At 39.0% G+C, this 72089-nt stretch overlaps 1 long non-coding RNA gene across 1 annotated transcript; it reads right to left on the reverse strand.

The window, feature by feature from the left end:
- Positions 1-201: 201 nt before the first annotated feature.
- LOC144340988 (uncharacterized) lies at positions 202-30733 on the reverse strand. The gene is made up of 3 exons (XR_013417526.1): positions 30621-30733; positions 5158-5324; positions 202-437 (listed from the first exon to the last, which is right to left on the reverse strand). It is a non-coding gene; the product is annotated as an uncharacterized LOC144340988 (long non-coding RNA).
- Between the last annotated feature and the right edge of the window lie 41356 nt (positions 30734-72089).

Below are 72089 nucleotides of genomic sequence, written 5' to 3' on the forward strand. Positions count from 1 at the left end.
CCTCCTTCTCCCTACCTGTAGCAACCACCATTCTACTTTCTGCTTTTATGAGTTTGGCGTTTTTAGGTTCTACATATGAAATCATGCAATATTTGTCTTTATGTGCCTATCCTGTTTCATTTAGCATAGTGTTCTCCAAGTTCATCCATATTGTTGCAATTGCCTTCCTTTTTAAGGCTCAATAATATTTCATTGTATATACATGCCATGTTTTCTTTATTCATTCATCATTTGATGGACACTTAAGTTTATTTCATATCTTGGCTATTGTGAATAATACTACAATGAACATGAGAGTGTAGGTATCTCTTCAAGATGTTTATTTCAGGACCGGAAACTGTGGCTCATGACCGTTATCTCAGCACTTTGTGAGGCCAAGGCAGGCAAATTGCTTGAGTTCAGGAGTCCAGCCTCTGTACCATAGTGAGAACTTGTCTCTACAAAAACAAACAAACAAACAAACAAACAAACAAAAAAAAACAGCAAAAAGAAATATAAAAATTAGCCCAGCATGGTGTTAGGTACCTGTAATCCCAGCTATTCAGGAGGCTGATGCAGGAGGATCACCTGAGCCCAGGAGGTGGAGGCTGCAGTGAGCCATGATCATGCCACTGCACTTCAGTCTGGGCAACAGAGCAAAATCCTGTCTCAGTAACAATAATAATAAAAGAATACTGATTTCATTTCCTTTAGATATTTTAGATATAGACTCAGAAGTGAGATTACTGGTTCATATGGTATTGCTGTCTACTCTCTCTTCAATTCTGTTTATATTTGCTTTATATATTTAGGTCCTCCAATGTTGAGTGAATATATATTTATAATTGTTACATATTCTTGATAAATTGACACCTTTATCATTATATAATGACCTTCTTTGTTTCTTGTGATAGTTTTTGACTTAAAGTCTATTTTGTCTGATATAAGTATAGCCACCCCTGCTTTGTTTTAGTTAACATTTTTATGAAATATTTTTTCCATCCCTGCACTTTCAGCCTATGTGTGTACTTAGGACTAAATTGAGTCTCTTTTAAGGAGCATATATTTGAATTTTGTTTTTATCCACTCAGCCACTCTATGTCTTTTTTTTTTCTTTCTTTTTTTTCTTTGAGACGGAGTCTTGCTCTCTCACCCAGGCTGGAGTGCCGTGGCATTATCTTAACTTACTGCAACCTCCACCTCCAGGGTTCAAGCGATTTTCCTGCCTCAGCCTCCTGAGTAGCTGGGATTACAGGCACCCATCACCACATCTGGCTAATTTTTGTATTTTTAGTGGAGTTGGGGTTTCACCACGTTGACCAGGCTGGTCTTGAGCTCCTGACCTCAGGTGATCCGCCCACCTTGGCCTCCCAAAGTGCTAGGATTACAGGCATGAGCCACAGTGCCTGGCCCTATGTCTTTTAATTAGATATTTTAATCTGTTTACATTTAAAATAATTATTGAGAGGTAAGAATTTACTATTGTCTTTTGTTAATTGTTTTCTGATGATTTTGTAGTTCCTTTCTTCTTCTTTTGATGTCTTTCTTTCTGATTTGATGATTTTGCAGTGTTATGCTTATTCCTTTATCTTTTGTATACCTACTAGACATTTTTTTGTGTCATTACCATCAAGCCTACATAAATCATCTCATAGTTAGGACAGCCTGTTTTAAGCTGATAACAACTTAACTGATAACAACTTAATTCCGATCACATACAAAAACTCTATGCTTAATTTCTCCTCCTCCCACATTCTGTGTTTTTGACATCACCATTTACATCTTTTTATATTATCCATCCATTAACCAATTATTGTAATTATGGTTATTTTTAATAGTTTTATATTTCATACTAGAGGTCAAAGTAATTTATATACCATTGTTACATTATTAAAGTATTCTGAATTTGACTATATTCTCATCTTTACAGTGAGTTTTATGTTTTCATATTGTTAGTTAGCATCCTTTTGTTTCAACTTGACAACCTCCCTTTAGTGTTTCTTGTAAGGCAGGTCTAGCAGTAATGAACTCTCTCTGCTTTTGTTTGTCTATGACTCTCTGTCTATTTCTGAAAGATAGCTCTCTTAAATATGGTATCCTTGTGACAGAGGTTTTTTTTATATTTCAGCACTCTGAATATAGCATTACACTTTCTCCTGGTCTGCAAGGTTTCTTCTGAGAAGTCCACTGATGGTTTTATGAGAGTTCCTTACTTGTGACCAGTCACTTTCCTCTTAATGCTTTCAAAATTCTCCCTTTGTAGTTAACTTTTGAGAATTTGATTGTAATGTGTCCCAGTGACCATCTCTTTATTTATCTGAGGTTCTTTAATTCTTTGAGTTTGGCTCCCTTTTTCTTTGCTCCCTTTTTCTTTGTCCCTTTTTTCTTTGCTCCTTCTGAAACTTTCATAATGCATATATTGGTTTGCTCAATGGTGTACTATAACTTCTGTAGGATTTATGCACTCTTTTTCATTTTTTTCTTTTTGTTTCTCATAATTTCTAGTGATGTATTTTTGAGCTCACTGATTCTTCCTTCTGCTTGACTGAGCCTACTGTTAAAGCATGCCATGGAGGTTTTTAGTTCAGTCATTGTGTTCTTCAGCTCCAGAATTTCTCATTGGTATTTATGGTTTATGGTTTCTGTCTCTTAAACTTATCTTGTTCATGTATTATTTTTCTGATTTTATTTCATTGTCTGTGTTCTCTTGTAGCTAGGTGGAGCTTGTTTAAGACAATTATTTTGAGTGCTTCGTCAGACAGTTCATGCGTTTTCATTTTTTTAGGTTTGGTTTCTTTGTTTTAATTTGTCCCTTTGGTGGTGGTGTGCTTCCCTGATTATTAATGATCCTTGTGTCTTTGTATTGGTGTCTACACATTTAAGAAATAGATACCTCTTTCAATATTTACAAACTATCTTCAACAGAGAAAGCTATTCTCCAGTCACCTTGCCTAGAAATTTTGAGTGGACCATCTAGTGGGGTCCATGTGTGTGCTTCCTGTTGGAGTACTTAGGTGAACTGACCTCACACCAGGGTCTGCAGGGGTATGCCTGGAACCTGAGTTCAATGGGGCAGGGCTCATGACTGGGTCCATAAGTATTGGCCTGGAGTCTGTGTCTTCAGGGACAAGCCTGGAGACTGGGTCCACAAAGGTGAGCCTGAAATTTGTTTCCGTAGGAGCTGACCTGGTGCTGGAGCATGACTTAAGTATGAGTCCACTGGGGCTGGTCTGGTGCTGGGGCAGGCCTGGCACCTGAGTCCATGGAGATGGGCTTGGCACTTGGGTCCATTGGAGTGGACCTGGTGCCAGGGTTAACTAGAGTTGATGTTGAAGTCAGGTGCTCACTTCACTCTTCTTCCCCCAGGTGGAGGGTATCTTTCTCCATACTGTGTGGAGGAGGGATGCAGATAAGGTGAAACTGTTCTTTCTACCTTCTTTAGGGTGTCTTTTCTTTATTTCTATGCTCCACCCAAGTGCTGTAATATCTCATATGGATTCCTTAGCTCTTATGAAGATGTTTTCATGCATGGATGGTTGTTCAAATTGGTGTTTCTGTGAAGGAACAAGTGCTGAAAATTTCTCCTCTACCATCTTGCTGATATCACCCTTCTACACTCACTTTTAAGCTATATCACAGTGTACAATTCTATGCATTTACTAAAGCTTATTTAGTTAGATAGCCCATATTTTATTTTATAATTGAACAAGGTCATAATGGAACAAAACCATTAAAATAATATAGAATGATAAAACTTAAAAAAAAAAAAACTTCTGACCATCTGGGAGCTACAATAGCTATTCTGAGGGGTGGGGAAGGGGCTGGCCTCTGAGGATTAGCAGTTTCTCTTGAGAGCAGAAATAGACCTGCTGGTGATGAGCTTTTCAATCTTTCATGAAATTCAGGGCTAGTTCTCAGGCTCAATGAGAAGGTGTTTAATTTCTCAGGGAACAATTCACAGAACAGAACTTTAGTAATATCAGGAAATATTTCCCAACATTGTCATTACCTTTAACTGATCTCTCCTAGTTTATAGCACCTCTGCAAAGGTGTCAAGTAAGATGGAGTCAGAGTTTTCAAAAACCAGTCTCTTCTGGTGTAGCAGGTGTTGAGCCATTACAAGGGCTCATTATTCCCTTGATTAATTTCTTTTCCTTTATTTGGTACCATGCTTACCGATTTGGGGTAGACTGAGTGAGCTTAATGGAGTCTCCCAAACTGAAACAGCCAACTGGAGCACAGTTCTTAATGGGATAAGAATAGTCATGCTTCCCAGCTTCCATCCATAGAGGTAGAATTGCGGAGTTCCATGAAAAGGGCATTAACATTTTCCAACCTTGCTGACTTTGAAAAGCCTGTCCCACCTAGGGCTAGCTAATTCCCAGAGATAGTTAAAAACTAGCCTATGAGTGTCTTTTATATGTACACTAACCAGTTAAGGTTCCATACCCCCACCACCTCCTCCCTAAGGCTCTCACACTCAGGGCCACTATACCCCTTTCCTAATCACCCCAGGGCCTGGCACCAGAAAACTAGGGACTGCCCTAGAGCCTGCTGAAATTTATTCAAACTAGCCAATCCTAAATCTGCATACCCTGTCTGTTCTGTTCCTTCCCATGAAAACCACCATAAAGATTATTTCCCACATTTCTCACTAAATCTCTCTGCCTCCTGACTGACTCTGGTGTTTCTCCATGTCCCAGCCCCCAACCCAACCCCTAACTCAGCCTCGGTGTGGTGTGGCAGGCTCTTCTCCTCTGGGGATGTGTGAGTATAACAAACTAAATTTTTAATGACAGTGATCTCCTGATCTGTTGGCCCAACCATGCTTGAATAACAATAAAGCCTACATTTTCAAACACACGGGTGGTACCTGCCAGCTTGAATTTGCATGTTGTTCCTCATATGCATTCACCTAGAGCCTAGAGGCTTCAAGCAACCACTATTCCTCCTGCTAGGGAGCTTTTGCTTTTGCTGTTCCTCTTGCCAGAAGCAACCCTCTTTATCCTGAACCATTCCCCAGACCGAGGGAGCCTCTCCACACTTCAGATCTCATCTCAATCATCTAAATCCTTAGAGACCTTACCTGAGCCCCAGTCTGTATTTGGCCCTTTGCCATTGTTCTAATGGCATTCTATTTTGTCTTTGTAGTGCATAACATACTCGGTGTTTGATTACCTGGGAGATTATTTGGTTAAGGTTTGGTTTTCCCTTTAAGACTGGAAATGCCAAGAGAACAGCAGCTGCATCCTTTTTTTCTCATTATTGCGTCCCTATTGCACTGTCCGGTACATGGCATGTGCTCCTTATTTGTGGATTGAAGGGATGGGTGAATCCCTTGGGGACTGTTGGAAAAGAGAGAAAGAGTCCTTAAAGATAAGCTAAAGTTCAGCAGAAGAAAGTTGGAAGAGTCTCAGAGAAATACATTTTATTACTGTTAAGATGGCCTCATTTTCCCCAGTCAGCTGAATCATAACAGATGACACAAAGTGTTAAATAAATCCAAGTACATATTTATGATGAAATATTATACAACCATTAAGAATTATGTTTGCAGTCTAATTGTCTCCTAAGTATGGCACAGTCATAAAAAGAAATACTACATAGTTACTCAAATTATACTGCAGATTTATGTTTACTAACATGGAAAAATGATCCTGATATATTGTTCATATTTTTAAAAAAGCAGATTAAATTTACAGAACAATTCGTATAGGTTAATGTTGCTTTGCTTAAAACTGGTATAAAATTATAAATATGTGCTTATGATATACAAGGAACTGTGAGAAACATTTTACATTAACATGAAATGTAACAGTCTTATAAGGAAATTACTATCATTATGTCCATTTTAAAGGTAAATAATAGGAAGCTTTTAGAGGTAAGACATTTGCCTATACTTCAGAGCTAATTATATTAACAATGATTAGTTATCTTTTTAAAATTTTATTTTTTAAACTTTATTTTCTAAATTTTCTGCAATTAACATAGGTTAGTTTTATAATAAAAGAAATAATGTTCTTATCTACATGCTTTAATGACATTAAAACATTAAAATATTAATTTTCTAAATTTTTTAACTTTTATTAGATTCAAGGGATATAGATTACATGGGTATTTTGAGTGATGCTCAGATTTGGGGTAAAATGACTTCATCATACAGGTAATATAGTAACCAATAATTTTTCAACCCTTCCCCCTTTCCCTCCCTCCTGCTCTAGTAGTCCCCAGTGTCTGTTGTTGCTATTTTTATGTTCATGAGCACCGGATGTTTAGCTCCCACTTATAAGTGAGAGCATTCAGTATTTGGTTTTCTGTTCCTGTGTTAATTTGCTTCCGAAAATAGCCTCCAGCTGCATCCATGTTATGGCAAAGCACATGATTTCATTCTTTTGTATGGCTGCCTAATATTCTATGGTGTATGTGTATCACACTTTATCCAATCCCCTCTTGACGGGCCTCTAGATTGATTCCATGTCTTTGCTATTGTGAATAGTGTTGCAATGAACATATGAGTGTGTCTTTTTGGTAGAACCACCTACTTTCTTTTGGATATATACTCAGTAATGGGATTGCTAGGTCGAATGGTAGTTCTGTTTTAAGTTTTTTGAGAAATATCTGAACTGCTTTCCACAGTGGCTAAACTAATTAACATTCCCAACAACAGTGAATAGGCATTCCTTTTCTCCACAGCCTCACCAACATCTGTTATTTTTTGACTCTTTAATAACAGCCACTTTGACCTGTGTGAGATGGTATCTCAATGTGATTTTGCTTTCCTTGATGATTAGCGATGTTGAGCATTTTTTCATACGTTGGCTGCTTGTATGTCTTCTTTCGAGAAGTGTCTGGTTCATGTTCTTTGCCTACTTTTTAATGGTTTTGTTGTTGTTGTTTTTTGCTTGTTGAATTAAGTCCTTAAAGATTCTGTATCTTAGACTTTTGTCAGATGCATAGATTGTGAATGTTTTCTCCTATTCTGTAGGTTGTCTGTTTACTCTGTTAATAGTTTCTTTCCCTGTACAGAAGCGCTTCAGTTTATTTAGGTCCCACCTGTCAATTTTTGCTTTTCTTGCAATTGCTTTTGAAGACTTAGTCGTAAATTCTTTGGCACGCCCGATTTCCAGAATGATATTGCCTAGGTTTTCTTCTAGGACTTTTATAGTTTGAGATCTTACATTTACATTTTTAATCTATCTTGAGTTAATTTTTGTATATGGTGAAAAGTAGAAGTCCAGTTTTCTTCTTCTGCCAATGACTAGCCAGCTATCCCAGTATTGCTTACTGAATAGAGAGTCCTTTCTCCATTGCTTATTTTTGTAGACTTTGTTGAAGATGAGATGGCTGTAGTTGTGCAGATTTATTTCCGGGTTCTCTGTTAAGTTCCATTGTTCTATGTATCTGTTTTTGTACCAGTACCATGCTGTTTTGATTACTATAGGCTTATAGTTCCAAGTCAGGTAATGTGATCCCTCCAGCTTTGTTCCATTTGCTTAGAGATGCTTTGGGTATTCAGGCTTTGTTTAGTTCCATATGAATTTTGCAATAGTCTTTTCTAATCTTCGAAAAGTAATGTTGGTAGTTTGGTAGGAATAGCATTTAATCTGTAGATTGCTTTGGGCAGTATGGCCATTTTAACAGTAAAATAATTGTTAACATTAATATTAATATTTTAATAAAATATTAACATTAACACTTTAATAAAATATACTTTCATAAAATATTACTTATACAATGTCAAAACACAGTAGACTAAAAGCCATATGTGGATAATTTTAATTATATTATTTTTGAATGAAGAGAGAATAGGAAATGGATGTCAATATTATAAATGAGTCTGTTTTCTCTTTATGCAATTTACATTTTTGACATTTCTTACAATAACCTTGCAATATTTGCTGTCATTTTATAAATGAGTCTACTTTCTCTTTAGACATTTTACATTTTTGACATTTCTTACAATAACCTTGCAATATTTGCTGTCATTTTATAAATGAGTCTGCTTTCTCTTTAGGCACTTTACATTTTTTAAATTTCTTACAATAACCTTGCAATATTTGCTGTCATTATTAAGCAATTTGCCAAAGTTGCCTACTATAGAGCAGCTGGCATTGGGATACTTTCATTTCAGGCCAAATCCCTGTAAAGTATCTGAGGTAACTGCAACTCTCATCTGACAATATCAAGTCTCTAAGAAAGAGATTTTAAAGGTTTTTTTTTTTTCTATAGCAAAATTAATTTTTATTTCAAGTCATCATTTTGCAAGAGGAGAACACCTTGACCTCAAATTTCATTCTCATTTCTTCCCCAGATGACTTCTACCTTCACCCCTCCCTGTACCCACTTTCTAGGGATTAGCCACCACATTTTACAATGTCTCAAAATATCAGGGAAAAATTAATATGTGTTAGTTCTTCAGAAATATTATTTTTCCTCACATCAGTGGTATAGAAACATTGATAACAGTCAAATCCCAAACCAAACTTACCTCGATTCACCCTTCTGAGTGATCAACACACTGGCTTTGCTTGGTAGTATTAAGTCATAATAATGCCACCCTCCTGTGACTTAAAGTCAGCCAGGTTGACATGATCTCTCTTTGATCAGGTTGAGGATTTATTGCCAAATGGAGTTAGAATCCTCTTTACCTAGAAAGGGTGGTCACACCAGGTCATCCTGGAGGGAACTAAAAGAGTACATTGAGCCTAAGCTGGCAGCTGCTTTTGCCTATTAAGTAGTCTTTCTGCTCTAGAGCAGATGGTGTTGGCAATGCCACATAAGTCAGCCTGGAAAGACACAAACACATTTAGAAGTTGACTTTGACTTTTCCTTTGAGTGTGTGTGTACATCTATCTATCTATCCACACACACACAGACACACAAATATAAACATATCACTAGCGTTTTTGTGATGTTTAGTTTGCAGGCTGGTCTGTCAATGTATTTTTAGTGCCTACTCAAACCAGTGCTGGCACACACTGAGCATTCAATACTTGTTTGTTGCATCAATGAATAAATAAACAGTAAATGAATTTACCTTTCCATAAACGATGACTATTCACAGAAAATATGTCATAGCCATGAAATGAGTCAGATGTATTTTATTTATAAAATGACACATGGGGAGTCTAAAGGGAAAAGAGTGTAACCAGCTGCTTTACTCAGAGTTCCAGAGTTGGAGTGGAGAAATCTACTGCAGTGATTCCTCTAGAGTAGGAAATACTTAGGGTTATGCCATGCTGAATGTGGAGAGAAGAGAGTTCATTGTTTTGTCTTTGGTGCACCAGGTTCATACCAGAGTAGCACTTCTGAGTGGAGGCATGCCAGGGCAATCAGTGCCACCACAGAGGATCAGTCAAGCTCGGTTCTTGTTCAGACTCAGGAAAACCTCAAAGAGATTCATTTCCTAGATATCCGGGAACAGCCAGAGGTACACACGTAGACACGTGGAAACTCTTCACGAGGCCTACTGAGTTTCTGGGATCTTCTCCCCCTGGTGTTGGAGTAAGCCAGGAATTCTATCCCAATAGAGATCTGGTAATAAGATTGGGAATTTGAAACTTGGTGTCTGGCAATGCCTTCTGTTTCCATTATCATAATCATAATCATTAACTTTGCAATTACATTTATCTGAACACCTATAGACCAGGCACTATGCCACATACTTTGTTTCTCATTGTTACAAGCTTTCGGGAAGATATTATTATCTCCCTGTTACAAGGGAGAAAATGAACCCCAGAGAGGCAAAATAATGTTCTCAAAGCTTACTGGGAAAAGGCTTGCCTTCTCAGTTGAAAAATTCTTTGACTCCCAATTACTTAGAGTTGCAGTTTTAATCTAGATTTTAAAGTGCCCTAGGAGGAACCCTCAGGAGCCATCTCAAGGAAAGGATCATGTGGAAAGTTTAAGGTTTCCTCCATGCAGCACACATTTTGATGAAGCATCTTTGATTTCACCTATTTTCAATTCTAGTCAACCATGTAATATTTAATATGAAGGGCTCTGCTTTGATATTTGAAAAAATTCAGAAAAAGAAGGAAAGGGAATGAAGGGGAAAGAAAGAAGAGAGATAAATGTTAAAAAGCATCAGCTTAAAGAAAAAATCCAAACTTTGAATTTTGACATTTCTGGATCTTCAGAAACTTTCCCCAAGACACCATTCCTTATGTAACTGCAATCCCTGTTCTTGAGCAGGCTTGATCCCATCAAACTGGACACACTGCTGTTTCTTAACTATTCCTCATGTCTATTTGCCTCTATGTCTCTTCATTGCTTCCCCAAGCTTATGCTGGTTTTTTTTTTTTTTTTTTTTCTGCCGTTCATTTCTGGCTGCCTCACAGCCTCCACCTCCTGAAGACTTCACTAGCTTCCCCTGACTGGAAGCTATTTAGCGTACTCTGAATGCACATAACACTTTGTCTTAATAATATTTTGAGACACTCAATAAGATAGATATTGTGTCCAGAATTTATTCCTTCAGGTGGGTTCTTGGTCTTGCTGACTTCAAGAATGAAGCTGTGGACCCTCACGGTGAGTGTTATAGCTCTTAAAGATGGTGTGTCCGGAGTTTGTTCCTTCAGATGTTCAGATGTGTCCAAAGTTTCTTCCTTCTGGTGGGTTCGTGGTCTCGCTGACTTCAGGAATGAAGCCGCAGATCCTCACGGTGAGTGTTACAGCTCTTAAAGGTGGTACAGACCCAAAGAGTGAGCAGCCCCAAGATTTATTGTGAAGAGTGAAAGAACAAAGCTTCCACAGCATGGAAGGGGACCCAAGCTGGTTGCTGCTGCTGGCTTGGGTGGCCAGCTTTTATTCCCTCATTTGGCCCTGCCCACATCCTGCTGATTGGTCCATTTTACAGAGAGATAATTGGTCCATTTTACAGAGTGCTGATTGGTGTGTTTACAATACTTTAGCTAGACACAGAGTGCTGATTGGTGCATTTTTACAGAGTGCTGATTGTTGCATTTACAATCCTTTAGCTAGACACAGAGCACTGATTGGTGCATTTACAGTCCTCTAGCTAGACAGAAAATTTCTCCAAGTCCCCACCCAACCCAGAAGCCCAGCTGGCTTCACCTCTCATTATCATAGCCTTGGGTAAGATGACTGAATAGAAACAGCTCTGGTCTGCAGCTCCCAGTGAGACCAAAGCAGAAGGTGGGTGATTTCTGCATTTCCAACTGAGGTACCTGGTTCATCTCATTAGGACTGGTTAGACAGTGAGTGCAGACCATGGAGGGCAACCAGAAGCAGTGGGGAGCTTTATCTCAGCAGGGAAGCACAAGGGGTCAAGGAACTCCCTCCCCTAGCCAAGGGAGGGAGGGACTGTGCCATAAAGGATGGAGCTATCTGGCCCAGATACTATGTGTTCTCATGGTCTTTGCAACCCACAGACCAGGAGATTCCCTCAGGTGCCTACACCACCAGGACCCTGGGAATCAAGCACAAAACTGGGCGGCCGTTTGGGCACACATTGAGCCAGCTGAAGGAGTTTTGTTTTGTTTTGTTTTTGATAACCCAGTGGTGCCTGGAATGCCAGCAAGAGAGAATCGTTCACTCCTATGGAAAGGGGGTTGAAGCCAGGGAGCTAAGTAGTCTAGTTCAGTGAATCCCACCCCCATGGAACCCAGCAAGCTAAGATCCACTGGCTTGAAATTCTCACTGCCAGCACGGCAGCCTGAAGTCGACCTGGAATATTTGAGCTTGGTGGGGGCAGGGGTGTCCACCATTACTGAGGCTTGAGTAGGCAGTTTTCCCCTCACAATGTAAACAAAGCTGCCAGGAAGTTCGGACTGGGCAGAGCCCACCTCAGTGAGCCAAGCTGCTGTAGCCAGGCTGCCTCTCTAGATTCCTCCTCTCTGGGCAGGGCATTTCTGAAGGAAAGGTAGCAGGTCCAGTCAAGGGCTTATAGATAAAATTCTCATCTCCCTGGGACAGAGCACCTGGGGGAAGGGGTGGCTGTGGGCACAGCTTCAGCAGACTTAAACATTGCTGCCTGCTAGCTCTGAAGAGAGCAGAGGATCTCCCAGCACAGTGCTGGAACTCTACTAAGGGAAATACTGCCTCCTCAAGTGGTTCCCTGATCTCTGTGCCTCCTAACTGGGAGACATCTCCCATCAGGAGTTGAAAGACACCTCATACAGGAGAGTTCCAGCTGGCATCTTGTGGGTGCCCCTCTGGGATGAAGCTTCCAGAGGAAGGAACAGGCAGCAACCTTTGCTGTTCTGCAGCCTCCACTGGTGATACCCAGGCAAACAGGGTCTGGAGTGGAACCCCAGCAAACTCCAGCAGACCTGCAGCAGAGGAGCCTCACTGTTAGAAGGAAAACTAAAACAGAAAGCAATAGCATCAACATCAACAAAAACGACAACCACGCAAAAACTCCATCCGAAGGTCACCAACAGCAAAGACCAAAGATAGATAAATCCACGAAAATGAGCAAAAAACAGTGCAAAAAGGCAGAAAATTCCAAAAACCAGAATGCCTCTTCTCCTTCAAAGGATCACAACTCTTGCCAGCAAGGGAATAAGACTGGATGGAGAATGAGTTTGACGAATTGACAGAAGTAGGCTTCAGAAGGTGGGTAATAACAAACTCCTCCGAGCTAAAGGAGCATGTTCATGTTCTAACCCAGTGCAAGGAAGCTAAGAACCTTGATAAAAGATTAGAGGAATTGCTAACTAGTATAACCAGTTTAGAGAAGAACATAAATGACCTGATGGAGGTGAAAAACACAGCACGAGAACTTCATGAAGCACACACAAGTATCAATAGCAAAATCGATTCAAGTGGAAGAAAGGATATCGGAGATTGAAGATCAACTTAATGAAATAAAGCATGAAAATGCAAGATTCGAGGAAAAAAAATGAAAAGGAATTAACAAAGCCTCCAAGAAATATGGAACTATGGGAAAAGACCAAACCTCTGTTTGATAGGTGTACCTGAAAGTGACGGGGAGAATGGAACTAAGTTGGAAAATAATCTTCAGGATATTACGCTGGAGAGCTTCCCCAACATAGCAAGACAGGCCAACATTCAAATTCAGGAAATGCAGAGAACACAACAAAGATACTCCTCAAGAATAGTAACCCCAAGACACATAATTGTCAGATTCACCAAGGTAGAAATGAAGAAAAAAATGTTAAGGGTAGCCTGAGAGAAAGGTCGGGTTACCCACAAAAGGAAGCCCATCAGACTAACAGCAGATCTCTCTGCAGAAATCCTACAAGCCAGAAGAGAAGAATTTAACATACTTAAAAAGAAGAATTTTCAACCCAGAATTTCATATTCAGCCAAACTAAGCTTCACAAGTTAAGAAGAAATAAAATCCTTTAAAGGCAAGCACATGCGGAGGGATTATGTCATCACCAGCCTTGTCTTACAAGAGCTCCCAAAGGAAGCACCAAATATGGAAAGGAAAAATCAGTACCAGCCGTGGCAAAAACAACCCAAAATGTAAAGACTATCAATGCTATGAAGAAACTGTATCAACTAATGGACAAAATAACCAGCTAGCATCATAAAGACAGGATCAAATTCACACAGAGCAATATTAACCTTAAATGTAAACAAGCTAAATGCCCCAATTAAAGGCACAGACTGGAAAATTGGATAAATTGTCAAGACCCATTGGTGTGCTGTATTCAGGAGATGCATCTCATGTGCAAGGACACACACAGGCTCAAAATAAAGGCATGGAGAAGGATTTACCAAGCAAATGGAAAGCAAAGAAAAGCAGGGGTTGCAATCCTAGTCTTTGACAAAACAGACTTTAAACCAACAAAGATCAAAGAAGACAAAGAAGGACATTACATAATGGCAAAGGGAACAATGCAACAAGAAGAGCTAACTATCCTAAATATATGTTCACCCAATACAGGAGCACCCAGATTCATAAAGAAAGATCTTAGAGACCTACAAAGAGACTTAGACTCCCACACAAAAATAGTGGGAGACCCCACTGTCAATATTAGACAGATCAATGAGACAGAAAATTAACAAGAATATTCAGGACTTGAACTCAGCTCTGGACCAAGCAGACCTAATAGACATCTACAGAACTCTCCACCCTAAATCAATAGAATATACATTATTTTCAGCACCACATAGCACTTATTCTAAAATTGACCACATAATTGGAAGTAAAACACTCCTCGGCAAATGCAAAAGAATGGAATCATAACAAACAGTCTCTCCGACCAAAGTGCAATCAAATTAGAACTCAAGATTAAGAAACTCACTCAAAATTTCACAACTACGTGGAAACTGAACAACTTGCTCCCTGTATGACTACTGGGTAAATAATGAAATTAAGGCAGAAATAAATAAGTTATTTGAACCCAATGAGAACAAAGACACAATGTACTAGAATTTCTGGAACACAGCTAAAGCAGCGTCTAGAGGGAAATTTATAGCACTTAATGCCCATGGGAGAAAGCAGGAAAGATCTAAAATCGACCTCCTAACATCACAATTAAAAGAACTGGAGAAGCAAGAGCAAACAAATTCAAAAGCTAGCAGATGAAAAGAAACAACTGGGATCAGAGCAGAACTTAAGGAGATAGAGACACAAAAACACCCTTCAAAAAATCAATGAATCCAGGAGCTCATTTTTTGAAAACATTAACAAAATCGACTGCTAGTCAGACTAATAAAGAAGAAAAGAGAGAAGAATCAAATAAATACAATAAAAAATGATAAAGGGGAGATCACCACCGATCCCACAGAAATGCTAACTACCATAAGAGGATACTATAAACACCTCTACACAAATAAACTAGAAAATCTAGAAGAAATGGATAAATTCCTGGACACATCCACCCTCCCAAGGCTAAACTTGGAAGAAGTCAAATCCCTGAATAGACCAATAACAAGTTCTGAAATTGAGGCAGTAATTAATAGCCTACCAACCAAAAAAAGTCCAGGACCATACAGATTCACAGCCAAATTCTACCAGAGGTACAAAGAGGAGCTGGTACCATTCTTTCTGAAACTATTCCAAATAATAGAAAAAGAGGAACTCCTCCCTAACTCATTTAATGAGACCAGACATCATCTTGATACCAAAACCTGGCAGGAGACAGAGAATCTGGGTGCACCTGTATTGGGTGAACATATATTTAGGATAGTTAGCTCTTCTTGTTGCATTGTTTCCTTTGCCATTAGGTAATGCCCTCCTTTGTCTTTTTTGATCTTTGTTGGTTTCAGAAAATTTCAGAAAAATTTTCTTTGTCTGAAAAGAAAATTTCAGGCCAATATCTCTGATCAACATAATGCGAAAATCCTCAATAAAATATTGGCAAACCGAATCCAGTAGTACATCAAAAAGCTTATCCACCACAATCAAGTCAGCTTCATCCCTGGGATGTAAGGCTGATTCAACATAAGAAAATCAATAAAGGTAATCCATCACATAAACAGAACCAATGACAAAAACCACATGATTATCTCAATAGATGCAGAAAAGGCCTTCGATAAAATTCAACACCCCTTCCTGCTAAAAACTCTCAATAAACTAGGTACTGATGGAACATATCTCAAAATAATAAGAGTTATTTACAACAAACCCACAGCCAATAACATACGGAATGGGCAAAAGCTGGAAGCATTCCTTTTGAAAACGGGCACAAGACAGGGATGCCCTATCTCACCACTCCTATTCAACATAGTATTGGAAGTGATGACCAGGGCAATCAGGAAAGAGAAAGAAATAAAGGGTATTCAAATAGAAAGAGAGGAAGTCAAATTATCTCTGTTTGCAGATGACATGATTGTATATTTAGAAAACCCATTGTCTCAGCCCAAAAACTCCTTAAGCTGATAAGCAACTTCAGCAAATTCTCAGGATAGAAAATCAATGTGCAAAAATCACAAGCATTCCTATACACCAATACTAGACAAACGGAGAGCCAAATCATGAGTGAACTCCCATTCACAATTGCTACAAAGAGAATAAAATACCTAGGAATGCAACTTACAAGGGATGTGAAGGACCTCTTCAAGGAGAACTACAAACCACTGCTCAAGGAAATAAGAGAGGATACAAACAAATGGAAAAACATTCCATGCTCACAGATGAAAGAATCAATATCGTGAAAATGGCCATACTGCCCAAAGTAATTCATAGATTCAGTGCTACCCCCATCAAGCTACCACTGACTTTCTTCACAGAATTAGAAAAAAAACTACTTTAAATTTCATATGGAACCAAAAAAGAGCCCATACAGCCAAGAAAATCCTAAGCAAAAAGAACAAACCTGGAGGCATCACACCACCTAGCTTCAAACTATACTACAAAGCCACAGTAACCAAAACAGCATGGTACTGGTACCAAAACAGATATATAGATCAATGGCACAGAGCAGAGTCTTCAGAAATAACACCACGTATCTACAACCATTTGATCTTTGACAAATCTGACAAAAACAAGAAATGGGGAAAGGATTCCCTATTTAATAAAAGGTGTTGGGAAAACTGCCTAGCCATATACAGAAAACTGAAACTGGACCCCTTTCTTACACCTTATACAAAGATTAACTTAAGATGAATTAAAGATTTAAATGTAATACCTAACACCATAAAAACCCTAGAAGAAAACCTAGGCAAAACCATTCAGGACATAGGCATGAGCAAGGACTTCATGACTAAAACATCAAAAGCAATGGCAACAAAGCCAAAATTGACAAATGGGATCTAATTAAACTGAAGAGCTTCTGGACAGCAAAAGAAACCATCATCAGAGTGAACAGGCAACCTACAGAATGGGAGGAAATTTTTGCAATATATCCATCTGACAAAGGGCTAATATCCAGAATCTACAAGGAACTTAAACAAATTTACAAGAAAAAAACAAAAAGTCCCATCAAAAAGTGGGCAAAGGATATGAACAGGCACTTCTCAAAAGAAATCATTTGTACAGCCAGGAAACACGAAAAAAAGCTCATCATCACTGATCATTAGAAAAATGTGAATCAAAACCACAATGAGATACCATCTCATGTCAGTTAGAATGGCGATTATTAAAAAGTCAGGAAACAACAGATGGTGGAGAAGATATGGAGAAATAGGAATGCTTTTACACTGTTGGTAGGAGCGCAAATTAGTTCAACCACTGTAGAAGACAGTGTTGTGATTCCTCGAGGATCTAGCACCAGAAATACCATTTGACCCAGCAATCCCATTACTGGGTATATACCCAAAGGATTATAAATCATTCTTCTATAAAGACACAGGCACACGTATATTTGTTGCAGCACTATTCACAATAGCAAAGACTTGGAACCAACCCATATGCCCATCAGTGATAGACTGGATAAAGAAAAGGGGGTGCATATACACCATGGAATACTATGCAGCCATAAAAAAGGATGAGTTCATGTCCTTTGTAGGGACATGGATGAAGCTGGAAACCATCATTCTTAGCAGACTAACACAGGAACAGAAAACCAAATGCCACATGTTCTCATTCATAAGTGGGAGTTGAAGAATGAGAACATATGGACACAGGGAGGGGAACATCACACACTAGAGCATGTTTGGAGGTAAGGGGCAAGGGGCGGGATAGCATTAGCAGAAATATCTAATGTAGATGACGGGTTGATGGGTGCAGCAAACCACCATGCATGTGGTGCAGCACATGTATACCTATGTGACAAACCTGCACATTCTGCACATGTATCCTAGAACTTAAATTATATTAAAAAAGAGATGGCTATAATGAAAAACAAAAACACAACAAAAATGTAATAATTCATATGAAACTGAGTTTATACTCCAATCAACCACACTTTGGAGTTTGTATAAAATATATCTTATTTCCACAAACAAAGATATTAACCGGAATAATCAACACTTAGTTTCCCTGTTCAGGTTATTTATTAACCGTCATTGCAAAGACTGAAAAACCAGGATGATTTCCTAGTTTGATCTAATTAATTTTAATTGTGTATATAAATATATGTTCATATGATAAATATTATATACCAAAATTAGCATGAGACAGATCCAATCAAGAACCAGTTCAATAATTGGACAAATTCAATGAAAAAGACAAATTCCTCCCCACAAAACCAAATATTATCAAAATCAACAGAAGTAGAAATCAAAAATCTTAATAACTCTTCATTTAATAAAGAAATTGAATTGCTTATTAGAAATCTTCCCCCACACACAAAATTATGACTCAAATGGGCTCATTGATGAGTTCTCTTAAATCTTTAAACAAACAATAATACCAGTATTACACAAGTTTTTCTAGAAAATAGAGAATTATATGACAAATTTTCCAGCTTTCCAACTCACTTTTTGAGGATACCATACCTAGGTTCCAAAACTTGACAAAAATACTGCAAACAAAGAAAATTACAGACCAATGCTTCTCAAGAATATTGGTGCAAAAATCCTAAATATATTTTCAACTGAAATACAGCAATACATAAAAAGCGTAATACACTCTAAGTAAAATGTAACTTTAGTTTAACATTCAAAAATCAAGAATGCAATTCACAATATTAACGAAACACAGGAGAAAAATCATATGATCATCTCCATACACACAGTAAAAACATTACACAATATCCAATATCCATTCATGACCAAAAAATGAACAAAGCCCAGTAAACCAGGACTAGAATTAATCTTTCTCAATTTGATAAAAAGGCATATATAACAAGAACACCCACAGCCAACATTTTACTTAATAGCAAAAGTCTGAGTATTTTCCTTCTAAGATTAAAAACAACACGAGGATGTCCATTTATACCACTTCTCTTCAACATGTCATTGGGGTCCCAGTCTATGCAAAAAGGCAGTGGTACTCGAGGGGATGATTTTGCCCTGCAAGAGATATTTTGCAATGCCAGGAGACATTTTTGGTTTTCACAACTCTGGGGAAAAGGAGATGTTACTGTTACCTAACGGGTAGAGGTCAGAGATGCTGTTAAGCATTCTATGATGCACAGGACAGGTTCAAAATGTCAACAGTGCTAGGGTTGAAAAATCCCCCAATAAGGCAAGGAAAGGAAATAAAATAATATATAAATTAGAAAGAAAAAAATGAAAATCATATTTATCTTCCAGATGACATGATTTTTCGTCTAGAAATTATGAAGAAATCTACTTTTATTTATATTTATTTATGTATTTATTTATTTTTGAAACAGGGTCTTGCCCTGTCGCCCAGGCTGGAGTGCAGTGGCGCGATCTTGGCTCACTACAACCTCCACTTATTGGGTTTGAGCAATTCTCCTGCCTCAGCTTTCCAAGTAGCTGGGATTACAGGCGCATGCCACCACACTCGGCTAATTTTTGTATCCTTACTAGAGACGGGGTTCACTACCTTGGCCAGGCTGGCCTCGAACTCCTGACCTCAAGTGATCTGCCCTCCTTGGCCTCCCAAAATGCTGCGATTACAGATGTGAGCCACCATGCCTGGCCAGAAATCTATTTTTAAAAACTACAGTACTAGAACTAGTGAGTGAATTTGTAAAGGTCATAGGAAATAAGATCAATATACCAAAAAATTAACTTTATTTTTATGTACTTCCCAAAAACAATTGGAAAATATTTTTAAATTATAGCAACAAACACACAAAATATTTCAGAATAAATTTAATGAAAGATATAAAAGATCTCTATACTTAAAACTATAAATATTCCTGAAATAAATTTTAAAAATCTAAATGAATGGAGAGATATAGAATGTTCATGGATCAAAAAACTCAATACTGTTAAGATATCTATTCTTCCCAAATTGATCTATAGGTTAAACCCAGTCACAATCAAAACACTGAAGCATTTTTATAGAAAATTACAGTATGATTCTACAAAAAGTTGGAGCACTTACGTTTTATTTCAAGACTTATGATAAAGCTACAGTAATTAAAATAATTTAGAATTATCATTAATATAGGCAAAAAAATGGATGGGAAAGATTTGAGAGATGGGAAATAAATCCTTATATACAGAGTCAGTTGATTTTCTATAAAGGTTTCAAGACAATTCAACAGGTGAAGAAAAATTGTTTAAACGAATGGAGCTGGAAAAACTAGAATAAATACATGGAAAAAAAATAAACCTCAACTTCAACCACACATTATACATAAAACTCAATTCAAGATGGGTCACACACCTAAATGTAAAGGCAAAAATTATCAAGCTTCTAGGAAAAACATAAGAGAGAACATCTTTGGAACCTTGAGAGGCAAAGATTTCTTAGAGGTGACACGAAAGGTACTAATTATATACGAAAAATAGAAAAAATTGATTTCATTAAAATTTAAAACTTCTATTCATCAAGACACTATTAAAATGAAAAGGCAAACCATATATGGGAAAAATATTTACATACCCATAGCTAACAAAGAACTTGTACCCAGAATAGAAATACTTAAAAAGAAAAGACAACCCAATTTAAAAGTGGGCACAAGATTTGAACGACAATTTACACCCAGAAAGGAGCCTTAATCCACAGGGAAAATTAGCACACACAAAAATGACTGTTTGCATTCCTAATCTCTATTGCCTTCTGCAGGTTAAGTATCTCTTACCCAAAATGCTTAGAACCAGAAGAGTTTCAGATTTAAATTTTTTTTCAGATTATAATATTTGCTTTATACATCCTAGTTGTGCACCCCAAATCAGAAAATTTAAAATTCAAAATGCTCCAATGAGTATTTCCTTGGAGCATCATGTTAGCACTCAAAAAGTTTCAGATTTTGGAGCATTTCAGATTTTGGATTTGTGATGCGCAACCTGTACCACTAAGAAGTCTCACAATTTCACTATCAAAGAAAGATGAGTGATATTCTTTACATTATGAATGCAATCTAAGACATGAATCCTCTAAGCTTGGATGGTTTTGTTTGAAGAGGTGAGAAAGACAAATTTTAAAATTACATTCTTACTGCAGGAGACTTGAACATGGCAGATTAAGCACAAATATTTATTTCCTCCCCCAATCCGTGTTAAAACAACAATAAAAGAATAAAAATATTCTAAACCCACAATTTAAAAAGAGAACAGATTACAGGAAATGAGGTATGTCAATAAACTTTTGGAAGATGAGATGTTGGCTAGGCGTAGTAAAGAAAGCTGAAATGTAAGCATCTAAGATGCAAAGGAAGATGCTCACAAATAGCAAGCCATTTCATCCAGCAGCACCAAGGAGAGTCCCAAGCATTGGATGCACCAGTTACTGTGGAAGTTGTTGGTGAGAAATATAGTGAGAAGTGATAAAAGTATGTGTGAAGAGCATGTAGATTCCCAGGTAGCCTCCCCACACCTCCTCATAGCTAAGTGACTGCCTCTGCTCCAATCTAGCAAGGACAGGAAGGTGTATTCTCTAGAGAATCCAGGCAGTCTTTAAGGCTAACGACAAAATTCTGTGTTAAGCTTTTAAGCAAATTTAGAATTTAGAAAACTTGCATCTGCACAGTAAAGAAACAGTTTCCCAATACATAAAGACTTTTCTGATTAGTGGCTTTATTAAGAATGTGTTTATTTGATATTATACAATAAAAAGGGTCAAATTTGGAAGATCTGCGTATCTCAGTGAAGCAATATTTTCCAAATGAGCAATATGCCATGCAGAGAGCAACACACACATGTACACTTAGATATGTATGAATATATTTATTTTTATGACCTCCACATATTGAAAAGTTTGGGGTTTATATTAGCTTTCCCCGTTTTCTGTAATTGTAACTTTTTTCTCCAACTTTGTGAAATCTGGCTCCCATTATTCTCAGTCTGCTTACATATTTGGTCAGTCCTCATATGAAAGCAATCTACTGACCTTGCTGGGCTGCTACAGAACTGGGTGTTTCTTTCTCATAAAAGCACCCAACACCTCTGTGAGATGCTGCTGCCTTTGTTAAGATGTGTCTTCCCTGCTTAGGCCCCTGGTCCCTATAGTTTTTGGGTAGCATTATTATGGAAGGACAGAAAGGAGGGAGGGGAAAAGAAAGTGTCCTTATATTTAATGTAGTTGAATTCATTAGTATTTTCCTTCATGGTTTGGATTACTTTTGTCTAAAAAAATCTTCTCTATTCCAATTTTTAAAGATATCCTACTATATTTTCTTCTAAAGGTTTATATTTTTGTCTTCCTCACATAAATCTTTAGTCTACTTAGGACTGATTTTTGTTTGTGGCAGGTGGTAGGGATCCAATAATAATAATTTTGTAATGTGGATAACATTTGTTCCATTACCATTTATGGAGGTATATTTCTTTATTATAAAATATACTTTTAAAAATAGTAAAGTGAAAGTAATCTACTTTAGTTTGAAGAAGAACAGAAGAGAGAACTTAAACCCTATTATATCATGTCTGAGCTTCAGTAGATCATGTTGACTACTGTTCTGCTGAGGCTAAGACATGACGTAGAGTTGCATCTCCTAATACAGTTTGCTTCACGCCATAACATTTCCTGAGAAGAAAATTCAAATGTTAAACCAAGATAGGCAATTGTATTTCTGATAAAATTAAAGAATTATCTTGCTTGTGTTACCAAGAAGCTAAAATATATTAAAGCAAAAATTGGAGAACTACTCATGTAATTTTTCAGTAGAAGGCTTACAGTCATCATTCACATGTTATACATTTCCTCTGATTAATATTTCCCCTGATTAATCTTATGCCTACACAAATACTCATGGCTTCCCTTTGACATAAATACTTGTCACAGCTGCTACTGATGAACACAGAGTCGTCTCTGACTAGCCAACTGTCTATGTTGACTCATCAGAATATAGATTCTCTAATCTTTTCTTAATAAGATAACATAGCAAATACAGAATGTAATTATAATAATTGCAAAAACATAAGAACCTATAGAAATAAATTTTTTTAGTAAAAAATACATAAATCTGAAAAGTTTACACAATGCTTGTGAGTGAATTAAATTCCTATACACGTAGTGAAGTTTAATGTTTGAATGAAACCAGCATTGTGTGCCAAAAATCTAATGTAAAGATTAGGTCTAGGCTAGGAGCAGTGGCTCACACCTATAATCCCAGCACTTTGAGAGGCCAAGGTGGGTGAATCACTTGAGGTCAGGAGTTTATAACCAGCCTGGCCAACATGGTGAAATTCTATCTCTACTAAAAATACAAAAATTAGCTGGGCGTGGTGGTGCACACCTGTAATCTCAGCTACCTGAGAGGCTGAGGCAGGCGAATTGTTTGAACACGGGAGGTGGAGGTTGCAGTGAGCCGAGATTGTGCCACTGCACTCCATCCAGCCTGGGTGACAGAGCGAACCTCCGTTAAAAAAAAAAAAAAAGAAGTTTAGGTCTATTCTAAAATAACTTCTTACTTTTCCTGAATCATTGTATGATGATTTCAATTGTTTACATTCTTTGAGCGGCAGTTTACATGTAGTACATTATTTTAAAAACATCTTATTGAGGCATACTAGTGTGTCTTGTGGACCAGGAATACCACCTTCAAAATAGAGACTATGGGCTCTTTCTGATATTAAGCTTAAGGAGTAATTGATACTTTGAATTTCTCAGTAACTAGCTCTTCTTTTCCTTTGATGGAAACCATATCTGTTGTGCTTATAGTCAGTGTAAAATAGTTTTGCTGTTGCTAAATAATGGGGGTATAGGATACTAGAAAATGACATTTCAGACTTTCCTCAGGGGTGAGTCACCTAGCACAACCTGGGGCAATGAGTAGAGCTGCTGACATAAGTTTGGTTACTCATTGAGAATCTCCTTGTTCTGAACATGAGCTAAGATTTAAAGGCATCTTTCAGAGAGGAAATAGGAACTTAGGGAACCCATATGGGAGTGGACAATTTCAAAATGAAAAGACAGACATTCTGCTTCCCATAGTCAGAAGTAACTAATAGATATTTGAAATAAGAATAGATGGAATCTGTCATCAAAGACAGATAAATAATGATAAGATTTGGCCCTGATGCCAATTTGGAATAGTAGATGAGGAAGCTGAGCTTATTTTGAGGGTGAAATGAATCTTAGTATCTCACTAGCTAGTAAACATGTAGTATCAAGTAAATTATACAAGCTGAAGTGAAATGAATGAGGGCACAACGCTGAATATTTTGGGCCCTAATGTCATACAGCCCACCATGAATGAAGTCAGTGAGATGGTGATGGCTCAAGACAGAAAGCTTCAGAACACATTGAGAAATGACTTTCTTCCTGAGGGACAGTGAGTAGGGCAGAAATGAGGACACAGTGACTGAGCACCCTGGGACTCTGAGACACGACCTTGGGATCCAGACCTGGAAATGATGTTCAGAATAAATTCTGGATGAGACCGTTACCATAATTTTAACAGCATGAATCCACATCTATTCAATCTAGTAAACGTAGACAGGGTGCGAACAAGAAGGAACTAAGGGGGAGTAATGCTTTCTAGCTAAGATACATGTGGTTAGGTTTAGTCAGGTGAGGTGAGGTGAGGTTTAGTCAGGTAAGGTGAAAAAAGCTGTGCTTTCTGTGCCATCCAATTCTATGCTAGAGTCAAAGACTAACCTGCTCAGGTGAAGTAAGAGTAGTTTTCCTACCTTGGTGGCAGCATGGTTGGGATGAGAAGGGCAGTGTGTGAGTAAGGATGTGGTGTGCAGATGACAGGGACCATTCTAGCTAAGGATGCTGGAAAGACAGTGGTAGAGCAAAGCAAAAAGGTAAAGCAAAGCAAAAAAGTGGGAGAGAATCAGGGCAGCTAAGGATTGTAAATGTCATCCAGTCTGGAATTTTCCTCTGCAGATATGTCAACTATATTTTTTATGGTCATTTGGCAGCTGGTGAGAAGTTTTAAACCTGCGGAGGTTATCAGTGATTACCTTTGCCATCTCTGAGCAATGATGAATAGAGCATTTACATAAGCTGCAGCTTTGTGCACACAGCAGTGGCCCTCAATATTACTCTGTTTCTCAAACCTACAGCAAGATTTAGAAAAGGTGTAAGAATGGATTTAACTTATGATAGAAACCTCAAAACAGGCCCATACCTTGTGCAGAGTAGTAAGTGGTACAGAATGGAAACAGCAAGCCCTTCTTAATTGCCCCAAGTTTGCTAGGGTCTGTTTCTCAGTTCTTAGTTTTTGAAGAAATAATTTTTCCTGGGCTTGTTTTCTGAACCCAATACCTGGATTTGGGCTTTTGAAAATGAAACTCTTTTTCCCGCAATTCCAGTCATTCCCAATTCCCTTTCCTACTTCCCATGCCCACACACCTCTCTATAGTTGGATCACACACCCACACACACACACACACACACACACATATCAATTATCTGCTCTGTACTTCTGAGTGTTGACCCATCTGGCTCTCATAGCAGAATGCTACAGTCCTGTCTTAATTCCTAGATCTGCTCTATCTGGGTCTTCCTTGGATAAACTCACAATACCAATTGCTTTCAGAAATGAGTTGCCAACTACTGTCATTCATACTTCCTTATACGCCCTAGCATCTATACTCAGCACCAAAGAAAGACATGAAAGGAATGTCCACTCCATGGTGTATCATCTCTTTTCTGGTCAGAGAGGACCTCTGGGCTGATTAAGTTTCTTTCCTTCAGGTTTGATAAGATCTTGAAACAAGCAAATCACCCTCAGGAAATAAAAAATTTGAACATTGAAATACTTGTTATCAGCACACTGAGAGAAACACCGCTGCCAGGAAGAGTAAACTCCAATTTTAACTGGTCTGCAGGTTATAGTTCCCATTAGAAAAACTATTTGGAAAAAAGACCAGTTAATTGTCTAGTGACTACAGAGCTAAAAATTAAGAGAATTGGGTGACTGTGGGATTAAGACAGAATCTAGCAACTTCCCTTTGCCTCTGGAACTCATCTTCCTGTAATCTAGATTAGTTGTGTGCCACAAAATAGGAGTTCTCATCTCTATGGGCAATGCAGATTAGATCCTAAAACTGCAACCCTTAAGCCTAGTGACCTTCTGTTATTGAAATTATGCTTGTTTCTCTGACTACTCCTCTATCGATTTAACTACAGTGAAGTAATTTGAAGATTTAAGCATAAAAATTTTGCTTTGCAAATCAGACTATATAACAGATAGATAATCATATAGTGCCTGAAAGTTATTAGGTACTCAGAAAATATGAGAAATAAATGACAAATAAGGGAATACAAGTAATTCAAGATTAAATATCTTGAAGAACTTTATGAAAAATGGAATTAGAAGTAGCCATTATTTGTTTCAAATTCCTTTGAAAAGAAAGTAGTTTATAGAATTATGAATTAATAACAACTATTCATATGCAAAGTGCTATTCAGTAAGGTGAGAGAATGCCATGTTGTTCATTTGGAATCTGATTTGTAAGATTCTATTCAAGAAAACCCAGTAGTAACAAGGCAGGGATAAAAATCTGCCAAATCAGATTTAGCACTTACTCAAAGCTTCTTACTTCCAGATATATAGGGAAAAGGAGCTCTTGGAAACAACAACAAAAAAAAGTAGAGAATACATGGAGTGTACACATACACCTTTTGAATGAAATGATACTTTATGCATAAACTGCCATGCTTTGAACCACATGATGGTGTTACAATGAGCACAGCTAATTGCCTCAAAACAGGCTTTTGAGCCAAAAGCAGCCATCTGTAGTCTGGCCTGCAGTTCACAAGTTGGCTGGAGCCATAACAATGCATAATAAGGATGCTCACTAGGTGCTCAATACATATTGCAGTCAGATTTTCTATCTCTTCGGGAGTTTAGCTCTAGGAGAAATGCAGCTAGTGGAGAAGAAGAGAACCTGAAGGAGGCAGGAATAAGGCATCAAATAGAAGCTTTGGGACCACAAAGGTGACAGGGTATTTTCTATGGCAGCTGGAGAGGTAAGAGCAGTAAGGATAAAATGCTGAGTCACCACAATGCTGGAACACCAGAGAGTCAACGATGTGACAATACATGAAGCCTGTTGATGTATTGAAACCACCTTGGCAAATGTATGATAGTGAGAGAAATCTGACATGGCTGACTCCATTTTGCTTCTAGCCTCACAGGCTGGTTCTCTTCGCTCATTCCTGGGCATAAGCCAAGCTAACTTTGGGAGAAATTTAATTTATAGTTTACATAATAATAGACCTTTCTAAATCCTGAACTGTTCTTGTAAAGCTTAATGAAAGGACACCAAGTTAGGAGGATGAGAGGGGTTTGAATTCTAAATAATTATCAGTCATTATTCTGGAGGTTATAATATTTGCAACTTCCCCTATTAGTCCTGAAGATAACATAACTATTGTAGAACAAAGATTGGCCTCTTGAGATGTCTGTCCAGGTTTTTGCGTTTCTGACAACCAGATGGCACCACCTAGACATGCCAACCAGTCCTGTGACCCCCACCCTAGAACTGACTCAGCACAAGAGGACAACTTTGATTCTCTATGATTTCATTTCTGACCCAACCAATCAGCATGCTTCCTACCCTAGCCTCCTATCCACCAAACTATCTTTGAAAAATCTGTAACCTCTGAGCCTTCAGGGATTCATTTGAGTAATAACTCAGTCTCCCACATGGCATAGCTGGCCTTGTGTCAATTAAACTCTTTCTTTACTGCAATGCCATGGTCTTGGTGAGTTGATTTTGTTTGTGCAGTGAGCAGGAAGAACCCATCGGATAGTTACAGGATTGTGGAAATAAACAAAGACCAACCAAATGAGAAAAGCAAAGGTTATTTATTCTGAGCTTGCTACAGCAAAAGAGTCTGCATCATCCCTTGAGTTTTGGCAGAGATTTAAAGGCAAGCAAAGAAGTGGGAAAGCTTTACAAGAGAAAAAAGGGAAGGCTTCAGGCATGCACTGATTGGAGGCTGTTGGCCTGGGGGAGCTATAGGTGGGCTAACCAGAATCAGGTTGTCCTATGTGATTAATTCAGCTTTCTCTGTTTGGTCCTAAGTTGGAAGCAGAGATAAAAATTAGGGATGCTGTCAATTATTAACCAAGTCCTGGCTATTTTGGGCCTATTGCTGTAGCAGCTACTGTTTAGCTTCCTGGATCATCACTAGAGATAGCAATCTGGCTTCCCGTAGGTCTCACTTACAGCAGGATGGCTTCTTGTGTTGCTCATTGTAGATACGGAGCTGGTTTCCTGAGTAGGTTGCTACAAGTTGTGGATCAAAGTTTTATTTTTATATATGGTCGGGACATTGTCCATTTGCATATCAGTCTCTCAGGAGTCTCTGTTGTTTCTATTCAAACGGATCACCTAGTTCTTAATAGGCCTGGCTCTCTGATCACTAAGATGGTTTCTTTTCTTTTCTGCTTCTAAAACCATTTCTGTTTCTAAACTAAGACTATCTCAGCTCTAGAAACTCTCATACCCCGGCAAAGTCTTCAGTTCCAGGCAAACTGGGATGGTTGGTTATCCTGCTGGTATATATCCTTTTCCATAGCCCTAATTAACTGGGTTAATAAGCAAAGCATTGACAGTTTTTAAGATCTCATCCTGTTCAATATGCTCTGTTCCTAGAAAATTAAAAAGTCTAACTAACAGAAGGAAAAAGTAAAGTCCTTGTTTTTAATAAGCAGAGTAGTCATGACAGGGACAGGAGGCAGGGAAATTTTGGGCAGAAGAGGGCAGGTCCCTGGCAAGGGCGCCACCTGCGAGCCTGGAACCACAGCCCAAGGTGAGGACATACATTCCTGTTTTCCTGCTCAAATGTTGCCTTTTCCAAAACCACCTATGGCCTGCCCTGCCCCACATACTGTGTCCATAAAAACCGCAGGCTCCACCAGCAGAAGAGAGGAGAAACAATGGATGTCAGAGGCTATAGTTGGAGAGAAGCGGCTTGACTTCAGAGGGACAGCTTGATGGTGTAGCTTCAGAGAGGAGTCCAGCTGGAGACAGCCAGACTCCAGGAGAAAGTTACCTTCCTGCTCTATTCCTTTTTCATCTCCCCTTCCCACTGAGTGTCACTTTCATTGGCAATAAGATCCTCCACATTTACCATCCTTCAAATTTGTTCATGTGACCTCATTCTTCCTGGATACTGGATGCGAACTTGGGTGCGGGTGCAAAAGACTGTCACACTGACCCTCCATTGAGGTGTTAACACTTAAACTGTCCACATGTGACAAAGCTAACAGGACATGGACTGTAACACTCTTCTGGGACTTCAGGGTTTGCAGGCACCCCCACTAGATGCAGCCACGGGGCCTATACAGAGTTCATTCCTGCCAACAGCCAAAAGCACTCACCCAGGTTCCTACACTTGCTTACCTGCATACTCCCTTCTGCAAGGAATAGGGCATAGCGGGTTCAAGTGAGTGGAGTTTGCCCCTGCTAGCACTGAAGCACCAGCTAGTTCCCGTGCTCACACTCTAGTTCCAGCCCCCAAAGGAGTCAGGGAAATTTTCCTGCTTCACTAAAAACTACATTTGTTTATAGATTTATTTAAAATTATTTGCATATCAGTGTTGCACAAGGAATCAGGAGGCCTGCATTGGCTGCCAACCAGCTGTGTAAACTTGGGTAAATTGCAAAGGAGTGCTGGGGCTCAGAAAACAATATCCCAAAGTATGGTGCTTTGGCATGCTGAGTACTTTGAACGAAAGAAGAACCAAGGTCTCTGATCCTCTTCTGCCCTCCTATCTCTCATCCCTCTTTCTCCTCCAAGTGCAGGGAGGGGCTTTCTCTGAAGTTTGCTTATTTGACTAAGGGAAGTTCCTCTCAAAAGAACGTAATTGTCATGAGCTCCTGCCCTAAAAGTCCATCAAACGGGGAAGATTAACTCATAGGAAAGAAGACTAACGGTCACTGACACCACCTATTCTTCTGCAGACTGTCACCTGAGAGACTACCTGCATAACAAAACACCTTTGCTTACCATACATTTCCTCCCCTCACCCTTTCACAGCTTGTGTTGACATCTCACATGAAGAAGTCCTAAGCCTCTATTTCTTTCTGTAGCTCAAAATACCACTTATAGCCTGGCATGGCGGCATGCACCTGTAGTCCCAGCTACTCAGGAGGCTGAGGCAGGAGGATCACTTGAGCCCAGGAATTTGAGGCAGCAGTGAGAGCTATTATCACACCACTACGCTTCAGCCTGGGTGACAGAGCAAGACCCTGTCTCTTAAAAAAAATTGCTATTTAAACTTCAACCATCTGGCCCTTCTTTGAGTCTTATATTTTGTAAGGCTCCTGGGCATTTGCACGTAGTAAATTTGTATGCTGTTCCTCTTGTTAATCTGTCTACTGTCAGTTTATTCCAGAGATGCAAATTATCAAAACATTAGAGTAGAAGGAAAGTTCCCTTCACTCCTACAGGAGCATAACAGTAATTTTTGCACTTTCTGGAGACAATGTACAGACATGGTTTTGAGAATTCGTTCTCTATAGACTTGAGAACATTAATGAACTTTTTTAGCCCAACTTTTCTCATTTGTAAAATGGAGATTCTAACAATCTAGCTTTTCAAGTCATTGTAAGAAGTACACGAAATATATGGACATAAAACAATTATCCCATTGCCTGAAATGTGGTAAGCTTAGAAAAATTTATGTATTTGCAAATTTATTTTGCTTGCTAATACCTCCTATTTGAAACTAAGTTATGTACCTCTGTATTAGTTCATTTTCACACTGCTGATAAAGACATACCCAAGACTGGGTAATTTACAGAAGAAAGAAGTTTAATGGACTCACAGTTTCACGTGGCTGGGGAGGCCTCACAATCATGGCAGAAGGTGAAAGAAACATCTCACATGGTGGCAGACAAGAGAAGCGAACTTGTGCAGGGAAACTCCCCTTTATAAAACCATCAGATCTCATGAGACTTACTCACTATCACAAGAATAACACAGGAAAGATCTGCTCCCATGATGAAATTACCTTCCACCAGGTTCCTCCTATTACACATGGGAATTGTGGGAGTTACAATTCAAAATGAGATTTGAGTGGGGACACAGCCAAGCCACACCAACCTGCAAACTCGTATAAGTCCTAACCTCGGAATTTACTATATTTAGAGATAGGGTCTTTAAGAGGTAATTAAGTTAAAATGAGGTCACTAGGGTGGGCCCTAATCCAATGTCTCATATCCTTATAAGAAAAGATTAGGACACAGAAGGAAGATAATGTGAGGCCACAGGGAGAAGATGGCCATCTACAATGTAGTCAGGAACAGAGGTTTCAGAAGAAATCAACCCTGCAGACGCCTTGATCTCAGACTTCTAGCCTCCAAAATTATGAGAAAATAAATTTTTCGTATTTAAATTACTCAGTCTGTGGTACTTTGTTATGGCGTCCCTAGCAAACATACCTTGTAAAGATAATAACATCCTAATTTAAATAAACAATTAACTTGGGCTAGAGTAGCAACATAGTAAGATCTGCTAATCAGTTGATTATTGTTTGATCTATATCAGATTTTCATATATAAACAAGGAAATATCATGCAAAATGTTTCTATTGAAGGCCGGGCATGGTGGCTCACGCCTGTAATCCCAGCTCTTTGGGAGGCCAAGGCAGACAGACCACCTGAGGTCAGGTGTTGGAGACCAGCCTGGCCAACATGGTAAAAACCCTTTTCTACTAAAAATACAAAAATTAGCTGGGCTTGGTGGCACACATCTAAAGTCCCAACTACTTGGGAGGCTGAGGCAGGAGAATCGCTTGAACCTAGGAGGTGGAGGTTGCAGTTAGCTGAGATTGCGCCACTGCACTCCAACCTGGGTAATAGAGGGAGACTCCATCTCAAAAAAAAAAAAAAGTTTCTATTTAAGAGATCTCCTCTGTATCAAGCAATATTTGAATATCCCAGAATTAATGGGTTTTTTAAATGACTGATATTACATTATTTTTGAGGTCTATAAATCTTAAAATTACCTATTTGGAATATTTCTATTTTTCATATACATCTGATTCCTAATTTCAATAAACAAGAAAATAGGTGTTGCAGAGAGCTGTCTACACACCATGAAAAAAAAAAAGAATGCTCTCTGAGCCAGTCAAACAGGAAAAATGCCTCTTAGAAGAAATGGTTGTTGCCAAGAAGGATTTCTGCTTCCCCATCTGTCACCCTCAGTTCCCTTGCATGTGCTCTGGCCCCTGGGTACAGTTAGGCATATTAGGGTGCTAAGGAGCTCCAGCCCATTAATGGTCACACAGGAGAGGACCTTCACCAAGGGAACTGCTGGAGAGGACCAAGGGAGACTGTTGTCCTTAATCTGTCATACCTATAATAGATTAGTTTTTTTATAAAACACAGAGTTAAGGGAGGGTAGGACATTTCAATGATTCCAGTTCAAAAGTCAAAGCTGCAATTTCAATTCATTATATTGAAATGTCCTTTTGTCTTAATTGCCTGATAACATTTGGACACAAGTTATGTATAAATGCTTAACTTATTTTGAGAGACACTGAGGGTGCTCCATTTCCTACATTCCCAGAGGCCAGTGTGAGCTACTCTCACTAGGGAACCAATCATCAGCCTGGCTTGTGTATAAATTTCCCGTGAAGAGGTGAAAAGCAGTGCAAGAGAACACACACACACACACACACACACACAATGAAACAGGCAGTTGTGCCATGCTCGGTTGCAACCCACAACTAAGTTAAAGTAACACCACAGTAAATATGCTATAAAACAGTAAGCACGCTCTCTCAAGCCAAAGATGTGCTAAATTTGGATACCTCTATGTGGAACACACATCAGAGCTTTGAAAAATGAAAAAACACAACTTGAAACTTCCAAGCTGACTGGGGTTTAAAAAACAAACAGCAACACAGAGTATCTAGGAGGGAATAAAATATCTAACTATTATACACAGAGTGCCAAGGCATCTCGCCTGTACTATCATTTTAAGCTCCAATTGGGTCAGTCATCTACAACCATATCATGTGCTTTGATTGACTACACTTTGGATATTTGGTCTCTTGTAACATCAACCTCCATGTGACTTCTGAGCTAGATTATCTCTGCTCCCCTGATGTTAGTCAGGGAAAAGAGATTAGAGTGGAGGTTGGAGGGGGCATGAATTCTTTCTTAGACTGTCACAGAAGCAGCTGTTCTCTCCTAGCAGGGGCAAAGCTTCAGTCTGAATGAAGATTTGGGTCACAATGCTTTTTACCTCCTTTCCAACTTTCCAAATGTAAATTCTATAAACATCTGAGCATTTTCCGTTATGAAGAAAATTGCTAGATACTTGACTTAATTTTTAAATATCCTTTTAAGCATTTTGAAATCATTTAAGCAGACTATAATCTGAGAATCCTTAGTTTGGGTAATGTTTTGCTCTCCAAGGGACCAAATGGCAATTCCCAACTCACAATTACAAATTTATGGGAAGGTTGCCTGTGACTCTCAATGTTCTGCATCAAAGGTCAAGGGAAAAGAGAGTTTATATCTTTAGTCTTTGGAAAGTTTTATCAGTCTGCAAAATCTTTTTCATATTTTTTAGGATTGTGGCAGTGATGTGCCTAATGACTATATCTTCAGCAAGTTTAGTAATCATCTTTAAAGGCATGATTTTAATTCAAATTCAAACTTTTATTCTCCCAAACACAGACTTCTTTCACACTTGGCATTTCTTTCTTGCCTGGTGCTAATGTAAAGATTTTAATATGAATTAAATGCAAAAGGATGCAATTTTCAACCACCTCCTACTTGATAAAGTCCTGCTCTGCCCCAAGACCCACCTCAGATCTTTCTAACAACCCTGGAGAATATTTTTCCAAATGAGGTTAGTTCCATCAGCATCTTACAGCATCATGCTTGCACACTGTGATAATGCTCACCGTATCAGCAATCTCTCACCACTGGATAATTAACTGCTTGAGGAGAGAAGCAGTGTATCCCTTTCTATATTCTCAGGGCCAATCACAGTCCTTGGAATACAGTTGATGCATCATAAACCTTGTTGAAGCGAATTGTCAAGGTTTCACTGAAGTCAAAGACATCATCGAACACCTCTGTTATATGAAAACTTATCTGTGATCAAGGTGCTAAATAATGAAGTCTCTCCCAAGGCAATAACAATGAGTCATGTACCTTTTTTGGGATGCTTTCTATGAAGTGATAGACATGATATCAGATCTGAAACATGGTGAGGACCATTGCCCTTGGAATTCATAAACATAATTGAGGAAAGAGCTAATGTCAAGGTCCATGTAACTTTGAGAGCTATAACACTACTATAAGAATGACTAGAATCATATTAAAGACCTATTCTGAGTTTTCTCTCTCTCTTTCTCTGTTTCATAGAGTGAGGCAAGGATGAAGTAGAACTGAATCAGTTACTTGCTTTTTATAGTTAACTCTATGCCCATGAAACTTTCTTGGGTACACTTTCTTAGTCACATGTAACATTCCAAAAGGGCTAATCATATCAGGATAAGTTCTCTGACTTTGATCATGCTTTGTTTTAACATCTTAGGGCTTCATTTGATACATATGTGTAACTTACTATTTTCCAAGCACAATGAATGCTGGAATTGTAGCAGTCGTGAGTTACTATTTCCTTACCCAAAATTCAGTCCCCTTTCCCCAGCTTCCTTATTCGTATTTTTCAAAGTAACAATGTTCCTGACTAAAAATCTCAACTTCCTAGAGTCTCTCAGAGTTGGAGGGGTGATACAGTTGCAGACAATAAAATAAACTGCAAGTTTCTGGGAAATAACCCTCATGAAGGTAAGCCATTCTTGGGACAGCTCTGTTATTTGAGGCTGAATGAATATCTGATAAGATGGCACAGTCAATCCTAAGCACTGCTAAATTGTGGCAGTCGGAAGAATAGCAGGGCTTAAGTGTTGTTGTCTCATATCCTGAGCCTTTTATTTCTAGGCCAATCTGAAATCTTCCCGGTGGGTGGATGAATGAGAAGAATTGAGGAAATATACCTTCCTCTGTTTTGGGGAAGGAAGAGGATTATGGGCCCGCATTATTACCATTAGGTCTGAGACATAGTGTGGGTGTTGGTTATAAGGGAGTCTGCATGCTAATGAATCCTTTTGGAGCTTGCCTTCTGTGGAGGGGTAAAGAAGTAAGGTTATAAGTGAAGGATCAGTTCCTCTGATGCTACGAACTCCTCCTGAGCAACAATCTGGCACTTCGAAGGGAGGCAAGATCAGTATAGAAGGACACAGAGACTTCTGCTCTCTCTTTAAAGCCTGATTTCCTTACAGAAATTGCTATTCTACTGCCCTCTAGGAGAACGCTGTCCAGGACAAGAATTTCCTTCTTAACAAAAAATTATGGCCAAAAAACAAAATAGTAGCAGAGATATTAAAGAAGTATCTGGTTTGGGGAGCTAGGAGGATGATCCTAAATTCATTGAAATGGAGATATATGACTGCATTTTGGGCTTCTCTTTTACTGTAATCCCAGCCCTTAGGTCATGTTTTATATTCAAGGCATCGTGATCATCACTCACCTTTGACTGGAAGAGCAAAGTCACTCCTACTGGATGTGGGTAAATATAGTAAGACACTTGAAATGCAATGCCCTTGAGAAGCCAGTTTCTTCTATAAGGAGCAACTTCATCTCAATAACAAAGAGATAATAAAGGGACCTCCAGCTGGCCTGATGGGTGTTTTGGAACTCCAACAGCTGCTTCCGGATGTATCATTCCCACCTTGCACAGCCTTTCAGCGGAAATACTTTTTGGCTCACTCAGAGGATGGAAAATCTTTCCAATTAGACAAGTTGGTGGAAAGGCCTGAGGTGGGAGATGGCAATGCTTCCTAGAGGAGCTCACCTCGAATGGTAGCCTGAGATCACGCTGAATGCGAGGACAGCGCTGTGCACAACAGAGGCCTTTAGTCACAGACATGGGACAGGGGTGCCTAGGATGGGTCTTGCTCATTTTTTCTGTACTATTCCATATCTAGGATTGGATTCTTTAATTTCTCCAAACCAGCATTTATGAGGAAAAAACACAAATTCTCCCTAGGCAGGCAGTTGTAAGTGTGTGTGTATACATCTGTGTGTGTATGTGTGCATGCGTGTGTCTGCATGTACCTACACATTTGGTGGGAGGGAAGAAAAAGTCAAAGTCTCCTTCTCCCTAGAGACTGATTATTTGTAATTACTCAAGACATTCATAAGTAAATATGTTCATAATATTGTTTGAGTGGCTCAAACATAAGAAGTAAAGAGATGAACTAAAATTAAAAGTGTGTCTTATAAAATGAACTAGCTTAGTTTAAAGAGCAGCTAAGTTTAAAGAGCAGTTTTTTTTCTCTATCACCTGCCTACCAGGTCCCAGCCAACATGACTTGCCAAGGCCAGTGACTCAGCAGAGCGTGCATTCAGCAGCTACTGAATGACAGCCTTGGAACAGTTACTGCAGGTCTCTCCACTCCTATGAGCAGTATAGTGACCAATGAGGCATAGATCTTTGCTCTTACTGTTTTCATCTTGAAATGCATACCCACTGCCGTGTGCATTTTCTGCACATTTCTACATGCCTCAGTGTTATAAAACAATGCAATAAAGGGCTGTTCTAGAGGCTGCCTGGAGTTTTCTGTCTCAAGTCAGCTATTTTCTTATCTGACTTGGCATTTAGAACAGCCGGACGGCTCTGACAAATGTGTCTTGGAGCTGTGCACCAGGGGTATGTTGCTTTATGATATGATTAAGTTAAAGCACATTCTTTCCCTTGCGTTGACTTTCTCTGTGCCTTGAACTGAAATCAATCCAATCAGTAAAATCCTGATGCAGCAAATGATAAACCCCAAGGCTTACTACTGTTACTGAGAAAGCCCAAACTCAGCTCCCCTGACACCCTTGAGAGAGTTTACCCTTTACCTGGAAGCCATGAATTTCCCTCCTTGCTGAAAAGCATGCAATTGCCATTAGATGGAGCTCAATGAAAGAAAAAATAGAGGATGGGATTTTCTGGGTTAGAAAGAGGTTTTTCCTGGAAAGTCTGTTGGAATTCTTAAAGGGTCAGTCTCAGTCTGGTATGTGTTTTAGAGTTAGCCTCCATATAAACCCATCAGATAGCTCTGTCCATGCACATCCATAAGCATTAACATCACTAAAACTAGTAAATATGAGATATAAGGCCCTAGAAAATTATGTAAAAATCCAACGGGATAAGCTAATTTATGTTGTATTAGAGTTTAGAGCCCAGATTTCCTCATAATTTGTAAAATGATATTTATCTAGTGTGTTTTTATCTCCCTGCTCCTCAATCATCCCCACCACCAGGAGGCTTTTTGGTATGCATACATGGAGAAAGCTAGTCAAAGAGATGTATGGCCTGGGAAGAGAAAGGTAACCTAGTATTCATGTTAGAATGAAGTTTCCGGTCTGGCTTTGTGCAAGGATGGGCATGATGGCTGAGCCAACTACTGCAGCCAGGCAAAATTGTTCCCTTTTGCTTTATGGCTAGGATCAAATCAGAACATGGGTGGTCCTGTGTAATAGGAAAAATGTATGTCGTATGGGAAAAATCCAGTGCTTGTATTGTAACCATTTATATGTCATTAAGTGATGCTGGGAATTTTTAAAGGACATTTCACTTAAGAACTTTTGTATGCTGAGATTTTATGCTATCATAGAGCTCAAAACATCAAGGGAAAGAAAATATAAATAAATAACTTTACTGCATTTATTTATGTTCATATTAAACCGTAGAAAGAGATTTGCACACTATAAACAATGAAGATAGTATGGATTTAGAAATTGGATTTGGTTCTATAAACTGATTTGCTTCAATCAGCTTTTAAAAGAAAGCTTTTTTCCTCCTTTTTCAATGTGTGTATACATATGATTCTTCCAGCAATGCAGGGACTGCCCATTTGTCCTTTCCTTCCACCCCATATATATCACTTGACACAGCAGAAGATATCTGCCTTTGAAACATTTGTTTGTAAATCAAAATATACTTTAATTGCATTGAAATGGTCTTTATTACACTGTTGGGAGTAACTTCATAAGCAAAACATCTTTTAAGGAGTGAATAATGAAGCCATAGTAAGTCATTTGCTATAAATAGGAGTTTATATGCTAAACGTGCATAAAGCCAAATAGTCCACAGAGTCATAAATTGTGGTACCCTCTTACAAATATGATAGACATCCCCAGACTGGCCAATTAACTCATGCATTCCACAAAGACGTACCTGACATCCTCAAGGACTCATGTTTGGGAACTTAAGGAACCAGAGGGAACTCTGGCCACGTAAAACCATCTGTTCTCCTTCACTAGGCCTCAACTGAGGACCTCACATACCTTTGCTCCTCACATCCTGATTCTCACTCTGGAAACAACTATTTACCTGGCTTTGGGTCTATATCCAAAAACACATGCTTTTGCTCACATCCTGATTCTCACTCTGAAAACAACTATCTACCTGGCTTTAAGTCTATATCCAAAAACAAAGGTGGTGAGGTATCAGGAAACAATGGACTTCCTACTGAGCTTCCAGGAGGATATTTCCTCCCAAATGATAAAGGAAGAAATTTCAAGGGGAAGGAGGGCAAGGTAGAAGGAGAGGAAGACAATCCAGCACAGAATGTTGTGTATTAGCCCGTGATTCAACATCAGACTCATCAGTAACTGCCTGCATGAAAGGTTAATTTAGATTTCTATTTCTGCATTTAACCTCTTTTAAAAAGAAAAAAAAAAAATGTCCACTCCTCAAGACTCAGTGACAAAACTGGGGAGAGAAAGAAGAAGATCAATGATGTTATTGGGTTCCCAACTTGTATTACAAATGGATGATGGTGTTGTTACAGAAAAGGAGTCCCAGTCCAGACCCCAAGAGAGGGTTCTTGGCTCTCACACAAGACAGGATTCAGGGCAAGTCCATAGTGCAAAGTGAAAGCAAGTTTATTAAGAAAATAAAGAGATAAAAGAACGGCTACTTCATAGAATGTGCAGCCCCAAGGGCTGCTTGTTGCCCATTTTTATGGTTACTTCTTGATGATATGCTAAACAAGGGGTGGATTATTCATGCCTTCCTTTTTTAGACCATATAGGGTAACTTCTGATGTTACCATGGCATTTGTAACTGTTACAGTGCTGGTGGGAGTGTAGCAGTGAGGACAACCAGAGGTCACTCTCATCACCACTTTAGTTTTGGTGGGTTTTGGCCAGCTTCTTTATTGCAACCTGTTTTATGAGCAAGGTCTTTATGACCTGTATTTTGTGCTGAACTCCTATCTCCTCCTGTGACTTGGAATGCCTTAACTGTCTGGGAACGCAGCCCAGTAGGTTTCAGCCTTATTTTATCCAGCTCCTATTTAAGATGGAGTTGCTCTGGTTCACTTGCCTCTGACATTTCCCCCCTCCCTTTTGTAAGAGAACTCTTAATCCTAAGGGTTGCAGAGGGATGAAGGTCCACCTTCTGTAACTTCTTCAGGCTGAATAGGGGCAATGGTATTCCTGCCTAACTATGAGGGGTCTCTTGCATTCAGGGTAGAGAGGAGCTCAGTCAGAAAGCATCAGTATGGTAAGGTCCATTCATAACTCTTGAGTTTCAACAAAAGGTGATATCTGGAAGATTAGTAAGTGTATAATTTAAGAAAACATTCAGTAAGCTTGTCCCATATTCCTACACAAAGAGTGTAACAGCAATATATTCCACAAGAGTAAAGCAAAATAAGTAAAGTTATTCCAGGTAAATTAAATTAGAAGGCTTTTCATGAACTGGGTAACTACTGGAACTAAGCTGATACAGAGTTGTTAGCTGATTGTAATGTGCCCAGATTAGAATACTCTTCCAGATTTTTACATAACCCATCCCTCTTGTTTCTTCTGAGCAGCAGTCAGAGATCACTGTTTGGTTTACAGGAATAAGCAGGGTCAGCCTAAATTGCAGAAACAAACTTAGAAACAACTAATGAAACTAGAATTTAGTAACAAGTGTACCACAGTTTTTGAAACATAATATTTCTCACTCCAGTTTCCCAGTTTTACTAAAGACAAATTATAGTAAGACTGATTTGCTTTATTATATTTGGCCTGATTATTTGTATAAAATGCAGCAAGAATAATTATTTTTCACATAGGCTTTTTAATTGTCTTTGATGGAACTCTGTTTTATAAGGAATCTCAGATAAGACTTTTTAAAAGCCAAACCCTGCCAAATACCTATGAGTTGCGTAAATTCCTCTCCTTTTGAGGAGATAACTTGGGGCTCCCAGACCTGTGGGAAAGTTACATTCTTTACTTACCATATATTAGAAACCCTGTACAGGGATTGTTGTAGGCAAGGTATGAGGCCAGTTCCCCAAGGGTTTTTAGTGGCTCTATAAGTTAAGTTAAATTCCCTAAAGGAAAACACACTATTCCAGTCAAGGCCTTGGCAAAATAACCAATTTCTCCAATTGTGTCCTGTTACAAAGGAAAACAGATTCTCATTGCACCTATGCAAATAACTATGTTGCCATAAGTTAAGAATACTCACAACTAGTTTCCAAATTCTGGAAAAATCTGGTAGAGAGAAATGAATATACTCCAAATTTGTTCATAGGAGTACACTGAACTATTAAAAGCTGTAAATAGCTCAAAAGAAAAGTTTCCTTGACTCTGAAAAACAAAACAAAGGATCAGCAATGTTTTAAGCAAAGTTGAAAAGACTAAACTTCTTCAGTTTAGGCCATGTAGTTAACTTCCGTTCAATAGTTATGAACATTTCAGTTCTCTATGAGAGTTCTGAAAGTTTTTTCTTTTATTCTGATGTCACAATCTCCAAAGTTATCAGAAAACCTGCATTTTTTTTTTTTTTTTTTTTTTTTTTTGAGACGGAGTTTTGCTCTTGTTGCCCAGGCTGGAATGCAATGGTGCAATCTCGGCTCACCGCAACCTCTGCCTCCCAGGTTCAAGTGATTCTCTTGCCTCAGCCTCCTAAGTAGCTGGGTTTACAGGCACGTGCCACCATGCCCAGGTAATTTTTGTATTTTTAGTAGAGATGGGGTTTCTGCATGTTGGTCAGGCTGGTCTCAAACTTCCCACCTCAGGTGATCCACCCACCTCGGCCTCCCAAAGTGCTGGGATTACAGGCATGAGCAATTGAACCTGCATTTAAGAATGCTCGCAAGAGTTCTATAGTTGGTTATATAAACCACCTTCTAAAGAGGATTAAAACAAGACAACAATTGTCTGTGGATGATAAAAAGTTCTAGCCACTATTAAAGCCAAAATTGATAAGGAAATTTAGTTACTTCTGTGGCACAGAAAATTTTACATAATAATTATAATTATTAACAACATACACTAATTCATGTTAGAATTATAGGAGTTTCCCATAACTTTCAAACATATACCAATAAAACATTTATGCAAATACAGTCCAAAGAAAGCAAAACACTATTTCACATTTGATAATGCTTCCTATATGATTTTATATCAAATAAGCCAAATTTCACCTTTACATTAATGTACTATTAATGTTAAACCCAATTTTTCATAAAACTTTATAGACATATTTAATCAATTTTAATGTTTAACCACAAGGTAATATTCTTATAAACTTTTTATAACCCTTTACATTTTTTGCAAAACAGCAGATTAATGCTCTAAGAAAAATTTGTTGTGCTTCTATTCCAATGTTTAATTTACAGAAAAACTGAATAATACTCTTAACTTTAGCCAGTATGTTCACACATAGAATCTCTTGCAATTAATTTTTATAAATCTTCCACAACTTCTTTAAACCTTTAGATATTGTTTTACTTAAAACAATTCTTTAACACTTTATTCTAGCCATGCCAAGCAGCCAATATTTCTAGCTTCTCAACTTGACCAAAGATAACCTCCTAGGTGCTTAGAGAAAGGAAAATTTAAGACAGTCCATGGAGGAGAAGAGAATAAACAAGGTCACTCAGATACTAAACCAAAAATGACTTACTTCCTAGGTGGGGAATTGAATCCACACAGCTACCGTGAAAGTGCAAAACCTTAACTACTGAGTTACAGCACAGGACAGTCTCTACTCCTGCCCCCGCCCCCGCCCCCCGCCGAGAAGAAGTCTAGAGTAGTTAATTTTGAGATTGAAAATGTTTTTAATTATTTTATATGATTTTTAGAGCTATGACATGAACCTTAAAATTCCTGTTCCCTGAAGGCGGAGACCAAAAGAAAGCACCACCACATGGTTAAAAGATCAAGCTCCCGAGGACACAAAACAAGGCGGGGACTTCAGCCAGTTTTTCTCTTTGTTTCAGGGACATGAAGCCAAGTTTGTTACTGACCAGCTTGCTGGGTTGTCTTGAAAAGCAGGCTTACAGGTGTTCTAAGCCCATGTTTTAGCCTAAAGATAAACAAATTCATAGCACAAAATACACCAGCTTAAGACTAGCTTTAGAATTCTCAGTTGGGCGCAGTGGCTCACGCCTATAATGCCAGCACTTTGGGAGGCTGAGGTGGGCGGATCACCTGAAGTCGGGAGTTCGAGACTAGCCTGACCAACATGGAAAAGCCCCATCTCTACTAAAAATACAAAATTAGCTGGACATTGTGGTACATGCTTGTAATCCAAGCTATTTGGGAAGTTGAAGCAGGAGAATCACTTGAACCTGGGAGGTGGGGGTTGCACTCTAGCCTGGGCAACAAGAGAGAAACTGTCTCAAAAAATAAAATAACTCTTTTTTGCATTAGTCTAAACTTTATAGAGGAGATAAATACTGATTTTTGTTTTTGGAACCTTTTATTCAACTGTTTGCACAGAGGGAGAGAAGCCAGAAATCTGATGGGTAAGAAATTTTACCCTTTTCCCAGCATGTCGGGCTTCTAGTTCCCTTTCCCTGAGCAGCCCTAGTGATCCAGTTTGCAACACCATTGCCCTGGGGGCCAAGTCACATCATAAAGGAAAATTTTTTTTGTTGCTGTTCTAGCCAGAGCAAAATACATGTGATAAAACATAGACATTAGCCACTCTGCTTAGCACCCGGTATCAAACTGGCAAGGCTTAAATTTGCCCTCACATGGGTCCCATCATCTTTCATCCAACTTCCAACTAGGAGTTTCGACACGAGGTCTCTGGGCAAGGTGGTCACCCTAAGTAATAGAAAAGATAAGAAAGGGAAAGGAGAGAAAGAAAAGCATTGCCTGTGGCAGGCAGGGAAGGCAAAATTCTCAGGGAGGCCAGAGAAAAACCCACCCACTGCAGCAACACTGAAAATTTCAGGAGGCTGCTGTCATGAAGGGATTTTTTTTTTTCCAGCAGTTTCATTAGCTCTCAAGTTTCTCCTTTTGGGAGAGAAAAAGGCTCCCCATGTCCCACGATCCTGTACATGCCTAACCCTGTCACCCACGGCCATCAGCAAAGAGTTCAAGGCAGCTTAATCCAAAGAGAATAGAAGTTAACATCCCCTAGTGCCAAACTTTTTCTTAGCTGAGAGGGAGTTTACTGAGAGGGGCCTCTAACCCCCTAAATCTAAGAAGGGACTCTAACCCTCCTAAGTGGGCCTCTAACCCAAGGTCGGTCAAGCTTCCTTGCATTTTATTAAGAGGGGCCTCTAACCCACTCTGTCGTAGGAGAGACTCTGACTCTGCTAAGTTGGTCCTCTAACCCAATCCCATTCTTTATCTGGGTACCCCACCACTTATCCAAAGTCATCCAATCAGTGCTCCAATCTATTGCCTTTGGGTCAGGGTGGCCTCAGTATTGTCCCTTTTGTGGTTTGCGAGAAAGATGTTACTGGATCCCACCACTTACCCAAAATTAGCCTTTGGGTAGGAGGTTTCTGCAGTATAGTCGCTTCTGTGGTTGTCAGAAAGATGTCACGGGACCCCAACACTTACCCAAAGGTAGCCGTTGGGTCAGGATTTCCTCACTACATAATCCCTTCATAGTCGCCAGGAATATGTTACAGGAAGGGGGTCCCAGTCCAGACCCCAAGAGAGGGTTCTCGGATCTCATACAAGAAAGAATTCAGCGTGAGTCCACAGTGCAAAGTGAAAGGAAGTTTATTAAGAAAGTAAAGGGATAAAAGAACGGCTACTCCATAGACAGAGCAGCCCCGAGGGCTGCTTGTTGCCCATTTTTATGGTTACTTCTTGATGATATGCTAAACAAGGGGTGGATTATTCATGCCTTCCCTTTTGAGACCATATGGGGTAGCTTCCTGATGTTACCATGGCATTTGTAAACTGCCATGTTGCTGGTGGGAGCACATCAGTGAGGATGACCAGAGGTCACTCTTGTGGCCATTTTGGTTTTGGTGGCTTTTGGCTACCTCCTTTATTGCAAACTGTTTTATCAGCAAGTTTTTTAGGACCTGTATTTTGTGTTGACCTCCTATCTCATCCTGTGACTTAGAAGGCCTTAACCATCTGGGAATGCAGCCCAGTAGGTTTCGGCCTCATTTTACCTAGCTCCTATTTAAGATGGAGTTGCTCTGGTTCACTTGCCTCTGACAGTGTGGTTCACTGAGATCAGGGTAGACACTTCTCAAGTTCAATGCGAGGTTGATAAGTGTGAAATATGTCTGTCTATGCTTTATGTTTACATAAAGCAGTTGTCAAAGTATTTTCACAGACACCATCTCATTTGATACCCACAGCATGCCCATGAAATAATTTAGTTGGTTATCAATAGTCCTACTTTAGAGATAAGAAAACTGAGGCCCCAAATGTTTAAATAATTTTCCAAAGGTCACAAAGGAAGTATTAGGGTGAGGCTTGAACTTTGGTCTTCTGACTCTAAATCTTGAGACCGCTGAATTTTGTACTTAATTATTCTAATTAACTTCATTAATGTTAAGTTGTTATTTTCCAATTAGAGTATATAGTCTCTGAAGAAAAGGATAATAGTATATATTTTTGTCTTGGCGTTTCTTGATCTTGGCACTATTTACCTTTTAGGTCAGGGGTTGTATTTTGCATTATAAAGTGTTTAGTAGCACCCCTGGCCTCTACCCACTAAATGGCAGTAAAACATGCCAAGTTGTGACAACCAAATATGTCTCTAGTCATTGTCAAACATTCCCTGAAGTGCAAATTTGCCCCTGGTTGAAAATCGTCGATTTAGTCCTTCTACCATACCAGGCACATAGGAGATGGCTGTAAATTCCTGGAGAACTAATGAAGTGTTTTTAATAGAAACTTGTTAAACAATGAAGTTAAACTAAAGGGTAAGATGAAGGACTTTGCCTTTTTAGCATTTGTAACAGTGCCTAACAAATCAGGCAAGGCTGTGCTGATTAGTGAAATAATGTTATAGGAACAGATTTGAGAAGAGAAAAGAGGGACATGTTTCTTTTAAAGTAGATATGTGCCCAATTTTGCATGTACTTCCACATGGACACAGTGAGACTTGATGAAGGACACATTCATGTATATTTCACTTGTTTAGAAATCTCAGCCACTGAGGAAGAGCTCATTAAAGGGCTGTGAGTAGAAGGAGCCTGGGACTTGAGCACCTGGGGATTGGAGTCTATTTCTATCTCTGCTACTAACCAAGTAGTAAGACCTTTGGCAGGTCACTGCACTTTTCTGGACTGAGTCCTCATTCATAAAATGAGGAGGTTGAAATATATTATATCTTAGGTACTTTCCAAATCAAATATTTATTTATGATTTTATGATATAGGTCCTCAATCCCCCATTCGAAAACCTTGGGATTGTATGTCACATGTTACTGAATTCATTCTTTTCATATTCTTTCAAAGGTAATAAATTGCACAAGTTCTTTTAAAATAATATTTCCAAAAGGTGTTGGGGCAACAACTCCAAATTAAGCACATTAATATTTCTTCTGTAAAATGATGGCTATTCACCTTCATTTGGATAAAGATTATTAATAGCTTTGCATCAGTTCAGGTTAGATTTTGTTGCCAAATTGGTTTGTCACAAAAGCAAACAAAAACTTTTCATTTTCAGACCACTAGACTTCAGCATTGTAGATATGGAATTGTGTATATGTACTCAGTTTTGATTACTGATAATTGATTAGGAAGCCCTGTTGTAAATAAAGTCTGCTAAATAAATCTATGGTATACTTTTTTCTAACCCTATGGAAGATAAACTTTTTTTTTAATCTTATCTTAATGCTTATCTCTTGGTTCCCAATTTTAAAGTTGCCACAATAGCCATTATCTCAGACCTTGATTTTTATTCCAATATTTTATCATTATGCAAAACATTATTATACCAGCAGCATGTGTATATGGGAAAATACGAATAAAAATGAAAATCAAAAGAATTTTTTCTTTATCTTAATAAAAAAGCATGTAATAAATTTCATGAAAGCAGTAATAAAATGAAAATTTATCAAAAATCTAATACACAAGCAACTTAACAAATAAAAAGTTATTGTTTCTTTTATTCTATTTTAATTCAGGTCATATTAACCTGCCCTTTGGTCAAGTGAAAAAAAATATTCAGTAAATGTTTGCAGGCAATGCTACCAGAAAGCTTGTTGTTCCTGGCCAGCACAGATGTCATGTTCTCAGGTTGAACTAGAGTCTTACTCCTGTAGGTCTCAATTCCCCAAATTGCTATTAATAGTACTGCCAACCATGGCACTTTCCTTCACTCCCTCAGCACTTTCTGTCACAGACTAATAATCCTCCACAACAGAAAAACACCATTGAACTAAGTATGTCAAAAGGCTTCACCAAATAGAAAATGCATGGTCATTGTTCTGAAAGAGAAACCAAGGCCCTTGGAGAAGCGGCAGTTATTAATTATTGGGAGAACGTGCTCCCGATGGTTACGTGAGTTCTTGTCTATTTCCTGGGTGTCTCAGCTGGTTTGAGAAATAAAGGGAAAGAGTACAAGAGAGAGAAATTTAAAGCTGGGTATCTGGGGGAGACATCACATCTTAGCAGGATCCGTGATGTTCCCCAAGCCGTAAAACAAGCAAGTTTTTATTAGCGATTTTCAAAAGGGGAGGGAGTGCACGAATAGGGTGTGGGTCACAGAGATCACATACTTCACAAGATAATAAAATATCACAAAGCAAACGGAGGCAGGGCGAGATCACAGGACCACCAGATGGGGCGAAATTAAAATTGCTAATGAAATTTCGGGCACACATTGTCATTGATAACATCTTATCAGGAAACAGGTTTTGAGAGCAGACAACCTGACCAAAATTTATTAGGTGGGAATTTTCCTTGTCCTAATAAGCCTGGGAGCGCTACAGGAGACCGGGGCTTATTTCATCCCTTCTGCTTCGACCATAAAAGATGGCACACTTCCAAGGCGGCCGTTTATAGGCCTGCCCTCAGGGACGCATTCTCTTTCTCAGGGATGTTCCATGCTGAGAAAAATAATTCAGCGATATTTCTCCTATTTGCTTTTGAAAGAGGAGAAATATGACTCTGTTCTGTCCTGCTCATCGACAGCCAGTTCAAAGTTACCTCCCTTGTTCCCTGAACACCGCTGTTATCTTGTTCTTTTTTTACAATGCCCAGATTTCATATTGTTCAAACACACATGCTCTACAATTTGTGCAGTTAACGCAATCATCACAGGGTCCTGAGGTGACATATATCCTCCTCAAATTATAAAGAAGATGACGGGAATAAGAGATTAAAGACAGGCATAGGAAATCACAAGGGTATTGATTGGGGAAGTGATAACTGTCCATGAAATCTTCACAATTTATGTTCAGAGATTGCAGTAAAGACAGGCGTAAGAAATTATAAAAGTATTAATTTGGGGAACTAATAAATGTCCATGAAATCTTCACAATTTAGGTTCTTCTGCCACGGCTTCAGCCAGTCCCTCCGTTCGGGGTCCCTGACTTCTCACAACAATTAATAAACTCATACAGTCTTTCCACCAAGACCTAAGAGCACACAATAGAATTGCCTTGACTCTCTGTGAACAGTGAAGTGTAAAACTAAAGCTTTAGATATTCCAAGACATAGAGAAATTGAGAGAGAGAGAGAGAGAGAGAGAAGAAGAAGTTGGGTGAGGGACAGAGGAGGAAGGAAAAGAGTAAGGGAAGAGATTGTAAATGGTGTTGGTTATGGAAATCTGCCAGGAAATATCTAGCAGTTTCATTGTCTATTTTGTCTTATTCATTGCTCTAATAATGATAATATATCTAATACTATAAAAGGAGCAATAAGTATTGTTATAAATGTCAAGGACTGTGCTAGGTTTGGGGAGTAAAATGATGAACAAGACATTTGAAGTTTACAGATTTTGTTATTATAATTGGCACATAATAACTGTATATATTTATGGAGTACAGTGATATTTTGATACATGTATACAATGTGTAGTGATGGAATCAGAGTAATTAGCATATCCATTCCCTCAGACATTTATCATTTCTTTACGTTGATAACATTCAAAATCCTCTCTTCTAGCTATTTGAAAATATACAATGAATTATGGTTAACTACAGTCATCCTACAGTACTATTAGAATATTAGAACTTATTATTTCAATCTGGCTGTAACTGTGTATCCATTAGCCCACTTTTCTCTATCTTCCCTACCCCCATACTTGCAAGCCTCTAGAAACCACAGACTGGTGTTATAAATGAATAATACACAAGTAAGAAAAAATATGTAATTTTAGATAAGGATAAATGGTGCAAAGGAAATCAACCATGTAATCAAGTAACACAACTTGTGTAGAATGCTTTCGATGGGATTCTCTGTGAAGACCTTTCTGGAAAGTGGGAGTTAAACTGCAACCTGAAGGAGGAAAATGAATCAGTCACAGGAGGCATTCCCGCTGCCAAAGCCAGAGATAGGAAGCAATTGGAAGATGGCTGGAAAAGGAAGAAGGCAGGGGGATGAAGTTAGACCAGGACTGCAGGGTCTGACAAGTCACAGGAGGGACTGTTTCAGAGGAAGAGCAATGAAAAGGGACTGAACATTTAAGCAAAGGAGACTCACTTAGTTCATGGTTTTAAGTAAATATGCCAGCTGCCTTGTGGAGAATGAATTGGGAAAGGGGAATAGCAGAAGTAAGAGCACTGGTAAGAAAGCTGATTTGGATGAGGATAATTGCAAGACAATGAGAATGTTCTCAGAAGGTATTCATCTGAGACATTAAGACTAAGCACTAATCAATAGGAGGATGGGATGACCTTCTTATGTCATCTTCCTTGAAGCTTATAATTTTTATAAGCTTTGCATGCATGTTTCTATTTCCAACTTGCCATTTCTATATGATTTTTTAAAACTATGTTTATTTCATGGTGTGGATCATTTTTTAAATAATCCAAATATAGACAAGACATCCACAAAGACCATACTGTTAGAGGTGTAAGCATTCACACTGACAGCAGAGGAACAATTCCTCTTTAACTTGTCCAAATCCTATAGAATATTAAGGACTTAAATTCTATTTCCTTTCAATCTTTATCTTCTAGGTTAAAAAATTCTAGTATCTATCCTGATATGGATGCCCCTTTATTATTGCACCAATGTTAGGCCCTCTTACAACTCGTTTTTCCAGTGGATTTTCTGGAGATATAGACTTAGTATTGCATTTGAAGCCACACGTAGGTATTATGTTTTATTTTGTTTCTTTTGGAGCCAAATTTTACCTTGTCATATGTATTATGTTTAAATGGGCCAACAATTTGATTCAGGTAGGACCTATGGGGAGTGAGGGGGACACATTTTGGGGTGTGTGTGTGTGTCTGTGTGTGTGTAAACTTCTTGGTCAGGTTTTCGTATGTCTTAATGAAGTTTCGTCAGCCTGTTAAGACTGCTTTCATGGTTGGCTGAGTATTCTCGATGCCACTGATGAAACAAGGATTGATAAGACACTTAATTATATATTGTTGTGTAACAAATTTCCAAATCTAGCAACTTATAACAACAATAAACATTTATTATTGCATAGTTTCTATTGATCAGGAATGCAGGAGTCACTTGGCTGGTTGGTGGTTGCAGTCAAGATGCCTGCCAAGGCTGCAGTCATCAGTTTGAACAAAGCTAAAAGATCTTCTTCCAGAATGTCTCATTCACATGTTCACAAATTGAAACTGGCTCTTGGCAAGAAGCCACAGTTCCTTCCAACAGTGGCTTGGGAATCCTCATGACATGGCAGCTGGCTTCCCCCAAAGATAGGAATCCAAGAGAGAATGAGGTATAAGCCACAACATCTTTTATGACCTAACCTTGGAAGCCATATTTCACCATTTCTACAACTTCTGGTTGATTACAGGATGTAATTGAATGTACACGCAGGCAAGAATACCAGGAAGTGAAAACCACTGGGGACCATCTTTGAGGTTGTCTACATCCTGTCTACAGGATGCAAACCAGAATAGGAAAGTGTAGATTGTAAAGGAGCAGGTGTGGAATCAGACAAACCCTATGGCAAGGAAACCAATTGCTTCCCCTTTGGGGAAGTCCCACTGATCAGATGTAGTATCTGAAAAGTATAGCAACAAATGCCACTGCTGGAGTGTAGAGAGCCAAGCAAAGTGTTATAAGGGTATGAATTGGGCATCAGAACATAGCATTGTTTCAAGCCAGAGCAAGAGGCATTTTGATTCAGATAGGCACTTAGCCAGCATTTGAAAAAGCATTATTCATTGTTCACTTATTTAGTACATGTTTACTGAACAACAACTGTGCACTGGCCACTAAGGATCTAAGGGGAAGATGGATACCCTGCCATTAGGAAGCTTAAAACCTAGGAGGGACTAGGTAGAGGTAAAAAGGTAATGATGCCATCATACAGTGAGCTCTGTGATTGCAGAACTACAGAATGGTTCATATGTCACAGGAGGAACATTTGGCCAAATATTGAGAGGGGCTAAAGGAGGAAGAGACATTGGAGCCAACATTTAAGAAGGAGTTACCAAGTGAAAGATGAGGAGACAGGGAATGTTCCAAACCAAGAGATAACACATGGAACAAAAATAACCCTAAATCAAGAAAGGAGTCCTCCTATAGCAACTAAAAAAAAAAAAAAGTGTGTTTGGAGCTAAACATGCAACATTGAGGAAATCAAGAAGTGAAAATAGAGTGAAAATCCAGCATCTGAATTCCAGATGGAGTTTAGGGGCAGGACCACAATCCTGGAAGGGAGGGCAAGTTGAAGGGAAAGAAAGGCAAGCCCAGCCCTGCCAGCACAGGGATTCTTGGGAATTCACCAGATAGGAACTGTGAGGCTGGGACAGACATCTGGTGGGAGGTAGGCTGACTCAGTCAAATCTAAGATGGGATGTCTCTTATAATTGTTTATTTCAGAAATGGTAACCCCTGTGAGAGTGCTGGGGTAGAGAGGACTGGGAGTGTGCCAGGGAAGGACCCTGTGATACAGGATGATACATAATCAGAATAAATGAGCCAGTGGATGCATCCTCAAACAAGAGTGTCAAGAGAATAATGCAGAAGTGGAGAACTATGGGGAAGGTAGTTTTGAAGCCAAATGTGCAGACTCTGCACAGACATTCTTTCATGAAGAGCCCTGAGCTTCTTGCCAGGATAACAGATCCTTAGAAGCTGCCCAAGACCAGACAAGATAAATAAAGGAAATTAATCTGTTAGAAATTAATGTCTCAGGAACGTGCAGAAACGTACGTATGAACCCTAGAACCTAAAGTTACAGCAGAACTGGGATAGTTACACTGGCTGCTGTTACTTCAATTAAATCAGAGGTCTCAGCAGGGCATGGTAGCTCATGCCTGTAATCCCAGTACTTTGGGAGGCCAAGGCAGGTGAATCACGAGGTCAAGAGATTGAGACCATCTTGGCCAACATGGTGAAATCCCATCTCTACTAAAAATACAAAAATGAGCTGGGCATGGTAGTGGGTGCCTGTAATCCCAGCTATTTGGGAGGCTGAGGCAGGAGAATCACTTCAACCCAGGAGGCGGAGGCTGCAGTGAGCTGAGATTGTACCACTACACTCCAGTCTGGTGACAGAGCAAGACTCTGTCTCAAAAAAAAGAATAAATAAATAAAATAAAAATTAAAAAATCAGAGATCTCCATGGGCTAAGCTTTCAATTTTCAAGAGGGGCTCATCAATGGTCCTTGCAATGGAAGAAAATAGGCAAGACCTGGTATCCCATGATTCTTGACTTTTGGCCAATTTGAGATTTTGTACTATTTCATGCAGTGGTTCTTAAACTTTAGTATGTGTTAGAATAATACTGAAATTCTTGCTAAAATTCTGATTTCTAGGGACCACCTACAGGCTCTCTGATTCAGTAGGTCAGGAGTGGAGCTCAGATATAGGTATTTTAAGAAGACTTGCAGGTGATTCTGAGACCAAAAAGTTGGCAGATCACACTTTGAAAACACTTATTTAGAACTTAAAATTTAGCATAGGGGTGGTTAGAAGTATGGGCTCTGAAGCCAAGCTGCCTATTTATCAATGCCCAACTCTGTCACTTCCCATGATCTCCAAGAAGGCCAACAATTTATGCCTCAGTTTTTTCAGCTGTAAAAGGGGGTCATAATACCCACCTGACTGGTTTATGGCAAATATTAAACAAGTTAGTAAGTATAAAATACAGTACGTGGTACAGTTTGGGTACTCAGCTAACGTTAGCAATTATCAACTGCAAAGGAATACCACTGTTGCTTAAAAAAATGTTTAGTGAAATTTACATGTGTAATTCTGACATTACACATGTAGCCTTGTGGATTTTTGCAGTGCTATAGATTCATGGTACAACAAAGAAGAAAAATTATCTCAACATTCATTTCTATCTCAAATAATCTTTCACATACTTCATTTTTAGTCTCTGCCCTTCCTGAATCTCCTAAACATGGAAGAATTATTTGAAAATGTTAACGTGGTGGAAAGTTAGATACAATATTGGAAATGTTGACCAAATGGTGGCAAAGATGACCGTCATCCATGTTACAGCATTCTTGCCTATCAGCTCTTGGAGGGTGGTGTACATGATGGCCACTGATGGGGCCCCATTTATCCACCAACCCACCCACCCACCCACTGTACTAGTCTGCCCACAATATCAACTTCTCACAGTACACGCTCTGCACTGGGCACTTAGGTAGACATAATGACAAGGTCCTGACCTCTGGGTTGGTACAGGGAAAACAAGGATGGCAACTTCAACCCCTATAATTATCAGGTATTCTCTCTCTAAGAATATAAGACAGGTAATACTCTCCCCATTTTTATGAATGAGGAAGCTAGAGCCCAAAAAATTTACATAGCTCATAAAATAAGAAAGTTATGATTCAAACCCAGGTCTTTTTCCCCACTTACTACTCTTTCTGTACAATAAAAGAGACTATTAAAAATAAAGTTCAGACTGGGTGCAGTGACTCATACTGGTAATCTCAGCACTTTGGGAGGCCGAGGCCAGTGGATCACGAGGTCAGGAGTTTGAGACCAGCCTGGCCAATGTGACGAAACCCCATCTCTACTAAAAATACAAAAAATTAGCCAGGCATGGTGGCAGGCACTTGTAATCCCAGCTACTCGGGAGGCGTAGGCAAGAGAATCGCTTGAACCCAGGAGGTGGAGGTTGCAGTGAGCCAAGATCGCACCATTGCACTCCTCCTGGGCGACAATGCGAGACTCCATCTCTAAGTAAGTAAATAATTAAATAAATAAAATTCAAGCTAGAGATTGGAGTAGGAATCAGAGAGAGAGAGAGAGAAAGAGAGAGGGAAAGCAATACACTAATGATGCACATGAAGAGTAAGCTAGTGACTTCCAAGTCTAAATGTTTAGGTACCTCATTTGGGGGTATTTTAAGGACACAATGAAGACATTAACATATTGTACACATATGATGATTTGAGCTGTACAAATACGCAGAAGTAAACTTTATGGCAGCTGTTGAAATAATCATAGTAACATGATTCAAGTGGGGTTATTCAATGGTTGTAAGGAGACACTGAGAAAGGGTATTTTCATACTTGCTTTTGAAAATATGTAGGAGAACCATATCAGAGTAGTTCCATCTATTAAGCACCTACTCTGTAGTAGGTATTTTAAGTATGTTATCTCATGTAATTCTGAAAACTAAGAGAGGTAGGAATTGGCTTCCACATTAACAAAAGAGTAACTGAGCTTCAGCATAGTTTGTCCAGAGGGGCAGGACTTGTAAGTGATGCAAGAGTCACTATTTGAACCCAGGTCTGATTCCAGTCTGTATGCGCTTGATTTTACACCAGCTGCCACAAATTAATGGAACCAAAACAACTCTCATTCCTTTCTCTCCCAATTCTTTACTGCTAAGTCTGCTAAAACCTATTCTCATTACTTGACATTTCTCCCAAATCTGCTTCTCCTCATGTGTTTCATCCTTCTGTGACTCCCTTGGCAATCATCCCAATCAGCCAAGCTTGACTCCTTTCTTCCAATCATCCTCCCCATCCAATCTGTTTGCAAGTCCTGGCAATTCTAATTCTGTCTTCATTTTCATACCATTCCCCTCACTCCTTGCCAACAGGAACCACCTACTGCAATTCCTCACTATCTCCAGGTTGTTAGGTTGAAAGAACCAATAAAATGACCTCCAGTGATCCCTGCCTGCTGTTATTTACACCTTGTGGAATCAGTTCCCCTTGAGTGTGAACCAGGCTTGGCAACTTGCTTCACATATGGCACATGTGATGGTATATTGCTTCCAAGATTAGGTAACCAAAAGACTCTGGTTTCCATCTTGCTACCTACCCCTCTCTTGCTCTCTCACTTGTCTGATGGAAGCTGGCTGCCATGTTATGAGCTGCCCTATGGAAAGGCTTACAGGGAGGAACTGAGGCAGGCTCTGGTGAATGGTCATTGAGGAGCTTAGGCTGCCAGTCCAATAGCCCTTGAGGAGCTGAATCCTGCCAATAATTACCCCCAGATTTCTGACCTACAGAAACTGTGAGATAACAAATGCCTGTTGTTTTAAACTGCTAAATTTTAGATAATTTGTTATGCAGCAATAGATAACTAGTATGTTTTTTAATGGATATTCCCAAATCCAGGTATTGTTCATTTTTCTGCTGCCACATTAAACTTCTAGAAATACAGTTCTGTTTATGCCATTCCTGTGTTCAACAACCTTCAAAGACTTTCCATTTGCCTTTAGAAAATATCTAAGCTTCTCAGCTTGACAATGTTGATGGTTTATCACCAATTCCCAGCACATCAGGGTATTAGTCCATTTTCACACTGCTGATAAAGACATACCCAAGACCGGGTAATTTACAAAAGAAAAGAGGTTCAATGGACTGACAGTTCCACGTGGCTGGGGAGGCCTCACAATCCTGGTGGAAAGCAAAAGATACATCTTAAATGGCAGCAGACAAAGAGAGAATGAGAATGAGAGCCAAGTGAAAGCTGAAACTCTCATAGAACCATCAGATCTCATGAGACTTATTCACAACCATGGGAACAGTATGGGGGAACCACTCCCATGATTCACTTATCTCCCACTGGGTCCCTCCCACAACACATGGGAATTATGGAAGCTATAATTCAAGATGAGATTTGGGTGGCGATACACCAAGCTGTATCAATCAGTTAATAATTAAAAAGTATTTGATAGTTGAAGACAATAATATATAATTCAGATATCAACTGAGGCCACACTGTTCCCTTGGGGACTAAATAAGATTGGCTGCAACCACAGATATGCATTTTGTAAAAAATCCAACACACTTCCCAAGGTATTTATCAGTTCCTGGTGGGTTGATGTTCTCACCTTCACCTCTAGCTTTTTTTGCTTTTGCTGAATTAAATCAGTGTATAGATGATCTCTCTATCCCACATGTGCTACTATTCCACATAATGTCAGCTCAGATGTAGAACTCAGTCCCTTTCCTCCACACCCACACAACCACACACATACACATTTCATACAAGATTGTTATGTAAAGTGGATTTTACTAGATTTTGAGGGGTATTTTTTTTACAGCTCAAATAACTTAAACTGAGAATTAGACATCACTGTTAAAATATTTTTGAAAGTGAAAAAATAATATAAATTCATTTTGATTTGTCTTTGCATAAAGAAACACTGGAAAGATACCATAAAAACTAAAAGATAAATTATCTATGGGGGAGAGGCGTGGAATGAGGTGGATGGGGACAAAATTTGCACTAAGACATTATGCTGTATTTCTCAATATTGTTTTGATTTATGAACCAAGTAAATGTATTTTTCAGAAATTCAAAATTAAAAAGTAAAATTTAAAAATTATTTAGATCCCTCCAATAGAATTCTTCTTCTTCTCCTCCTCCTCCTTCTTTTTCTTCTTCTTCTTCCTCCTTCTCTCCTCTCTTCTCTTTTTTCTCTTCTCTTCTCTTCTCTCTTCTCCTTCTCCTTCTCCTTCTCCTTCTCCTTCTCCTTCTCCTTCTCCTTCTCCTTCTCCTTCTCCTTCTCCTTCTCCTTCTCCTTCTCCTTCTCCTTCTCCTTCTCCTTCTTCTTCTTCTTCTTCTTCTTCTTCTTCTTCTTCTTCTTCTTCTTCTTCTTCTTCTTCTTCTTTCCCTTCCTCTTCCTCTTCCTCTTCCTCTTCTTCCTTTTTGAGGTGGGGTCTCTCTCTGTCACCAGGCTGCAGTGCAGTGGCACAATCATGGCTCACTGCAGCCTCAACCTCCTGGGCTCAGTGGTCCTCCCACCTCTGCTTCCCAAGTAGTTAGGACTACAGACATGTGCTACCACATCCAGCTAATTTTGTAGAGATGGGGTCTCACTATGTTGCTGTGGCTAATCTAGAACTCCTGAGCTCAAGTGATTCTTCTGCCTTTACCTCTCAAAGTGCTGGGATTACAGGCATAAGCCACCTCATGCTGCTGGATTCTTAATTCTCACTCTCCCCTCCCATTTCTCCTCCTTATCTCTATTTAGGGTTAAGTCCTTTCCTGCTCCAATCCAGATTTTTCTCACTTCAAATTTAGTTAAACTCTATTTTGTCCTTACTGTCAAATTTGGCTCTAAGTCTTTGCACATTAGAATCTCATAAATGTGCTTATATAAACAATGTCCAAAGAGAAACATAGCCATGGTACTTTTAAATGCAATTCCTGCCTCACCCTCCCATCCCCAGGATACAGAATAAGAGGAGTCTAGTGAGGAAGAGTTGTTGATGAAGCTGTGATAGCACAGAAAAGTTGGAAGAGACAAAATCCATATGTAAGAAAAAAGAATATCAAAGGCAAATTGTGCTTAATAGAGAACTTTGCTTAGGGCCAACCTGATTGTGTTCTCTAGCCTTCTCCTGACATTTTTGTTGAGAATGTGTGTCCCAGATAAGTTAACAAAAAAAGCTTGCCTCTAGTGAAACAAGTTTTTTAAGTGACTTCTATTTCTCTAGTATAACTTTAAAATATTGATTTGTTTAATTGAGCAGAATATGCAAATGGTTAATAAACATGAAAAGATGTGCAGTTTCATCAATCATCAGGGAAATGCAAGTTAAAACCACAATGAGATGCACTGCATGCTTATCATATGGCTTACATGTAACAGACAATACCAAGTGTCAGCAAGGTTGTAGAGAACTACTGGTGGAAGTGTAAAATGACACAATCACCTTGGAAAACTGGCAATATCCACTAAAGGTGAGCCTCTGCAGCACAAGAATATCCTCGGATCCAGCTACTTCCCTCATGGGTATATTCCAGAGAGATATGTGTACATGTGTCCCAAAATCTAGAAGCTTCTCAAAATGTCATTCAGTAGCAGAATGGATAAATAAATTGTGAATTTCATGCACTGGTCTATTATACAGCAAGAAAAATTAGTAAACATAATTTAAGTGAAAGAAACCATACACCACGAAGGTCTGTCTTAGTCTATTTTCTGCTGCTGTAACAGAGTACCATAGACTGAGTAAATTATGAAGAACAGTTTCTTTGGCTCATCATTTTTGAGGCTGGGAAGTCTGGGAACATGGCACCAGCATCTGGTGAGGGTTATCCCATGGTGGAAGGCATCGCATGGCAAGTGAGTGCAAAAGACAGAAAGGAAATGGGAGTTGAACTTATCCTTTGATTAGGAGCCCTTTCCCTTGATAACTGACCCACTTCCAAAACAATGGCATTAACTCATTCATCATGGGTAGCCCTCATGACCTAATCACCTCCTAAAGGCCCCATCTCTTAATACCGTTACAATGGAAATTAATTTCTCAACATGTGAACTTTTGGGGGACACATTCAAACCATAGAAAATTCATACTCTGTTATTCTGTTTTCATAAAGTTTAAAACAAGCAAAACTAATCTGAGATTTGAGAAATCAAGAGAGTGGTCACTTTTGGGGAATGGCTACTTGCTGGAAGTGGGTAAAATGAGACTTTTGGAGTCTTAGCTAGGGTCTATTTCTTAATCCAGGTGCTGGGTTCATGGAAGCATTTGCACTGTGAAGATTTACCAAAGTGTACACTAATGATTTATGCATTTTTTCTGTATATGTGTTATACAAACAGTAAATGATACTCCAAAAAATGTTTTCAAAGACCTTACCAACAAGCTTATTTTTAGTATCTGGTATGGTCTGAATGTTTATGCCGCTCCAAAAGTCGTGTTGAAATTTAGTCCTCCTTGTGGTAGTGTTAAGAGTTGGAGCCTTTGAGGAAGTGATCAAGTTATGAGGGCTCCTCCATCATGGATGGATTAATGCCCTTATAAAAGAAGCTTTGGAAATCTGCCTGAACCTTCCACTTCTTCTTCCATGTGAGGACACAGCATTCATCTCTTTTTGCCCCTTTCCACCATGTGAGAACACCACAAGGAGGTGTCATCTTAGAAGCAAAGAGCAGGCCGGGCGCGGTGGCTCAAGCCTGTAATCCCAGCACTTTGGGAGGCCGAGACGGGCGGATCACGAGGTCAGGAGATCGAAACCATCCTGGCTAACACGGTGAAACCCCGTCTCTATTAAGAAATACAAAAAAAAAAAACTAGCCGGGCGAGGTGGCGGGCGCCTGTAGTCCCAGCTACTAGGGAGGCTGAGGCCGGAGAATGGCGTGAACCCGGGAGGCGGAGCTTGCAGTGAGCTGAGATCCGGCCACTGCACTCCAGCCTGGGCGACAGAGCGAGACTCCGTCTCAAAAAAAAAAAAAAAAAAAAAAAGAAGCAAAGAGCAGCCCTCACCGAACACCCAATCTACCAGTGCTTTCATCTGGGATTTCCCAGCCCCTAGAACTGTGAGAAAATAAATTTCTGCTCTTTGCAAATTATCCAGTCTCAGGTATTTTGTTATAGTAGCACAATCACATTATCATTTATCCATATTTTTGAAACTGCCCACTTGAAATGTAAATTCCATGAAGACAGGCTTTTGTCTGTTTTTTGAATAAATATTTACTAAATAAATTAATGAAGGAATTAAAGTCAATTATTGACATCAAGGGCTAACCAATGACTGTCTTTAATTATTAAGAATGAATTCTAGTCTAGATACTTAGACTTGAAGGTATTAAAAAATTACCTGAACACAGTGATAAACTTTCCATAATATATGGAATATTGTGGGAGGCAGAAGAGCTTAACACTTAACAGTATGTGGTCAGGGAATGAATTCAAATTCAGGTTTTGCCATTCATTAGCTGTGTGACTTTGAGCCATTTATTTAACTCCTTCCAGCTTCAGTGTCTTCATGAGTGAAATGGAAATAATAATGCTAACTGCTCCACGAGTTAATGGGAAGAGTAAGTGAGAGTATGATTTTTAAACACTTAGCATACTGCTGGACATGTATTGAAAGTGTATCATAAATATTTTCTGTTATTGCTTCAAGTAATAGTTAATGTAGTCACAATGTGTGTATCATGAAGAGATTTTTTTAGTTATACCTTATGTTAAATTTAACTATAGCTTGAGAAATTCAAAAAGCCTTCATTCCCCTGATTATTTTTATTCTGCTCCTTAACCAGCTGTGACACCTCAGGCAGGCCACTTCACCTCTCTGGGGCTAATTTTCCTCAGATATGAAATGAAGAATCTGAAATAAGCTATCTCAGATTGAAGATTCTGACAATGCTGATCATATATATATATATATTCATGTTTTGGCTTCTATACCTTTCTAACTGCATCTTCCCACTATCCCCTAAACCCTTCACACATCCCATATGTTAATCAAAAAGAAGGGCTAACAAATTTTAAGCACTCTCCCACCAGCAGACCTTTGCTTTTATCTCAGTAGGTCCATACCTATTTGGAGTGCCTCTTCCTTTAACACACTCTCCTAGATTTTGCCCTGCTGGATAGCATCTGTCTCCCTTTTAAAATCCCGTAATACCTAGTCTATATGCCTCTTGTGGCAACTATCATTCTCTACCTTGTATTTTAGTTACTTATTTACATTTTATCTCTTATTCCAGACTCTGAGCTCTTTTGAGAGAAACATACTTGTGTTGCCTAAGTGCACTTTGCCCATCATAGATGTTTATCAAGAATTTGTTGAATTCATTCACCTAAGACTGTTAATACTATCAAGCCATTCCTTATACCACAAAAGAAATCTAAGATTTTCTTTAAAATATCTGACTAAATGACCAATATCTTATTTAAATTTGAAAAATATTCAAAGTATCTGACTAAATGACCATCATTATTTTATAGCTCAACATGATCTGCATCTAGGTTTGACATGAGACACCTGAAACAATGGTAATTACTATACCATGGTGTTGTTTGAGAAAGGATGAACATACATGTCTGTCTGAAAAAGTATGTTAGTTTCTAAGACTGAACTTCACTTCCTTCCTAAGTAGGGCAGCAGGGATAGGGCAGAAGAGCTGACTCTATTTGACTCATGTTGGTCCCCTTTCCCTCTCTGGCCTCCTGGGTATAACAGATGCAAAAAGTAAAAAAGGCTCTGCACAGTTACAGCTAAGCCAGGAGAACCATCCCCAGGGAGAGCTCAGTTAACCTTCCTTAGTTGCTAACTATCTTTTGCAGGTTGTTTCTAAATTAAGTTCTGTAGACTAGTGGCTTTCAATCTTGCCACGCTCAAAGCAGACTGCTCTTGCTCCTGTAAGTAATCCCTAAGGAAGTCATAGCCATGATAAGCCATGCGGGGGTGAGAACTAATCTCAAGACCGGAGGGGTTTTCAGGGTAATAGGTTTTTGTTTTTTAATGTCATTTTCAGTTAGAGATGTAACATAATGATGTAGAAGGTCTGCCAATTAAAATGCGGGTATCTTTCAAACAAGAGCCTTCACAAAATGCTTTTCAAAGAAAAGACAGGTTGCCTCGGTAAGAAAATCATGACAGTTGACAGACAACCAGTTATAAAAACAGGCAGGTGAACTGAGAACCTCTTTCTCTGTTTCTCTCAGGTTTCACTGCCTGAAAAAGCCAAATGTCAGACCTCTTGTTCTAGGTGGGGTTTCTTTGATTCACAGAAGAACTTTATCTTGTGGTGAATCATTGTTACATTGCCAAGGATGATGAAGGATATTCAGTCAGACATGTTTTGGTGAATTTATTAAAAGGTATCTCAATGTTGAGTACAGCCTTACTGGAGAGCAATCTGAAAACATTTATTCAAGGTTTTTAAATGTGTCTGTCCTGTGACCAAGAAATTGCACTTCTGGACATTCAACATAAAGAAGCACTCAAGGATTTATTCCAGATATGTACTTATAAAAATATCTGTATCGTAACTATTTGCAACAGTACAAGTTCGAAAAACCTGAATTCCCAACAATAGAGGTTTGGTTCAATTACGATACAGTCACATGCTCAAATACTATTCAACTCTTTAATGTTATAGAAAATTGCATCTAGTGATGCAAAAAGATGTTCACGTATTTACCTTAAAAATATGTGTTATACCCCATTTTTAAAAACTAAACAGTTGAAATGTGTTGAATAATTACTGTGTGCTAGATATACAATTGGACCTCTATACCCATGGGTCCCACATATGTGTATCCAACCAACGACAGTTCAAAAATATTTGGAATAAAAATGAATGATTGTATCTGTACTGAACATGTTCAGATTTTCTCCTGCCATTATTCTTGATACAATATAGTATAACAACTATTTACATAGCATTTACATTGTATTAGGTATTATAAACTAATATAGAGATGATTTAGTGTATATAGGAAGATGCGTGCAAGTTACATGTAAATACTATGCTATTTTATATCAGCGATTTGGGCATCCTTGAGTTTTGATATCTGTGGAGGGGACAAATCTCCTATGGATACAGAGGGACAACTATACTGCTAAACATTTATATGCACCTTATTTAATTCTAAAACAGTTCCATGAGGTAGGTACAGTATGCATTGCTTAACAATGGGAATACTGAGAAATGGATCATTCGGCAATTTCTTTATTGCGCAAACATAGAGTGTACTTACACAAACCTAGATGGTCTAGCCTACTATGCACCTTGGCTATATGGTATAGCCTGTTGCTGCTAGGCTATAAACCTGGACAGCATGTTATTATATGGAATACAGTGAGCAATTATAACACAGTGTTAAGTATTCGTGTATGTAAACATTTAAAATGACAGTAAAAATATGGTATAAAGGATTAAAAAAAACTACTCCTGTATAAGGCACTTAACATGAATGGAGCTTACAGAATTGGAAGTTGCTCTGGGTGGGTGAGTCAGTGAGTGAGTGGTGAGTGAATGTAAAGGTCTAGGACATTACTATATACTATGGCAGAACTTATAAACACTGCACCCTTAGGATCCAGTAGGTTTATTTACACTTTTTTGTTTTTTGCAGACGGAGTCTTGCTCTGTTGCCCAGGCTAGAGTGCAATGGTGCGATCTCAGCTCACTGCAACATCTGCCTCCCGAGTTCAAGTGATTCTCCTGCCTCAGCCTCCTGAGTAGCTGAGATTACAGGCATGCACCACAAAACCCAGCTAATTTTTGTATTTTTAGTAGAGACAGGGTTTCATCATGTTGGCCAGGATGGTCTTGAACTCCTGACCTCGTGATCCGCCTGCCTTGGCCTCCCAAAGTAAAAAATTTTATTCAACATTAAATTAACCTCAGCTTACTTGAACATCTTTACTTTATAAACTTTACAATTTTTAAATACTTTTTCACTCTTTTCTAATAATGCTTAGCTTAAAACAGAAACACATTGTACAGCTGTACAAAAATATTCTTTCTTTATATATTCTATAAGCATTTTTCTATTTTAACATTTTTAATTTTTAATTTTTTTACTTTTTAAACTTTGCTGTTAAAAACTAAGACATAAGCACATGTATTAGCCTAGTTCTACACAGGGTAAGGATCATCAGTATCACCATCTTACACCTCCACATTCTGTCCCACTGGAAGGTCTTCAGGGGCAATAATATGCATGGAACTATCACCTCCTATGATAACAGTGCCTTCTTCTGAATACCTCCTGAAGGACCTGCCTGAGGCTGTTTTACAGTTAACTTTTATTTTAATAAGTAGAAGAATTAAGTATACTCTAAAATTATGATAAAAAGTATAGTAAATACATAAATCAGTAACACAGTCATTTATTATCAATAGCAAGTATTATATACTATGCGTAATGATACATACTGTGAAAGAGTTTGTGAAGGTTTGTTTACACCCAGTACCACAAACACTGTTGCATTTTGCTGTGACCTTACCATGGCTATCATGTCACTAGACAATAGGAATTTTCCAGCTCCGTTATAATCTTATGGGACCACCATTGTATATGCAGTCTGTCATTGACCAAAACGTCATTGTGCAGCACATGACTGTATTATTATTACCTTCATTTCACAAATGATGAATATGCTCAAGGTCACATGAGTGGTAAGAGGCTGAGCCACAGAAAATAAGTGCCTGCATGAGAGAGAGCAAGAGAGAGAGAGAGAGAGAGATGAGGGAACGATATTGAAAGGATCTAACAGGATCTGTTGCAAGATGTCTCTGATTATGAGTATTTTCTTCTTTTTTGTGAATATTTTCTGTGGTTTTTTTTTCGGTAATGAGCCTGAGTTGTGTTCATACTTGGAATTTCTTAGCCTCCCAAATGTATTTCTTCTCCTTGATTCTTTCAGGATGGCCTTATATATATGGGAAATAATTCTGGCTCATGTGATCCCATGGTTGGTGGAATGGTAGAAAGATGTGTATCCATGCAGTGTCTTCTACCTCTTGCCAGGCTCTGCTGCAGAGTGGCTGGTCTCAGTGGCTCCTTGAATGGGTGAATACTGAGTTGCAATGAATCCTATCCTACTTTTTGGAGAGTGTTCCACTGTGTCTGACCACGTGGACTTTGATCTTCTTGCTCTCCACTGTCAAACATTTCCTCTCCCCAGACCCAGACTCTACCTACCAAGATGCTCTAAGAGCCACAGTGCTTTCCTAAATCAGCATCTGGGCACACCTGAACTCCATCACTGCTTTGTGTAAGCTGAGGCATTAACTTTTTAGCTCACTCCTGCTGGTACCTCTGTATCGTCTCTCTGAATCTTGTTGAAAATGGCCATATGTCTGGCTTCTCTTAGAGCCCTCCAGCCTTCTCCAGAACACGTAAGCAGGTAGGCTCCCTCTGGATGATTCTTCCCCCATTATCGTTTGAAATCTTCCTTCTCCCATAGCTCATTCTTCCTTCTTCTTTCTATCAGATCGGGAATTTTCTTAAATAAATCTTTATGAACCAGTACACCAGGATTTACTCTTCATATGTTGAAAGAGAGGATAAAGGAACTTTAAAATTGTATTCTTCCAAAATGCCCAGCTTTCAAAACCATCATTGCAAAAATCCTATTTTGGATGCCAGAAGAAGAATATTAACTTTATCTCATTATTTTCTGTTGCAACAATCTGAAACCTTTTCAGTAAATTAGTCAATTATTAAAAGGATGCCCTTGAAAGACATAGAGGAGATCAGTTCAAGAACATTCAAAAACATAATACCTGTATTTGAATTTTGTTTGCACATTCTTATAGAAAAGGTTAAAATTAAGCAGAAAGATTTTGTGGTTAGGGAACAGGACAAATTATGAGGGCTCTCTGAGTTATAAAGAGCTAAATTAGGAAGGGCTTGGGAATAATGGTCAGATATTTTGCCTTTCTGTAAAGGTTTGTAAAAAATACTCCAAAACATTTTTTGAGAATGCTAGGTGGTGGGCTCTGAATGTGAGTGAGAACAGAAAGGCAAATTTGGAAACAGTCACACAAAAATACCAGTCAAATATGTAGGATACATTTAAAGAAAAGTAAATGAAGCCAACTTACATGAACAAAAAACAGGTGATAACGGAGAACCAGGTGCAACCACTTGCAACAGAAGTTATCAAGTAGAAGGAGCCTGAGCTTTGAGGTCAAACAGAATGCAGATTAAATTCTAGCTTTGCTAATTGCTAACAGTATTAATCAGACTTCTCTCTCTTACCATTGGGTTCTTTATCTAAAAATGAAGATGGTAATACCTAACTTAATGAGTTACATAGAGAATAAAAATCAAATAATGAGTGAATGAGAGTAAATAACATGTTTGAATTTCTCATAGCAGTGTTTGGCATGTAATAATGCTCAGTAAATGGTGGCTTAACAATGCACACCATCATCGCCATTATTACAAGAAGCAGAGAGTATATACATATTAAAATCTCTGGTCAAGGCCCAGAGAAAGCCATTAAAGATCATTATGAGAATGATGACTGGGAGCCAAAAAGGAAAATGGAGAGTAACCCAGACACTTAAAAGTACTCAAAGTGAAGATAAAAGGAAAATGGGAACACATGTGGGTTTCATATGGCCATGGAACCAGGTGTGGCAGTAAAATAAGACTCCACACAACTGCATTTAGAAAAGTCACCTTGTTTTCTCTGATGAGCCACACAGCTCTGAAGCAAGAGGGAAGCAGGGGAGGAAGAAGAGGAGAAAAACATGGTATTCACTATATTTAGATTTTACACTGATTATGGTAGCCATGAAATCCTGTGCACATCCTCCACACACATCGCTTCAATATCCAGGACATAAAGCCTTTTCTGAGCACAGGATATGTTGCAACTTTGGTATTCTCATGTAGCTTCTGCACAGGCCTTGTGTCCCTTCTTGGTCTTCAATTTTCCCTCTCCCTGCGGGAGAGTTTTGACTATCAAAAAACCTTTACTAATTGCTATATGCCTAGTGCTGTGTTGGGGATGAGGCTTCTAACACATATTGGTGAGCAAGATGGCTTAACAGCTGTGCGTGGCATTTAAAGGACAGGGGAGGATGCCACAGTGAGGCTTTCTTTGTGAGAGCCCTCCAGTTGGCACAGTATCTAGGAGAGGTGCTCAATATTTACCTTCCATATAAGCCTGCTATTTTTTGTTGCTTCACTCTAGTTATTTGAATATGTACAGCCATCACCTGTTTGCAGCCTGCTGCCTCCCTCTTTGGGCTCTTTACTCCGGGAGCCCCACACAACTATGTGACCCATTAACTGACGTTACTTACTGGCTTGTTTGTTGTCTACCTCTCCACTAGGCAGAAGAGCTTTATGTGGGAACATTCCATCCTTGCATGAATAAAAGTTTGCTCACCTCCCCCAACAGCCCAATATATATGTCTGTTCCCACGCCATATATAGTTTCACAGCTGGGTTGCTATAATTATGACTGAGAATTATTTTTTATTTAAACTAAAATTACTATTTGCCTACAATCTTCTCAGCATGTTTTTTGTGGGGGAGGAGGGCTGAAATATCACATCTTCATCTATGCAGATCTGGATGTAACGAAGAAAAGCAATTTTGCACATTCAGAGAACTTGAAAATGAAAGTTTGCATTACTCAAAATATAAAAATGTTTTTCTCCCACAGTACAACTCCAGAAATCCTTTACTCTAATCATTTATTCTTCTATAAATCTTATGGCTAAAAGTACAAGCCTTTTAGCTTGATTTATTCTTCAATCCTCAAAGCAAAATATTCATTTAGTTAGTGCTTCATGCTTCAAATCACATTTATCAGCACATAAAAACACTGGCCAGTCTCAAATCCACCAAAGAGTTCTGAAACTCAGACATAACCATGAAATCCAAAATCAATTTATTAGTGATAGTTATTTGCTAAGAATTGGGGTACAACTTGATAGCTTTGATCCAGTCTATTAAGTATAGTTCAATAGACTAAATCCACTGTGCCAGGCAGAGGGGAGGCAAAGATGCTTCCAGATTCCTGAAGGTTTGGGCAGATGGCTGGGACACAAACAGATCATTTGACAATTTCAGTGCAATGCCTAAGTACTATGGCTGTCTTTTGCAGTGGTTACTTTGGGAATACAGAGAGGGAACATTTTCTCAGGAAGCCGTTTGGAGATCTGAAGGAAATGTCCACCAGAACTAGGATGAGAAAGATGTATAGAAATTAATGAGGTCAGTCAAGATGCAGATCTCAGTTCCAGCAAAGGAATTTCCCCCTTCCCCCCTCACCCCCCTTCCTTTGTATGAAGTAGGAATTAGGGAATGGTAGGAGATGACACCAGAAAAGTTTTAGGTTAACCATAAACCATTATTACAGTCAGCCATTTTGACCTAGAGAAACGGCTATTTCATATGGTTCTAACCAGTGAAGTTGGTCGTGGACAACTTTTATATTAATTCCGGGTTAAGGAACTTGAGATTTATCTTGCAGAGAATAAAAAACTAATGAAGATTTTTAATCAGGCGAGTTTCCAGCTCAGTGCTGCATTTTAGACAGATCATTCTCACACACTGAGAAGGTGGCAAAGACCCATTTATTCCTGTCACCAGTTTCTCTCTCTCCTTTTCTCTCATCTGGGAACCGCCCAGGTGAGAGATGGAGGCCTACATCAGGATGAAGGCACTAACGCAGAGGAGGGAACAGATTAGAACATGTGATCACAAGATAAAACCTGTCAGAACCGGGGGCTGGTTCTCAGTGGAGTGAAAAGAGTTAAGTCCCAGGTTTCTGCTTTGTGTGACTAGAGGGAAGCTGAAGCCACTAACTTAGATGAAAAAAGAGAAAAGGAGCAGCTTTAGAGTTAAAAACAATGAGTATTTTTGACATAATTGATTATGATGTACTTGCGGAAAATCCAGAGAGTTGTCTAGAAAGACATTGGAATATAGGGGTCTAGTCCACCGAGAATTCTGGACAGGAGAAGGAAACATGGCGGCCGTAATATCATCAGGGTGAAGCGCGGGTAAGGCACGAGGGTGGGAAGCAGGCGGTCAAAAGCATGAGTGGCTGACACTGCCTAGAAGCATACGTTTTTTGTTGTTGTTGTTGTTTTGTTTTGTTTTGTTGTTGTTGTTTTTTGAGACTGAGTCTCGCTCTGTCACCAGGCTGGAGTGCAGTGGCACGATCTCGGCTCACTGCAACCTCCGCCTCCCGGGTTCAAGTGATTTCCTGCCTCAGCCTCCTGAGTAGCTGAGACTACAGGCGTGCACCTCTACGCCCAGCTAATTTCTGTATTTTTAGTAGAGAGGGGGTTTCACAATGTTGGCCACGATGGTCTCGATCAAGATTCACCTCGTGATCTGCCCTCCTTGGCCTCCCAAAGTGCTGGGATTATAGGCGAGAGCCACCGCACCCGGCCAGAAGCATACAATTTTCAAGGGGACTTTAAAGACTTAATGTTTTCTTTACATGCTTTTCAAGTGAAAAACCTTTACAAAAATCTTAGAAATCCAAAATATGTAAAAGAATTGCTTTGATTGAAATGGAGGCGACAGCTGCACAATCCCATGTGCTCAGGCTCCCTACTTCTTTTTCTTCCTGAGGCAGCCCCAGAAATCTTTGAGGAAAACAGTTGAAAGATGAGTGATCTAGACCTCTCTAGAGTGGTCAGAAAACTACCTTCTGCACACCAAATCCAGCCCCGCACCTGTTTTTGTGATAAAATTGTATCCGAACACAACCATGTTAATTTTTCTTTTTTTTTTTTCATATTTGTTAGTCATTTGAATTTTTTTAATGACTTTTTTTTTTCTTTTTTTTGAGACAAGGTCTCACTGTGCCCCAGGCTGGTGTGCAGTGGTGCAATCTCGACTCACTGCAACCTCTGTCTCCTGGGTTCAAGCGATCCTTCCACCTCAGCCTCCTGAGTGGCTGGGATTACAGGCAAGCGCCACCATGCCAGGCTAATTTTTGTATTTTTAGATGGGGTTTTACCATGTTGGCCAGGCTGGTCTTGAACTCCTGAGCTCAAGCAATCTGCTCGCATCAGCCTCTCAAAGTGCTGGGATTACAGGCCTGAGCCACTGCACCTGGCCTAATGATTCATCACTTTTGTCAGTCATTTAAATGACTGAATTTTTGAAATTTTTAAATGAGTTTTTTAAAGTTTTATTTTTATTTGACATATAATAATTGTACATGTTTATGGTGTACAGGGTGATGTTTCAATCCATGTATACCACTTGTTTTATTATTGTCTACCTCTGCTTTCACACCACAACAGCAGAGCTGAGTTGTTACATGCACTATATGAACCTCAGAGCCTAAAATATTTACCGTCTTTCCTTTTAAGGAAAAAGGTTGCTGACCCCTCGTTTAAACTAAATCTTTTATTTTACAAATGAGAAAAGCTGAGGTCCAAAGAGTTTAAATAACATCTGACAAGCTGCTCAGGCTAGAACCTAAGTCTTGGGATATAGACCCTGCTGTCTTTGTTTTTAAAAGGGAGAATTAGTCATCAACGTGCCAGAAAGTGAACTGTGTATGTGCCCATCCAAAACAAATCTCATAACAACTTTCTTTCACTATTGAGCAAGGTGTAGTTTTTAGTATTTTTTTAAATTGTTGCTATTAGCCCTGAAATAAATTGAAAACTTCCTTTATCCCATCTGTCTGAGGTAAAACGTTGAATTTTAGTTTAGTTTAGTTTTTGTTTGTTTGTTTGTTTTTAACTAATTATCCTGTTACTAGTTGTTCTTCCCTAATTCAAAGACCAGTTTTAAGGTCGAGCATGGTGGCTCATGCCTGTAATCTCAGCACTTTGGGAGGCTAATGCAGAAGGATCACTTGAGTTGAGGAGTTTGAGACCAACATAGTGAGACCCATCTCTACAAATAATTTAAAAATTAGCTGGATGTGGTGGTGCATACCTGTGGTCCCAGCTACTCAGGAGGCTGTGGTGAGATGATTGCTTGAGCCCGGGAGGTGAAGGCTGCCATGAGCTCTGATCACACCATCGCACTCCAGCCTGGGCAAAAGAAGGAGATTCTGTCTCAAAAAAATAAAATAAAATAGATATTTTTAAAGACAAAGTTTATTTTTAAATGTGAAGTACTGTGCACCCTCTCTTCCAAAGTAATATGGGTTGAAAAATTAGCTCCCTAATGTAGAGCCACCAGGATGGCTCACAGAGGTACAACATCTGCTCCAGGTCAGATTGTACCCTCTTTACAGCCTTGTATATGCTGTATACAGCCCTCTATATGCTGTATATGGATCCTACCCAGCCCATGGTTCCCACCCTCTCCTCATCGCATTTCATTCATGCATTGCTCCTATTAGAGGACAACATGTAAGAACTGGGGCCAGAAACAAGCTAGGAAAAAAGAATGCAGAACCTTCAGCCCTGAGAGCTGAAGACATGGACATGAGGCGTGAGGGGCGGGGAAGAAAGTGAAGGACCTGCCATTTCCAACAGGTGCAGGCACTTGCAGTCCCGCCTCTGTATCCTCCCCCTCTATGCCATCCGGTCTTCCACATTTGCTCAAAGAAAGAAACACAAGGCAGGAGGCACATATCACAGAGTTCTAAATGAAGTTCAGGCAGCACCAACTGGGAAGTGGAAAATTTCCCACAGTTCACCAGAAGGAATTCTAGTGTGGTCCGTTAGAGATCTGGAATTGAAGAAACATAAATTCAGTCCTGGTCCATATGCTGACAAAGCAAATTGAAAACTAAACTACTCCACATTCCTCGATAGATATCCTGTATTTTCAGAGCAATAAATAGAACATAGAAACATGAATTTTAAGCAATTTTTTGTCATGCTTCTTTTAAGGATGATTGGGGGAAGTGATTATTCACAAATGAAAAGGAAAGGGCTATTTTTATAGAGAAATACAAGCTTTCTGCTGAAGTCTTTAAAAGTGTTAGGGTAAAATTCCCAGTGTTTAGATATATTTATAGATCACATGAAGTGGGGGAAGAAGAGTGTGAAGAATAGAATAAATTTGTAAGATGAGTCATTTAACTCTTTTTTTATAAATGTACCAACCCACTTAATACACCCATTCCCAGTCTTTTTGTGAATCATTTGTTTCATTTCACATTTTAACCCTGTTGAGTTTACGTATGATAAAGAAAACCATATGGAAGATGAAATTCAGACTTGAGGTGAATGTTTAGAATCATGCACTTATTTATCAAATACGTATGGAGTTGCTTACTACGTGCCAGGAATTGTTTTAAGAGCCTCATATGATTAACTCTTTCTTGAGTACTTATGAAGTACATCTGAGAAAGAACTAAGCACTAAAGTATAAAAGTTGATACAGGAAATACTAGGAAAGTTACAATTCAAAAAAGTAACGCAAGCAATATATTAACAACTGGCACCTTTATTTTACTCACCTTACTTATATAGAGCAGCTCCTCTCCTGAACATTTTGTTCCTTTGTTCATGGTATTTTGGTGAGGAAAAGAACTCCACGTCTCAAGGCTTGCCTAGCTTTAGTACTTCCTCTCTCCAAGGGGATGCTTGCATTAATAATTTTCTCACTGCTGGGATTATAAGGAAAAAAATTGCTTACATTTGTATGTTGCTTTTTTATTTTATTTTACTTTAAGTTCTGGGATACATATGCAGAATGTGCAGGTTTGTTACATAGGTATACATGTGCCATGGTGGTTTGCTGCACCTATCAACCCGTCATCTAGGTTTTAAGCCCCATATGTATTAGGTATTTGTCCTAATGCTATCCCTCCCCTAGCCCCCACCCCCTGACAGGCCTCTGTGTGTGATGTTCCCCTCCCTGTGTCCATGTGTTCTCATTGTTCAACTCCCACTTATGGGTGAGTACATACGGTGTTTGGTTTTCTGCTCCTGTGTTAGTTTGCTGAGAATGATGGCTTTCAGCTTCATCCATGTCCCTGCAAAGGACATGAACTCATCCTTTTTTATGGGTGCATAGTATTCCACGGTGTATATGTGCCACAGTTTCCTTATCTACTCTATCATTGGTGTGCATTTGGATTGGTTCCAACACTTTGTTATTGGGAATAGTTCTGCAGTAAACATACATGTGCATGTGTCTTTATAGTAGAATAATTTATAATCCTTTGAATATATACCCAGTAATGGGATTGCTGGGTTAAATGGTATATCTGGTTCTAGATTCTTGAGGAATCACCACACTGTCTTCCACAATCGTTGAACTAATTTACACTCCCACC

The sequence above is a fragment of the Macaca mulatta genome, chromosome 5 (genome assembly GCF_049350105.2).
Source record: "Macaca mulatta isolate MMU2019108-1 chromosome 5, T2T-MMU8v2.0, whole genome shotgun sequence".
Classification (NCBI taxonomy): domain Eukaryota; kingdom Metazoa; phylum Chordata; class Mammalia; order Primates; family Cercopithecidae; genus Macaca; species Macaca mulatta.